Source organism: Dryobates pubescens, chromosome 24, assembly GCF_014839835.1.
Source record: "Dryobates pubescens isolate bDryPub1 chromosome 24, bDryPub1.pri, whole genome shotgun sequence".
Taxonomy (NCBI): domain Eukaryota; kingdom Metazoa; phylum Chordata; class Aves; order Piciformes; family Picidae; genus Dryobates; species Dryobates pubescens.
In genome coordinates, this window is record NC_071635.1 from 15577155 (window position 1) to 15628807 (window position 51653).

The window sequence follows — 51653 nt, forward strand, 5'->3', positions numbered from 1 at the left end:
TGTGATGGGATCCAGCTTCAGAGTGCAGTCTACCACTTCACCAAACTTGGAGAAGTAGTCCTTCAGGTCTTTCTTGGTGGTGTCCCAGCTAAGGCCACCAATAAACATTTTCCTGTTGAGACAAGAAGGTTCAGCTGTTAACGAACTGTCTTGCCCAAAGCACTCTGCTCTGAAGCTTTACCCAGCAGAGTCTGGTCAGGGGCACTGTGCACACAGCCTTCCACTTCCCACTTTTCCAACCCCCACCCCCACCCCCCTTTTAAGATCTTTTCCTCCCCTTTTTGGAACTTGCTTAACTGATCCTGGCCAGAGCAGATGAAGATTTACATGTGCACAAAAAGCTGTGCACCACCTTCTGCCACAGCTGCTTACTCTGCTACCCCACGAAGCTACAACGACTGGCAAGGAGATGCTTTACTGCCTCCTTGTGCCTCCACCACTCCTGACCCTCCACAGGCTTCGTGCCATGTGGTCACCTGTGGGGCCTGCCTGTGAAACAAACACAGGCACAACAGATTCATGAGGCAGTGCAGGTAAACAGAAGCATACTCTGGACCCCACGTGTCAGTAAACTAACACAAAGAAAGGAAGTTCAGTCAAGCCCCCTGCCCCGGAAAGCAGCCAAAGAGCAAAGTACTGGATGGTCAAAATGTACCTTTCCTCCCCAAAACATGGCATTATAAACACCTGGCATCACCCAAGACAACAGTGGGAATGCCATCCCAGCATACTACATACAGGACCAGTGCTGCTGAGCAAAGGTACACAGCAGGCAGTGCTGATCATGACTTCCACTGGAAGCTTGGAGTCAAATCAGGAGCATCCCATCGCACTGCAAGCCTCACACACACAAATATTAATCATCAGCCTGTGTCCCAACAGGAGACACATCAGGACTTGACAAGTGAGGGGATTCTGCCCCTCTGCTCTGCTGAGACTCTGCCTGCAGCACTGCCTCCAGGTCCGGTCCTCCAGCACAAGGACATGGAACTGTTGGGAGAGGCTCCAGAGGAGGCCATGGAGATGATCAGAGGGCTGGAGAAGCTCCCCTGTGGGGACAGGCTGGGAGAGTTGGGGCTGTTCAGCCTGGAGAGGAGAAGGCTCCAGGGAGACCTCAGAGCAACCTTCCAGTACCTGAAGGGGCTCCAGGAGAGCTGGGGAGGGACTCTGGACAAGGGCTGGGAGTGCCAGGATGAGGAACAATGGCTCTGAGCTGGGAGAGGGGAGACTGAGAGTGGAGATGAGGAAGGAATTCTTTTGGGCTGGAGGATGAAGAGGTGAAGAACAACCCTGCAGACAAGAAGTTGGGAGTGCTGGTGGGTGAAAAGCTGGACATGAGCTGGCAGGGTGTGCTCACAGGCCAGAGCCAGCTCTGCCCTGGGCTGATGCTCACCAGCACGGGTAGCAGGGGCAGGGAAGGGATTCTGCCCCTCTGCTAAGACCCCACCTGCAGTGCTGGAGTCCTCAGCACAGGAGAGGCAGGGACCTGTTGGAGTAAGGCCAGAGGAGGGACCCAAAAATGATCTGAAGAATGAAACACCTCTCCTGTGAAGAAAGGCTGAGGAAGTTGAGGTTGTTCAGCCTCCAGAAGGTTCCACAGAGACCTTCTGGTGGCCTTTCAGCTCTTACAGGGGTCAGTAAGAAACCTGGGGACAGACCTCTTAGCAGGGCCTGCTGTGGTATGGCAGGGGTGATGGGGTTAAACCAAAAGATGGAGGTTGAGAGTAGCTAGAAGGAAGGCAATTTTTACAATGAGGGTGGTGAAACAAGAGGATTTCTCAAGACACAAGCTGCCCAGAGAGATGGTAGAAGCCCCATTCCTGGAACCATTCCAGGAAAGGTTAGACAGGGCTCTGAGCAACCTGATCTAGTTAAACAATGTCCCTCCACAGCACAGGGGTTTGGACTTGAGGAGCTTTAAATGTCCCTTCCAACCCAAACCATTCTATGAAACAGTCCTCTGAAGGGTTTTTCTACCCACTGCAGGTGTGAGCCCAGGCACAAAGTGCCACATGTGGACAAACTACAGCTCCACTGCAAAATTGAGGCCAGAACCAGCCCACAACACTAAAGGTGAGCATGATAGTTAAGCTGCAATGTCACCCTGCTGTCACCAGCTTGTAAAGTGGGGCCAGGGAGGGGATTCTCCCCCTCTACTCCACTCTGCAGAGACCACACCTGGAGCACTGGGTCCAGTTCTCTGTGCCAGGAAGGCTCTGGAGGTGCTGGAAGGTGTCCAGAGAAGGGCCAGGAGGAGGAGCAGAGGGCTGGAGCTGCTCTGAGCACAGCCTGAGAGAGTTGGGGTTGTGCAGGCTGCAGAGGAGAAGGCTCCCAGGAGACCTTCTGGTGGCCTCCCAGGAGCTGCAGGGGGCTGCAAGAGAGCTGGGGAGGGACTTTGGAGGGTGCCAAGGAGGGATAGGACTGGGGGAAAACTAGAAGTGGATTGATTCAGATTGGCTGCGAGGAAGAAGTTGCTGCCCAGGAGGGTGGTGAGAGCCTGGCCCAGCCTGCCCAGGGAGGTGGTGGAAGCCTCCTGGCTGGAGGTGTTTGCAGCCAGGCTGGAGGTGGCTGTGAGCAACCTGTTGTAGTGTGAGGTGGCCATGGCCATGGCAGGGGGGTTGGAACTGGCTGAGCCTTGAGGTCCCTTCCAACCCTGACAATTCCATGATTCTATGTACAACTTCCCAAGCCACAGGCTGGCTGGTCTAAGCCACACCAGCACAAACAGCTCTCTGGGAAAGCTTCTACACTTCAGAGTGAACAGAGCACAGACATCACCATGCCTAGTGGCTGTGGCCCTCCTCCAGCAGGCAAGCCAGGAAGCTGCTTGGCAGTTGCCAACAAGTAGATTTCTCTAGTCCACACATTCTCACTGGGGTGATCTGAGGGTATGAGAACCTGCAGAGTTCTTCCCACTGTCTCCAACTCCTAATCCAAAGGAAACACCAACATCCACACACACAAAGCAGCTACCAAAGATGTGCTGGTTTCCCCCTACTACCAAGAGGGCTGTCAGAACACTGTTTCTTGCACAGCCACAAGAATTGACAGGTCAAAACCCAACTGGGCTAAACTACAAGTCAGTGTATACCACATATAATCACTGCCCAACATCATGTCGCTCTCTAGGCTGTGGTGCCTTAAATGCTTCCTCATGACGACCCTTTAAGAGGTTTGTATTCACAAGCAAAACATAAAACAAGTATGCAAACAGCAGCAACAAAACCATTCTGTTTCCCCTAACCCTAGCAAAAGGCTCCAAAAGAGGTTCCTGTTCTCTCTCCCTGCTCTCAGCACCATCCCTGGTGATCACAGGGAGGCTTGGATGGCAAGCCTCTACAAGACAAATAGCTTGGTGTTGCTTCAGTCTGTTTCCTGCCTCGAGCAAAACCAGACCTGCATCTTCAGTTTCTCACTGGCCAGACAGGGGACAGCACACAGCAGCAGCCTGCCCTGGAACCGAATTCGTGATGCATGGATTTCACCTGCTGCATGACAGCAACGCTGCTTCATGCCAAGCATCAGGGCAGAGACCTTTCAGAAGATGAAAAGCTGTCTTCACGCTGGAGCTGCCGCCTAAAGCAAGCAGTGTCCCCATGCAACGCGTTCCAGGAGAAAGGAGGAACAGCCTGCGGTGGGAAGGAGCCCAGGCGCCTCTCAGCAGCACCCAGCTGACACATCGGTTGTGTTTGCAACACGAGGCGCCGGCAACCCCAAGGCTCAGCCGCATCGAGCTGCAGCCTGTAACGCTCGCAGGAAGCACAACCTCAGCGGCGGCTAGGCTCACACCACACCAGGAGACCTCCCGAGGAGACAGATGCACCCCTCAGCACCAGCCACCTCCGACTGCACCGCGGGACGGGGGCCGAGGAGGGGCAGGAAACTTTCCGCGCTCCTCGGCAGCATCTCCAACTCCGCGGCAGGGCTGCTCTCGCTCCTCTCCAAAGCGCCCCGGGGCGCGGCGTCCTCGCCGAGCCCCTGCACCGCCGAGGAGGCAGCCCGCTGCCGCCCCAGCCGCGCGTTGCCAGCGCAGGCCAGCGGGACCCCGGGGCTGCAGCCGGCCGCTCGGCTCTCCCGCCAGCGCTGCCGCGCCGCCGGAGCCTCTGCCCCGCTCCTCCCTCCCGCCCCACAGCCGCGGGCACACAGAGGGCGGAGGTGCCCGCGCAGCGCCGCCCGCCCGAGCTCCGCCGGCGGCCCGCCCCCGCCGGCCCGGCCCGGTACGTGACGTCGCCGCGGCGCCAAGTAAACAAACAGGGCTGCAAGCGGGGCCGGGCCGAGGGGCGACGACCCCTCCGCCCACCCGAGCAGGACGGCGCCAGGGAGACCAAAGTCGCGGGGCGTCCCGCGCTGCCCCCCGCCGCTCACCCCTCGTCTTCCTCGTTCTTGCTGGCGTCGATCTTGGCTCCCTCCGACTCGGCGCCACCGCCGCCGCCGCCGCTGCTGCCGCCGCCTCCCCCGCCGGCGCCCCCCGCCCCAACCCCCGTCAGCCCCTCGGGCTGCTCCGCCGACTCCGCCGAGCTGCCTCCGGCGCCGGCCGCCGAGTCCATGGCGAACTGCTGCTCCGACATGGCGCCGCTGCGGCTGCCCCGCGCCGGCCGGCCGGCGAACCGCCCGCGCAGCCGCCGCCGCCGCCGCCCCCGGCCCCGCTGCCGCTTCCCCGCCGAGGCCCCGGCCCCGCTCGCGGCACCAGCGCCCCGAGCCCTCCTCCTTTCGCTCGCTTTTTTTTAATGGCGCCGCCACCGACACAACCTAAAATGGCGGACGGAAGGAGCGCGGCGAGCGGGGCTCACGTGACCTCGCCTCCCGGGGAGGCGGCGGGGGCGGCGTGCGCCGGGCCCGGGCCGAGCCCTGCGGCCGCCAGCGCCGCGCCCGGACCCGCGCCGAGCCCTGCGGCCGCCCGCTTCCCCATCGCTGCCGCCAGCGCCGGAGCCGAGCCGAGCCGAACCTCGAAGCCGTCGCTTGCCGATCGCTGCCGCCAGCGCCGGAGCCGAGCCGAACACCGATCCGTCGCTTGCCGTTCGCTGCCGCCAGAGCCGTGCCCGCCGCTGGCGATCGCTTCCGCCAGCAGCACCGTGTTTGGGTTTGCCGAGGGGCTGCCGGGCACAGGGAGCTCGGCAGCCCGCCGTCAGGCCCGGCGGGCCTGTTTCCAACCGGCAGCTACCGCGAACCTTGAGTGCGGGGCCGGGCTGCTGCCCGCGCCGGAATGGAATTTTCACGGGAGAAAACAAAAGAACAAACGGAAAAAGGGTTTTCCATTTCAAACCTGAGTTGCTACCAGGTTGGAGTGAAACTTGACTCTCGGCCGGGTCTGAGGGTTTGCATATTGACGGACGCCTAACAGCAACGCCCAGGCAAAGCCCAAGCCTGCTGCTGGCGGCCGGCCGGGGGCTCTGCCGGCAGGCACAGCTGCTGCGGTCAGCTGCGCTGGGGGAGGTGGGAGCGGGCGCACAGTCCTGTGCTTTCTCCCAGCGGCCGTGTGCCCTTTTCTCCTCACAGAATAACAAACGTCGGAAAGTCCATCTTTCTCCCCGACACACCCAAGACCGCTGGGCCGTGTCCCAAAGCACCACATCGACTCTTGAAACGCCTCCAGGGATGGTGACTCGGCCACCTCCCTGAGCAGACTGTACCACTGCCTGAGTGCTCTTGCAGGAAAAGAAATGATTCCTGATGTCTTAAACCTCCCCTGGTGCAGCTTGAGGCCATCTCCTCTTGACCCGAGTTCCTGAGGAGATTGCATCAACACTAGCCTCCCTGAAAGTTCCTTTCAGGTCTCCTCTCAGCCTCTTGTTCATGCTGAGCAACCCCAGCTCCCTCCTCATGAGACATACTATCCAAACCCCTCACCAGCTACTTTCCTGTCTGGCAGTGGTGTCAGTAAACCTTCCCTCCTCCAAGCTAATTGCTGACAGGACCCCCAGAGAGCTAGGAACTGCTTAACCCATAGCACATACTGTATGCAGTTACCCTGGATGATAGGAAATAAGCCACCACCGAGCTAGCAAAAGTAATAGAAACACTGAATTTGTGGAGAAACCTCTGAAAGGGAGAGAAGCCTCCACCTAGGTGAGACTTCCTTTCAAAGTTTGCAAGGCCAGTCACTCCTGTGAATGAGCTAATAACTTCATTTTTTAACAAGCAAGGTTGGTGGTTTGGGTGTTTGGGGTTTTTTTGATGGCTTGTGCAGACTGCTGCTGCAACCCTTTGGCCTCAAGCAGAATGACCTTCACCTTGCCCAGCTTAGTCCTGCATTCAGGAAACAACCTCCTGGGTAGTTTCCCCTTCCCTGGCAGGCTTGTGTTTGCTAAGTGCAAGATGGAAAAACAAGTTTCCTGGTTGAGAAGAGTCCAGCACATGATCCAGCTTGAAGGAACAGATGCCAACTTGCAGAGAAATAAGCACCTCAACTTTAGAGTCAGCAAACAGTAACCTCCTGTTGGAATAGGAAGCAGTCTCAAGCTTAAGTCCCGAGTTACAGCCTTGAGTGTTCAAGAACTTGGAAAGTGTTGAGAGGTCACACAGATCTCACCCTCCAACCTCTCAACCAGTCCCATCCCCATACAAACAGCGGTGCTGTAGTTCTAGATCCACCCCCCCCCCCAAAGATGTATGAAGTCAGCACTGTTCAGCATCACAGAACATTAGAGGTTGGAGGGGACCTGCGAAGGTCATCCAGTCCAACGCCCCTGCCAAAGCAGGGTCACGCAGGGTAGTCCTCACAGCAATGCATCCAGGTGGGTTTTGAAGGTCTCGAGAGGAAATTCCACCACCTCTCTGGGCAGCCTGCTCCAGGGCTCTGTGACCCTCACAGTGAAGATGTTTCTGCTCATGTTGAAGTGAAATCTATCTTCAAGCTTCAACCACTCCTCTTTTCTCAAGCTGGCAGGTGACAACTGAAGGAGAGTAGCTGAAGGGAGGTTGCAGACAGGTGGATGTTGGTCTCTTCTCCCAGACAGCCAGTACCAGAACAAGAGGACAGAGTCTCAGGCTGCACCAGGGGAGGTTTAGGAAGAAGTTCTATACAGAGAGTGATTGCCCATTAGAATGGGCTGCTGGGGGAAGGTGGTGGAGTCACCATCATTGGAGGTGTTCAGGAGGAGACTTGATGGGGTCCTTGGTGCCATGGTTTAGTTGTTTAGAGGGTGTTGGGTGATGGGTTGCACGTGATGATCTTGAAGGTCTCTTCCAAGCTGGTTTATTCTATTATTTTAAGTGCTGTCTTCCACAGTAAGGCCTACTCAAAGCACCACAGGAAAAGGGGAGTGGGTTGCACTGCCCCTGTACACACAGCCTTCTCTTGAGCCACTGATGACCTTCACAAAGGTACCTGTCACAGGATCACCTTCTACACAAGTGCAGTTCTACCTGTGCAAGCTGACAGCCACCAGCAAGACTACGCTGTCACTGAAGTAAGCATTTATTAGGGAATCCTTTAACATGAAATTGTACAAATGGAAGTTTGTATAAACAAAACAACAACCACCAACAAAATAAAACGAAAAAAAAAGAGTCCACATTGTGTCATAAACATGGGATGGCAAAAAAAAACAACCCCAACCAACACAAAACCGAAAGAGAAAGCAAAATCCAGAACAGAAAACTAGTGAGCTGCTATGTACAGTTGGGACACAGCTGTGTCAAACACTAAAAAGTCTTTTACAAAAGAGTCAGTTCCTTTCATGGAGGCCACCCTTCCACTCAAACTCACTCAGGAGGTGCTGCAAAGATGGCTCTGTTGCAGTTCTTTCTCACCTAAAAATGAAGACAGAAACGCACGTCAGGCCTGGGGTGGAAGTTACTACAGATCATCGTTAAAAGGTCCATTTTCATGAACTGCTTTAAGTCTTCTACATATTCCTTGCATCACTGGTAAAAGATCATATGCACAAGAGGTTTTGGTGGTTTGGTTTTGGTTTTTTTTTTGTTTTGTTACCCATCAGGAATTGAAATCTTCCCAAATTCAGCCCATTCAGGAAGCTGTTCCAGAACAACAACAACAACAACACCCACCCCCCCAAATTTAAGCCTATCAATCAGGCTCTGGATTCTGGGTGATTTTCAACCCCCCCCCCCACGAAACATGGTCCAAAGCCATCCGAAACCAACCCTCCTGCCACCGAAAGGCCGCCAGAAGGGTTTCCAATCTCTTTGCTTCCGTGGCTAGCCCGCAAGGCAGGGCGCTCCCCCTCCCCGGCAAAAATCATTTCGATCCACGTGCATATGATCTTTGGTTCGTTATTCTGCAAGATTTAAAAGTTCTCTCTCTTATTTATTATTATTATTATTATTATTTTGGTTTTGCAGATTTCACTACTGGCTACAAAAAAGAAAAAAGGCAAGCATTAACATCTTTTAAAAGGGATGCGACACTTAATTTAAAATGAGGCTCCACAATTGAAATGCAAACACTTTAAAAAACAGAAGACCGTAAAAAAAAATGAGATTAAAGCTGTAAAAGGCATTTTATTTTATTTATCCATTTAAAAAAATTAAAACACAACATACTTTTTTTTTTTAAAGCTCCTGTAAAAAACCATTTTAAGTTAAAAAAAAGACACTTTTAAAGTCTCCCAAGATACTCTGTTTTGGTTTTAAAAAAAAAAAAAAAGAAATAATAATAATTAAAAAATTAAGTTAAAAAAAAAAAAAAAAGCCAAAAGTCTGACGTTTTCCACTTTTAATCTTTACGCTGGTACATGAAGTTGGAAGAGACCATACCACAGGACAGCGTTTTCTGGTGTATGCCTTGCGCTCTGCCTGCAACGTGCGACCCCAGAGATAGACGTGGTCAGGGTGACACACGGCCTGCAATGAAGTTCCCGCTGGCGGGTACAAACAAGGTATAATGTCAGAGTTAGAAGACAACATTCTTGTTTTTCCTTTAAGTTGTACCCATTTCAGTACTTTACCTGTTAACACTTCTAATAAAGAGCTTTAATTAATCCTCTAGACCGCCTGGCACGCAAAACAGCAAAGCAGAAAAACTCTCTCTTTTTTTTTTTTAAACGTTTTTCTGTAGTACTAAAGGAGGATAAAGTCAATGTTTGTTTACCAAAGTTAAAGATCTATAGACACTGTAGGCAAAGCTGTGTTTTTTAAGAAAAAACAAAGCATTACAACAACAAACAACAACAAAAAAAGGGTGGTTTAAAGTTAACAAAAGCTTAATGAAAAAGTCATGCTACGGTAAGTTTGGTTTTTGGTTTGTGGTTTGGTTTGGTTGGTTTGGTTTGTTTTTTTTACTCATTTGTCTATTGATCTTTAAATTAAGATTAGGCACAGTCAGAATGGACCTTGTGCTCACGCACACACCTGTTTTCCTCCAGTGCTAGGTAGTGCTTTAGTAGGGCTGGTAGTTGTTTTGATGGTTGCCACCGCCGCGGGATGCCTTTCCGTACGTGCTTTGCTGGCCTGCAGATAGGAGGGAAAGGAGCAACAACTCAGAAGCATCAAGGTCTGACGAGAACGACACGACTCAGTATGAGTGAGAGAAATCATCCACCTTTATTGTTCCACACTTCATTATTTGTAGTCTTATCTTATGCATAGTTAATTCTAACTTGACACATACTATTAGTTTATCTCTAAAAGGTTACATCATTATTTCACTACGCTGTGGTTTTTTCCTACTCGGTCTAATTGCTCTTCTTTCCCAGATCTCACCTCCTCCCTCACAGTATCACAGTATAACTAAGGTTGGAAGAGACCCCAAGGATCATCAAGTCCAATCCTTATCTTGTCTCTTCTCAGGGGCAGCTTGACCTTAGCATACCAGGCAATCAGCACTTTTCCACAACTCCTACTCCATTGCTGTATTATCAACAGAAAGTCCTTTAAGGCCCAAATTGCACAGATGTTCCTGGGACCCATGTCCTTTTACCCTAAGCCAGTCCTCAACAAAGGTCAATGCATCCAACACTTCCACAGAATGGTTTGGGTTGGAAAGGACCTCAAATGTCATCTAGTTCCGACCCCCTGGGCTGGGATGCCTTCCACTAGCTCAGGTTGCTCAAAGCCTCATCCCACCTGGCCTTGGACACCTCCCTAGGCAACCTGTTTCAGTGTCTCCCCACCCTCACTGTAAATCTCTCTCTCAAAGAGACTGTTCCCTGCGCTGTGCACCACCGAGGCCACTCTTCAGAGCCATGTGTTGTAATTAGAGGTGTTAAGAGGAAAGTGACTAGCAGAGGCCCCTGTTTAAAGCTGCATGCTGTTCCCTGGAAGGAGGTGAACCCCACTTACCGCTGTAATCTGTGTATCCCGGCCCGTATCCGTAATTGGGGTAGTTGTACCCAGAGTAGTCATAGCCTCCATAGCCACTGTAGCTTTGATCACTGTAGGTGCTGTTGTAGTTCCCATAGCCTTGATCATAGTAGTTATTATATCCTTGATTCCAGTTCTGTCCCTGACCTGAAACCAAGCAGACCATTTGTAACTTTTAATGCTACCACAACCATCTGGCAGCAGAGTGTGCAGACTGACTCCTTCTGACAGCTCAAATGCAGCCTATCACAACACTATGGAAACAACAACAGGCAGAATTTCAACCTTCTCCTGCACTACTTCATCTAACTATTCCCTGCAAAAATCCTCTTACCTTCCCAAGAAAAACAATTTTCCAACAAGAACTGAGGCAGCTCATTTGGGTATGAGAGATGGATCATACCCACAATGTCAGAGGCAGTCCTGCTCATGGAACACTCCACCAAACCACAGCAGCACACTCCTGAAGCATGCATTACAGCAGGTCGTGATGTTTTCGCTTCCATTTTGGACCATTAATTGTTTGAACACCAAGGTATGCCACAGAACAGCTTTATGGCACTGTGGTGGCTGTGGTTGCTTGGACTTCAAGACTCAGGTGCAATGGGACAGTTGAATGCTGCATTAGGTACTTGTGAGGTGAGGCAAAACGAGTTCCTTCCTCTCTAGCAAACAGCCCACAAGCCAGCTAAGAGTATCTCTTCACATGAAAAGGTGACTGCAGTTAGCTATGCTGTCAACACACCAGAAGCTGCAACCAGCTTCCCACTTCACCACTGCAAGCAGAGCTTCTTCGGCTTCCACGAGCACCAAAAAGGCATTTACTCCACATTTAAACACGAGAGCTGCACACAGCCCCAAACCTACAAACACCCCAGCCTTTAGCTCAGACAGTTAAAACATTTGCACTGATTTCAATATCCAAAACACTCACCCCGGCCACGTCCCCTTCCACCTCCTCGACCACCAGAAGCATTGCTTTTGCCTCCTTTCTGCTGCTGCTGCTGTTGCCTGTATACCTCTTTGGGCTGTGCTACTTTGATCTCACACTGAAGAGACAGAAACAACAAATAATCCCTTAACTCACCAAGCATTTTCAGACCATTTCATGAGAGCTGCTTTCAGGGAAGCCTACAGAGATGGCCTGTTTCACCCGCTAAGAATCACAGCTTCCATACCTTGCCTGAACCAATTTGATGGTATCTACTTTCTAGCAGCTTCTTTACCGGCTCTTCATCTGTGTATGTGATGAAACAAAAGCCTCTCCTTTCATTTGTCTTTGTGTCCATGGGAAGCTCAATGTTCTCAATCTGAAATGGAAAGTACCTATCAATAATGCATGACAGGCATAACCAGCTTTTTATGCTGCCTGAAGCAGGGTCTCTGCTGACTGCTATAAATCACCCCTCATACACAGAGCCACGAGCACACATATAGCCCCCACCCTCCCTAGTTTCATGCAAGCCTGAGCCAGCTCTCTCCTCACAAATTCTCCTTACAACAGAGGCAACACTGTACTTGAGAACTAGAGTTGTTCTTATACTGTACCTCGCCAAAAGCACCAAAGTACTCCTTAATCTGTTCTTCAGATGTATCTGGGCTCAGCCCACCAACAAACACTTTTTTTGGTGGCTCCTTTCCTTTTAGAGCTTTTGCCCTTTTAGGATCTATTAACTTCCCGTCCAGTTTGTGTTCCTTCAGTTCCAATACCTAAGAAGCACACACGGGGGAAAAAAAAAAGCCTCAGATCACGAGTGACACAGGCAGGCTCTGTGCCATCGATCCACAAGCAATGCACTCACCTTCTCCACACTGGCAGCGTCCTTGAAGAGCACGAACCCAAATCCCCTCGACCTCCCAGTCACCGGGTCTGTTTTAATTGTACAATCCACGACCTCGCCAAACCGAGAGAGATACTCCGTCAAGTCTTTCTTGCTGGTGTCCCAGCTGAGGCCTCCGATGAACATTTTCCTGAAAGGCAGCAGGGACGTCAACGCAGCTGGGCACAAAGCCCCCAGGTGCAAACGCAAGCGCCAGCGCGAAAGCAGACCGCTTGCGGCCGCCGCCAGCCGAAGGAGCTCAGGAAACCATCGCCACCCAGCTGGCCTTCACGCAGCCCGCCAGCCGCTGCAGGCCGCAGGGCTCGGCCCGGCGCCGCCATGACGCTGGGCCCGGCGCGGCGCCCTCCCCGCCTGCCCCAAGCTCGCCAGCCGCGCAGGCCGCGCAGGCCCCGCAGGCTGCCGGTGACGTCACCGTGATTGACAGCCGGCCCGCGGAAACTGGGTCAGCTGCCCGGCACACAAAGGCAGGCGCGGCCATTGGCGTGATGAGCAGAGGCCCCGCCCCTCCCCCGCGACAGGGCCGCCCGCTCCTCCCCCCGCGCGGTTAAGGAGGGCGGGAGAGGGAGCCGCTACCCCTCCCCCCCCTTACCCTCCCCCCCGGCCCTACCCGTCGTCCTGCTGGTTCTTGCTCGCGTTAATCTTGGAGCCCTCAGCGAACTCCTCCTGGCCGCCGCTCATCTCGGTTGAGTCCTCCATGGTGGGGCGAGGGCAGCGGGGCGGCGAGGGCAAGCGGCAGAGAGAGCAGAGACCTACGCGGCAGAGAAAATGGCGGCGGAAGAGATCCGGGCACCGCCTGCACCAGCCTTATATACCCGCGCCGGCAGCCAATCAGAGCCGCTCTCCCTCCCGGCGCCGCAGCGCCCCTGTCGGCTCCCGGTGGAGCTGCGGCCCCCGCCTGCCACCGGGGTCCGGCACCCCCTGAGCGACCCCTAAGCCCCAGGCCTCAGCCCAACTGCTGCGGGTGAGGCGCCGGTACAGCCGCGCTCTGCTGCGGGGCCCGGAGTGCACCGTGAAGCTGCCATCCCCGCTTGCTTCGTCCTTCCGCGTGCACCGTGCTCCCCGCACCCCTCCCGCCGCGGGCCCTGTGGCGAGGTGGGGGTCGGTGCCCTGGACGGGGACCGAGAGACCGGGAGAGGCGAACTTCGGTGTTGGGGGAGGGGAGGGGGCGTAACGGTGCAAGCCAGTTCAGGAGGCGGCGGGGCGGGCGCTCCGGGGGCGGGCACAGCCGGGGCGGCACTCTCCGCTGCCGGCGTTTCGCGGTCGCCACAGTCACCTTCCGCGTTCCGCGGCCGCACTGCCCGGCCCGGCCCGGCCCCCCGCGCACCGCAGGGCGGAGCGCCCGCCGCCGCCGCCTCTGTCCCCGGTGCGCCTGGCTCCCCACGTGCCGCCGCGGCCATGGGCTTGCTGCCGGTGCCGGCGGAGGTGCGGGCCATCCTGCTGGACATCGAGGGCACCACCACACCCATCGCCTTCGTCCAGGTGAGGCGCAGGCGGCAGCCCCGGCGGCATCGCTGGGGGGGCTCCGCTAGCATCGTCGCCGTGATCCCCCGTCAGCCCGGAGCGCGGGGGTGAGCGGTGTGCGTACAGATCGGTGTCTGTATGACCCTTCCGCGGCGGCTGTGCCGGGGCTGCGGGCGGCAAGGCCCCGCTCCCTCCGGGAGCCTCCTCCCGCCTCTGCTGTGCTTTGCTTAACAATGGTCCCAAGGAAATCCGGTCGGTGCTCACCCGTGGGCAGCAGAACCGGGAGCTGTTAGATCCAGGGCAGTTCAGCAAATGGTGTTTCCCGCGGGGTATCGGCAGCTGGGGCTGGAGCATCGCTGCTGCCGCTGGAGTGAAGGCTGCGGCTGCAGCACCTCCACCCGAGTCGGCAGGGGCCTGAGGGACCACCTCGGGTGAGCTGCTCTCCTTTCCCTTCAGGAACACGCTGCGGTGTCGCCAGAGGTTGATGTCCTTCCTCCGGCACGCACAGGAGCAGTACGCGGCAGGGTTGCGCAGAGGGCACATCAGGTGTAGGTGGGGAGGGCTGTACGAGCAGGGGGGGATGTGTGAGGGGCTTCCCTTGCCTAGGAAAAGGCTTGAGACTATGAAAATGTTTAGGGTGCCGGAGCCAGGGGACTGGGAAGCCTGGGAGGCCAGCAGGAGCCATTGGAAGAAATGCTGTAAAGTGCTAAAATGTGTGGTTCTCCCAGCACTGTGGGTGCCTTTCACACAGAGAGGCTTTGGTCCCTAACCAAGCCTCAGCCCTTCACACAAGAGAGCAGTTTGCTTGTATTTAGGACAGGGAGCAGAATTACCCCTGCAGAATAGGTCAGGGAGCAGAATTATCCCTGCAGAATAGGTCAGGGAGCAGAATTATCCCTGCTTCTGCCCTTAACTTGTGTTTGGTCTGAGACACTGGAGCTTTAGTTTGATCTTTTTCTTTGCTGGCAGGTGATGCATGGAAGGGTAAAAGCTCTTTCCAGAAATTCTAGGTGCTGTCACAGATGAACAACGTGACCTACATCTTTCCTGTCAGTGTGCTCACAGTGCTCTTGAAGAAACTTCAGGTCTAGGTGGTAGTGCAGCTGCATCTTTCAAGTGAAAACAGCTCAGATTTCTTACTGAACATCTAAGGGAGCAACAGAGTTGGTTGCATCCCCTTTGAATCCTTTTTGCTGTCATGCAAGTAACATCCAACGTTCCTGAGATGGTTGCCTTCCTGGAGTCACTCTGTTGCAGGGATTTGGGGTTCCCAATAAAGCTCAGTTTGCTGGGAATCCTGAAAATGCTTGAAACAAGTTCTTTCACTTGGACTTTCAGTTAACCTCCACCAGCATCTGTTTGCCTCTGGAAAGATCTTCTGCTGGTTCTGTGCAGGCATTTTATTCTTCACAGTTCATAGAATGGTTTGGGTTGGAAGGGATCTTCAAGATCATCTAGTATCAACCCCTCTGCCATGGGTAAGGGCACCTCCCACCAGCCCCAGGTTGCTCAAGGCCTCATCCAGCCTTGGCCTTCAACACCTGCAGGGAGGGGACAGCCACAACCTCCCTGGGCAACCTGTGCCAGAGTCTCCCCAGCCTCACTCTCAACCATTTCTCCCTCATCTCCACTCTCAGTCTCTCCTCTCCCAGCTCAAAGCCATTGTTCCTCAGCCTGGCACTCCCAGCCCTTGTCCAGAGTCCCTCCCCAGCTCTCCTGGAGCCCCTTCAGGTACTGGAAGGCTGCTCTGAGGTCTGCCTGGAGCCTTCTCTTCTGCAGGCTGAACAGCTCCAGCTCTCCCAGCCTGTCCCTATAGGGGAGGTGTTTCCCCTGTGGCTTTTTATACCCTAGCCCTGGCTGTCCCTGCCTCTGATGTGACATCTGGCATGATTTGGGTGGGGGGTTGAGTAACACAGTTGTATCTGGGTAGTATGGCCTTTGGTTTATTATCTTACAGAGGGCTGCCAACTTCCATGTTCAAATTGCAGTTAATTAGTCAAAGGTCCTCACTCAGGCACTGTAGCCTTCAAGATGTGTGTCACAGCTGCTTGCTCCTCTTGTGTCAGCCTTGCTTCATTAGTTTTAGCCAAAACAGGACCAGCTTCTCTTCACCTCCTTCAGCCACTGGCAGGCCAGCTCAGCTGATCTGCACCCTCAGAGGCAGCAGAATCACCTCTTGGTGGCAAGCATCTCAACCTCTCTCCTGAAGGGCACTAAATTCGGTGGCATTGCAGTCACACAGCATGCTGGGCAGTCTGCCCACACTGAGGAAACAGCTCCCTGCCTTTCCCTGTGTCCTGAGGCTCTTCCTGCTCCCACAGATCCTGCCATGGCAGCTGCTTGGGACTTCCCAGTTCTGAAACAGCACTCATGAGGGCAACTCACAATCATTTCTGGTTGCCCTTGGGGTTTCTAGGAAGGTTTGTCACTCTCCTGGGGCATTTTCCCCTAACCCTCTTTCATTTCATTTGCAAGACTGTCCTATGGAGCTCAGTGTCATGGAACTAGACCTTTCTGCTTAGAAAGGTCCTCTGGCTCTGGTGAGGAGTGGAGATGTGATGCTGGTTGTGGCTGGGGTGGAGTTAATTTCCTCCATACTAGCTGTTCTGGGCTGTGTTTTGGATTTTCCACACTGCTGGGCACTGCTGACACAGAGCCAAGTCCTCTCCTGCTTCTCACCCCACCAGAGAGCAGGCTGAGGGGGTGCACAAGAAGCTGGGAGGGGACACAACTGACCCCAGCTGACCAAAGGGACATCCCAGACCATAGGGCATCGTGCTCAGCAGGCAGAACTGGGGGAGGAGGGGAGGATATTTGGAGTTGTGCCATTTGCCTTCATAAGTAACCACTGGAGGTGATGGAGCCCTGCTCCTGGAGATGGCTGAACCCTTCCTGTCCATGGGAAGTGGGGAAGGAGATCCTTGTTCAGTTGTGTTTGAGCACAGCTTTGGCTTTCCCTGTTAAACTGTCTTGATCTCAGCCCACTTTGACTGTTCTGATTCTCTCCCCCACCCCACTGGGGAGGGAGGGAATGGCTGTGTGGTGCTTGGGTGCCAGCTGCAGTTAAGCCACTGCAGATGTGCTTGCAGAACAATCTTCCTTAGTGCCCCATTAAAGACAGAGTCACTTCAGAACTGATGCACACTCAGCTTTCTACTCCTCAGCTGGTGGGAACTTGGGAGCATGTCTGTCATTTGAGGCAGTTCTTGGGAAGCCCAGGAAAAGTTGTTCATCCACCATTCCATCCTGGGACTTCAAAGTTGCAGCTGCAGAAAGATTCGTGCAAAACCATCCACCCTCTTGGCTGATCTGTCTGGCCTGTGCCCAGCCCTGCCCTTGGCAGGAGGTTTCACAGGCTGCAGTAGTGTGGGGGAAGCTCTAGCAGGGAAGCAGAGAATGGCAGGGGTTGGAAGGGACCTCCAGAGATCATTAAGTCCAACCCTCCTGCCAAAGCAGGATCACCCAGGGCAGGTCACACAGGAACATGTCCAGAGGGGTCTGGAAAGTCTCCAGAGCAGGAGACTCCACAACCTCTCTGGGCAGCCTGCTCCAGGACTCCAGCAGCCTCACACCAAAGAGCTTTCTTCTCATGTTGAGGTGGAACTTCCTGGGTTCCAGTCTGTGTCCTTTGCCTCTTGTCCTATCACAAGAAAAGAGCCTGGCCCCTGCTTCTGGCTCCCAACCCTTGAGGTGCTATAAACATTCATAAGATCCTCTCTCAGCCTTCTTCTCTGCAGACTAACCAGCCCCAGGGCTCTCAGCCTGTCCTCATCAGGCCCTTCATCATCCTCATAGCCTCCACTGCCCTCTCTCCAGCAGATCCCTGGCCCTCTTGAACTGGGGAGCCCAGAACTGGACACAATACTCCAGATGTGGCCTCCCTAGGGCAAAGTAGAGGAGGAGAACCTCCCTTGACCTCCCTTCATGTACCCCCAGGAGGCCATTTAGGGCACATTGCCATTCATGGATAACTTACTGTCCACCAACACTTTGAGGCCCTTCTCCATGAGCTGCTCTGGGAACAGTCTTGCTGTTTGCTCATGGAAATGACCCCCCAGGCCAGCCTGTGCCAGCACTCCTCTAGCAGCCTGCCAGCCTCACCCCTGCCAGCCTCAAGGAGCTGTCTGCTTTTCACAGAATCAACCAGGTTGGAAAAGACCTCAGAGATCATCAAGTCCAACCCATTACCCAATACCTAACACCCCCTGACAACTAAACCATGGCTCCAAGTGCCACATCCAATCCTTTTTTGAACACCTCCCGGGCAGCTCATTCCAGTGGCAAATGATTCCCTCTGTGAAGAACTGTCTCCTCATCTCGAGCCTAAACCCCCCCTGGCACAGCTTGAGACTGTGACCTCTTGTCCTTTTCTTGTGTGCTGCCAGGAGACCTTGTTCCCTTACATCAGAGACAACCTGAAGGAGTACCTGCGTGCCCACTGGGAGGAGGAGGAGTGCCAGCGGGACATCAGGCTCCTGAGGAAACAGGTGAGGTACCAGCTGCACCCTGCAGGCTCCCTGGGGCTTGAGGTCACTCAGGCTCCCTCAGTCATCCCACATTAAATCATGCCACTCTCTGGCCCCCACAGAGGCTGCTTGCCTCACTTGGCTTTGACTCCCCCCTGCACCCAAAGCCTGAGGTTTTGCTCAGGGCAGAGCTGGTGCTTGGTAGGCAGCAGCACCTCAGCTGCTTCCCTCAGCTTGCCTTGGTCGTGGTGGCCCCAGGCAAGTGTCAAACCATGACTTTTCAGCTTCATGCCTGCACTGTGTCCTTCTGTGGTGGGTTGAAAATTCCACCCCCACCCCACTGCAGCCTCCTTTCAGGGAGCTGTAGAGAGCAATGAGGTCTCTCTCCCCTCAGCCTCCTCTTCTCCAGGCTAAACGCTCCCAGTTCCCTCAGCTGCTCCTCACCACACCTAGTCTGAAGCCCTGCCAATGAGCCCAGCCAGCTGCCATGATCAAACCCTAGTCCCCTTTTGGGTGAGGGCTACCCCATCAGCTGCCAGCAGGCCTGGCATCATGGAAATGGACCCATCTGACATTGTCCTTGTCCAGTTGTGCCCTGTGGTGGGTTGAAAATTCCTCCTCCCCCCAACATTAAATTGCCAGCCCAGCCCAGTTGGAAGCAAATGAAAGCAAAGTCCCAAGCAAAACTCCAATCTACAATGGAATGCAGTGAGTGTGTACAACATATACAGCATTTACAGGGATTTGCAATTAATAAACAGCACAAGAAACCACCCCACACACACCTTGGCCAAAAATCCAGGGGAGCTAATAGCTGCTTTCCCCTTCCCTGCTCCCCTCCTTACCCCCCTGGACACAAAGGGACAAGAAAAAAGAGCAGAGAATTGTTTTTTAGCACTTGGCCAAAACAGAGGACAGAGCCAAGGTCAGCCAGAAGCAAGAGAGTGTCTCCCAGAGCCAGGAAGCTGAAAAGGGAGAGAGAAAGTTCACAGCCCTAAGTTTTATGTCTGTTATCTGTCCAGTGGGGGATTGTTGAGCACTGGGCATTATCTTCCCTTTTCCAGCCAGTGGTGATTTCTTGACATCCCACACACAGGGCAGTGGCATTTGAAACCTGTGGCTGGCTGAAGCTCACTGATGCATTTGCTACTCTGCCTTCATGTCAGTGATTCAATCCTTCAGTGCCATGCTCATCAGGGTACTGACAGTGCAGCTGCAGCAGTGCTGGTTGTGGGGTTTGGAAGGAGCAATCCAAGTGCTTCTAGGCACCTGGTGAAGCCATGGAGAAAAAAAGAGAGTGTCTCCCAGAGCCAGGAAGCTGAAAAGGGAGAGAGGAAGTTCACAGCCCTAAGTTTTATGTCTGTTATCTCTCCAGTGGGGGATTGTTGAGCACTGGGCATTATCTTCCCTTTTCCACCCACTGGTGATTTCTTGACATCCTACCACTCAAGAGCTGTGGGAGATTTTAAAGGTACAGCCTGCAACTACCACACCTCCTCTTGCTGGAGCCACTGCCTGCAGCAGAGGTCTTGTCCCACACACAGGGCAGTGGCATTTGAAACCTGTGGCTGGCTGAAGCTCACTGATGCATTTGCTACTCTGCCTTCATGTCAGTGATTCAATCCTTCAGTGCCATGCTCATCAGGGTACTGACAGTGCAGCTGCAGCAGTGCTGGTTGTGGGGTTTGGAAGGAGCACTCCAAGTGCTGAAGCCCTGGAGAAAAGCATTCACAGGATGCTTTAAACCTTTCCCATGGAGGGCAGCTCAGGCTGGCTCGAAGTGCCTCGATGGTGCAGCTATTAGACCTCTTTCCTCAGCTGAGACGTTGAGGCCACTCACCTCTTGTTGTGCTGGCTGGTTTCCAGGCCCAGGAGGACTCCAGCTTGGATGGGGTGGTGCCAATCCCTTCGGATGGTGGCAGTGGGGAGGAGGAGCTGGAGCGGCTGATCCAGGCGGTGGTGGACAACGTGCACTGGCAGATGGCTCTGGACAGGAAAACCACAGCCCTGAAGCAGCTCCAAGGGCACATGTGGAGGGCAGCCTATGCCACAGGGCACATCAAAGGAGAGTGAGTAATGGTGTGAGTAACTGTGTGCCCCTTTTACCCTGGGGCAGCTTCGGGGTGCACCGAACGGGATTGCTGCCTATGCATTTGTGTTCAGTTGTGGCCACTGCTGTCATGGAACCTACTGCAGACACTTCAGGTCCAGCACAGGGAAGCACAAATCCATGGACCTGTTGGAGAGCAGCACAGGGGAAAGGGACCTGGGGGTCCTGGTGGGCAGAAGGATGACTGTGAGCCAAGAATGTGCCCTTGTGGCCAAGAAGGCCAGTGGCATCCTGGGGTGGATTAGAAGGGCTGTGGTGAGTAGGTCAAGAGAAGTTCTGCTGACCCTCTGCTCTGCCCTGCTGAGGCCACACCTGGAATACTGTGTCCAGGTCTGGGCCCCTCAGTTCAAGAAGGACCTCAGAGAACTGCTTGAAAGAGTCCAGCTCAGAGCCACAGAGCTGCTGAAGGCAGTGAACATCTCCCTGTGAGGCCAGGCTGGGGGAAGCTGGGGCTTGGAGCAGAGGAGCCTGAGGGCTGCCCTCATTGTTGTTGATAAAGATGTGCAGGGATGGAGCCAGGCTCTGCTCAGGGATGCCCAATGATAGGACAAGGGGCACTGGGGCAAGCTGGAGCAGAGGAGGTGCCACAGGAACCCAAGGGAAAACTTTTTCACTGTGAGGATGACAGATCCCTGGAGCAGGCTGCCCAGAGAGGTTGTGGAGCCTCCTGCTCTGGAGACCTTCAAAAGCCACCTGGATGCATTCCTGTGAGGACTACCCTGGGTGACCCTGCTCTGGCAGGGCAGTTGAACTTCATCTCCAGAGGTCTCTTCCCTACCATTCTGTGATCCTGTGAGCTGAACTGTTGGAGCTAGGAACCCAAAAGCTTAGAGATGACGAGTGGGTGAGAGTGTTTCTCTTTAAAGGACACAGGGCCTGAGGAAGAGAACAAGGTACTGGAGGCATGATGTGGGAGGACTCTGCTTACAGCCATGTTGCTTGCCAACAGGGAACCCTTCCCAGCTTGCAGGGCAGGTGCAAAAGCCTGCCTACTCTGTCCTCCCCCTTATTTCTCCCTTGCAGAGAAAAGCAGTGGGATATTTCCCCCAACCTTTCCTCCCCTTGCCAAATGGAAGGGGCTGGAGCAACTCCTGCCAAATGTCTGCTGCCTCCAGAGCAGTGGGTGAGCTGCTCAGCTGGCTGGAGCTAAGGAGTCTCCTCTGGAGACTTGCCCAACCCACCTGGACACATTTCTGTGCAACCTGCTCTAGGTGATCCTGCTCTGGACTCGATCTCCAGCGGTCCCTTCCAACCCCTACCACGCTGTGATTGCCTGAGGCTCTGTCACCTGCTGCTGCAATAAGACTCCCCTGGTTGCAAATCCCCTGGGCAGGTGGAGAAGGCAGTTCCCTTGGAAACCAATGGGACTAAGTTGTCAGAGTGCCTGAGCTGAAGGTGTGCCACCAGCTGCCCCTGGGTCTGCCCTTACCTGCTGCCCTGTTTGGCTCCAGGCTCTTCGAGGACGTGGTTCCAGCCATCCGGAAGTGGCGGGAAGCAGGGATGAAGGTCTACATCTACTCCTCGGGCAGCATCGAGGCCCAGAAGCTTCTCTTTGGATACTCTACAGAAGGTGATATCCTAGAGGTAGATAACCATCTCACCTTCCTTACAGCTTTTCCCTCTGCAGAGCCCTTCCCTCCCAACAGCTGCCCTTGGCTGCTGGAAGTCTTTCTGAACAGAGCCTGGAGGTTTGATCGCTGGGCACTGAGCGTGGCTGTGGCAGAAAGAAGAGGGAGGGGACACTTGGCCCTCCTCTTCAGGGGCACCTCAGCAACTGCCTTGGCTTTTCCTCTCTCTTTCAGCTCTTTGATGGCCACTTTGATACCAAAATAGGCCCCAAGGTAGAAAGTGAGAGCTACAGAAGGATTGCCACCAGCATTGGGTGTGCCACCAACAATATCCTCTTCCTGACCGACGTCCCTCGAGGTAGGTGGCCTGCCAGCCCTGCTGCCTCCTGTCTGTGCAGGGCATGGAGATGATCTCTGAACATGTGCTGTTTCACTGTCACAACACCCCAGGAATCACAGAAACATTCAGGTTGGAACAGACCCTCAGGATCACCAAGTCCAACCATTAACCCTGCTCTACAAGGTTCACCATATCCCCAACCACCACATCCAAACACCTCCGGGGTTGGGGACTCCACCACCTCCCTGGGCAGCACATTCCAGTGCCTGACCACTCTTGCTGGGAAAAACCTTTCCTAATGTCCAGTCTAAACCTACCCAGTTGGAGCTTGAGGCCATTCCTTCTTGTTCTGTCACTAATTACCTGTGAGAAAAGACCAGCACCAACTTCTCCACAGCCTCCTTTCAGGTAGCTGCAGACAGCCAGGAGGTCTCCCCTCAGCCTTCTCTGTTTCACACTAGCCATCCCCAGCTCCTTCAGTTGCTCCTCATCAGATTTATTCTCCAGGCCCTTCCTCAGCTTCCTTGCCTTCCTCTGCCCTGGCTCCAGCACCTCCACATCTCTCTTGTATTGAGGTGCCCAAAAGTGGGCACAATACCCCAGGTGTGGCCTCCTCAGAGCTGAATACAAGGGGGCAGTGACCACCTTGCTTCGGTGTCACCCCCACTGGCTGCTGCCATGCTCCTTCCTTATGCTTCCAGGCTGTCACCCAGCAGCAGGACAGTGATGAGTAGCACTGCAGGGAGGGAAAACAGGTCAAGCAGAAAACCTGTCCTTGCTCCAGGGAGCAAGGAGAGGCTGTGCAAGTGGAGTGGAGCATTTGCTGAAGCAGTTGGCATGCCCCACTGGGGAGCAGACACTGTCTGCTGGTGCAGCTCTGTGGCATCGTGGTGGTCGGTTCTTTGTGCTGCTCACCACCAGGTTGTGTTCACTTCTGTCACCAAGACCTGACCCCCTGAAAGCCAGGCTCAGCAGGCTAATTTAATTTCCTACCTTTCCTAGAAACATCTTTCTGGCAGAAACAGCACTGGGTTGGGATCTAAGTCTAGGCCAACTTCGTCCCCAGGAGCCCCTGCCTCCCTCTCAGCCCTGGCAGCAGAGCTGGTGGGAGCTTGCAGTTGCCTCATTCCCCCTGTATCATCTTCCTGTGGCCTCTTGCTGTGCTTAGGGAGTGAAGGAAACTTGTGAGAAGTGAATCCTAACAGGGGGTGTTGGACTTTGGTAGCAAGCCCAACCACAGCCCAGCTGCTTTGTGACAGAAATGGAGCTGCCAGTGTGTGCTGCCTGCAGGGTGCCTTGGCCACCTCTGGGGCCCCAGCACAAGGATATGGACCTGCTGGAGCAGGTCCAGAGGAGGCCACAAAGATGGCTGAAGCACCTGCCCTATGGGGACAGGCTGAGGGAGCTGGGGCTGTTCAGCCTGGAGAAGAGAAGGCTCCAGGGAGACCTCAGAGCAGTCTTCCAGTACCTGAAGGGGCTCCAGGAGAGCTGGGGAGGGACTTTGGACAAGGGCTGGGAGTGCCAGGCTGAGGGACAATGGTTTGAAACTAGAGTGGGGTAGGTTTAGGTTGGATGTGAAGGGAGTGAAATGCTGGAACAAGGTGTCCAGAGATCTGGTTGAGATCCTGTCTGTGGAGACATTCAAGATGAGACTTGAGGTGGCCCTGGGCAGCCTGATCTAGTTGGAGGTGTCCCCTGCTGCTTGCAGAGGGATTGAACAAAAGGACTTTGGAGGCTCCCTTGCAACCTGATGCATTCTGTGAATGTGTGACAACCATCAGCAGGGTGCTGCCTGCAGGGTGCCCTGGACAGCTATCAGCAGGGTGCTGCCTGCAGGGTGCCATCAGCTGGGTGCTGCCTGCAGGGTGCCCTGGACAGCTATCAGCAGGGTGCTGCCTGCAGGGTGCCATCAGCTGGGTGCTGCCTGCAGCGTGCCCTGGACAGCTATCAGCAGGGTGCTGCCTGCAGGGTGCCATCAGCAGGGTGCTGCCTGCAGGGTGCCATCAGCAGGGTGCTGCCTGCAGGGTGCTTTGTGTCCAAGCCAGCACCTGGGAGAGGGAAGCTGAGGCAGCCAGCTCCAGCCTGCCCACAATGTGTGGCCACCCCAGTCCCCCCCTGCAGCTCTGCTGGGGGCTGGGCCCTCTCTGGAGCCCTGCAAGGCCACAAGCATGTCTTTAAAAAGCATGTCAGTGCTTTCAGAATCACAGAATGAACCAGGCTGGAAAAGACCTCAGAGATCATCAAGTCCAACCCATGGTCTAATACCTAACACCTCCTGACAACTAAACCACAGCTCCAAGTGCCACATCCAAGCCCCTCTTGGACACCTCCAGGATGGTGACTCCACCACCTCCCTGGGCAGCTCATCCCAGTGGCCAATTCCTCTTTCTGGGAAGAACTTTCTCCTCACCTCCAGCCTCAACCTCCCCTGGCACAGCTTGAGACTGTGTCCTCTCGTTCTGGTGCTGGGCGCCTGGGAGAAGAGCCCAACCCCCAGCTGGCTTTCAGGAAGCTGTAGAGAGCCATGAGGTCTCCCCTGAGCCTCCTCCAGGCTAAACAACCCCAGCTCCCTCAGCCTCTGCTCACAGGGCTTGTTTTGGGGCACCTCCAAGCCTTGCAGCCCCTGCTGTGGCGGTGCCAGCAGGCAGCCCTCACCTCCCCTCTCCCCACCCCGGCTGTGTTTCAGAAGCCAGCGCGGCGGAGGAGGCGGAGGCGCACGTGGCGGTGGTGACCAGGCCAGGCAACGCAGGACTGACTGATGATGAGAAATCCTATTACAGCCTCATCTCCTCCTTCTCTGAACTCTTCCTGCCTGCCTCCACCTAGGGGGGAGCAGGGCCTGCCCGGCAGCCTGCGCCTCGCCTGCGTCGTCCCTGTGTAACCTTAGGTAATTTCTGTCCGTACCCAGACCTCAAAAGCCGAACCCGCGTCGTGTCTTGGAGCCAGCAGCAGTGCAGGCAGGGATGGGAGGGGGAGAAAGGCAGAGGCCTGCAGCAGCCAGCTGGAGCTGGGAGCAGGGGGAGAAGCAGCACCCATGGGTCATAGACTCACAGAACTGTCAGGGTTGGAAGGGAGCTCAAGGCTCAGCCAGCGCCAACCCCCCGCTGCCATCGGCAGGGACACCTCTCACGACAGCAGGTTGCTCACAGCCACATCCAGCCTGGCTGCTAAACCCCCCCCCCAGGGATGAGGCTTCCACCACCTCCTGCTCTTCCTCCCCTCTCCCAGCTAGCAATTAGCTCAGGGGATGCTTCCTTCAGGCTCTGGTGCTGAGTTGCCCCCCATGAACTCTGGCTGTTGGAGAAACAGTCTGCAAACAAGGGGGGAAGGGGGGTGTCCCCTTCTCCCAGAGGGATCTGTGGGAGGCCCAGGATGGAACATGAGTTTCTCTCTGCAGCCAGGGCTGCTGACTAAAAGCTTTCAAAGTGAGGGGGGGGAGTGGGCTGGAAAATGCCACAGGTGTGCCACACAGTAGATTGGAAGTGTCCCAGCAAAAGCCAGCCCTTGCTGCAGGCAGGCTCTTCAGGCCAGGAACAGCTTCAGTCCTGGCTACACCCACAGCAGGGCTAGGTAGGAAACAGCACAGCTTGCCTATTAAAGCTGCTCTGAGCTACCCAGTGAAGAGTATCTGTATAAACACAGCTTTAAAATGCACCTTTGAGCCTCTCTTCACTGCTGGGTCACAATGGCTGGGCTCTGGGATCCAGCTGGCTGAACACCAAAGCCACCTTGATCTTTCTGAAGCATCTCCCTCAGTACTAACCACCCCTTGGAGCACCTCCTCAGCAGCCACCACCACCCTGACACCTGTTCCTAGCACTGGACAGCTGTGAGCAAACCCCCACAAGCAACTGCTCCCAGTATTCAATGACAGAAAGCCTTCACCTTTCACCTCCCCCTACCTAAATTGTGTCCACTTAGCTCAGATCACCCCTGGAGCTTTCCCTACTGTAGTGAATAAAAACACCACTTTGCTTTGGCTGTGTTCAGTCCCTCCCTCTATTTGGCCTTCCTGTCTACCACCAGTGGTCCCCAGCACTCCAAGGGCAGCTCTTTCAAACCTCTCAATGCTTTGTTTTGCCTTGCCTGCTCCTTTCCTTAAGGCAGGCAGCCCTGTCCTGCCCAGGAAGCTGCTATCACCTGCCTGACCATCTTCAGGTTCCAGCAGGGGCACAGCCAGGTCATACCCAGTCAGAGTAGGGGGGCAGAGGCACTCTGGAGCTGCAGTCCCTGCTGCTGGCACTTTGTGCATGGGTGGCACTTGTGCCATGCACGTTTCTGCATGAGCTGTGCTTGAGCTCGCCCTCAGGGCTGGCCAAGCTGGCATCCCAGGCTGGGCATGGCCTTCCTGAGCTCTGCTCTGCACCTGCAGCTGTGTGAGAACAAAGCAGGGCCCAGGCACTGGGAGAAGCAAACACATCCTGCCAGCAGCCCTGCCCTTCCAAAACCTTTGCTGGTAGCAGGTAAGGCCTGGAGGCAGCCCCTCTGGCTGACCACCTGGGTTTGTGTCAAGAGTTGTGACCTTCCTCCTGGGGGAGAGGCTGCTAATTAGCACTGGTGAGAGTATCTGCATGGCTGAAGAGTCCCTTGCTTCCTTCATGTTGCTGATGATGACACTTGAAATACCTTTTTTGCTTTGCATTTGCCCTCAGAAAGCTATGCATGGGGGGGGGGGGGGAAGAGAGGGGTGATGGGGGACACACACCCCCCCCCTCAAAAATAAAAACCAAATGAAAAGAAGCCTGAGTTTCTCCATAAAAGCACTTTAATTAGTGGTCATGTTTCAGGGCAGAGCAGCAGCCATTGAGCTGAAATGTGCAGTTAGAAAGAGTCTTAAGAAAATGGACATCATTTACCAGCCAAAAAAAACCCACCAAACCCCCACCCACCCCTGAAGTTCTGTTTGGATTGCATATAGGAAAGGAGGAGAGAAAGAAACTTAACAATAGGAATGATAATAAATCATCACAAGCATCATTTTGTTTTCCCCTTGATAAAATCCAAAGTAGGAAGGGGGAGGAAAAATGGTCAAACAGAAAAGTCATTGATTCTGGTACATCCCACCCCCCCCCCAAAAAAAAGCTCACCCAAGGTCACAGTGGCCTATTTACAGTCCCAACACCATCCAGACAAGCAGCTCTTTTGTGCTCCATGTGCACTAAGTAAGTGTCTGTGCCCCTGGGAAAGGATCCTCCACCTGCAGCTTCTCCAGGCTGCCCCCCACCCCCACCCCTCCTGCCCCTGGCTCCCTGGATGGGCTGCTGGGGGAGCTGCTGCAGTCAGTGGTGGAGAGATTTGGTCAGAGATGAATCCCCTTGGGTTCTAGCAGCCTGGGGGGTGGCTGGATTGATCTCTCAGCAGCTGTGCCAGCGGTTGCTGTGCCCAGCAGCCTGGCAGGAGCAGCCTGGCTGTGCTCAGCAGAGCAGGCTGGGCACCACCGGTTGGGTTTATTGGCATGCAGCATGCCACTGCTCTGAGCTCTACAGCATGGCTTCCATCTCCAGGGGAAGTGGCAGATGTGGTCACAAATCTTACCCAAAGGTGACCCCTTCTAGGGGAGGAGCACAAGGCCATCAATCTGTCCCTGCCCCTTTGGTGGTTGAGCTCTGGTCCCTCAGGTAGAAACTCGAGGTAGTACTCACACCTTGTTGTGCAGCGTGGAGGTGGCCAAGCCATGGTTCCCTCCTCAGGTGCAGGAGCACTTGGCTAACCTTGTCAGCAGTTTTGGGGGGGGGGGGGGTAAGTGGAAGGAGGAGGCTTGTGTGGCCTCCACATTCCTCCCTGGTGCTGTGGGAGCACAGACCAGCAGCCCTCCACCCAGCCTCTGGGTCTGCTCTGCTCCCCATGTGCTTATCAGCAGTATTGGTTTGTGCTTTTTCGTGCTGCCAGCAGGAGCCCACAGCTGCTTTTTGCTGCTGTGCCTTTGGGCCACCCTCAGAGCAGCCTTCCAGCAAAGCTGCTCACTAATGGCACAGCTAAGAGGAGGCCTCCAGCAGCCCAGCAGCAAAAGCCTGGAGGGTGCTCTGGCTTTACAACATGACTGCCTGAGAACAATTCTTGGCCCACAGGAGGCAAAGGGCAGGCTGAAGCTCTTCTTCCTAAACTGCTTTGGACAGAAGATTGTCCTCAACTGTTTCTCCCTCCAGGAGAGGCCTCTGACCTTTGCAGAAGGCCAAACAGTCCCTGTGCCTTTTCCCTCTCTGCCAGCAATGCCACACTGCAGCACAGGCTGCCCTTCAAATGCCTTTTCGTTTCCCATGCTGCTTCCCTGCAGCTCAGACAAGCTGCAAGCCTAAGCTGAGCCTGACTGGAGGGAAACAGAATCCATGCTCATGAGAAGCAGCCCCCAGCACTCCCCTGCCAGCCCTTCCCAAACTCAGGTGTTCAAACAGAGCCTCTGAGCTCCTGCTTTAAAAAACCCAACCAACTAACCAACCACACAACTCAAGAGCTTCTGTTTGCAAGCCTCCCTTCAAGGGGGGGAGAAGCCCTTCTAGTGTTGCCTGCTCCCCTTCTGCCCCTCCAGCCCTCAGAACTGCCTCCCTGCCACCTTGGCAACCCACTTAAACCTGACTCCACTCAGGACTGCTGACCATACTGGGGGCCCAGGGTCTGCTGTCAGCATGTCTCAAGTTTTGACATCTAATTGCACCAGGAGAAATCCAGACCCTGTGCCCAGAACCACCTGCAAGGGTTCTGTTCTCCTTGAAGGTGAGCTCAGTGTTGCTAACACCAAGCTTCCCCCTTCCACGAACAGAAAGGAAACCCCCAAACAGCTCCTGGAACACTACACACACGTGGTGGAAGCACTGCACACAGGGAGCAGCCTCTCCTGGGTGATCTGAGCACACAGACCCTCACACCTCCATCCAGTGCTTCCCTTCCCTCAGTGCCCACTGGTGAGCCAAGCACAGGACCCCACTGTCCCAGCTCCTCTGGCCTGGCAGCCACAAGGCAGCATCCACCACATGCCCTCATCACAGCAGTTTCTCCCAGACCTGCCTTGGCCACCTTGCTGCTTTCTAGGCTGGAGGAGATGCCTGCCTGCCTGCCCAACACAGAGACCATCCAGTTGGGGTCTTCCACTGCCTGCTTCCAAGTGCAGGAGGAACAGCCACTCGCTGTCTCTCTCCCTACCATCTTCCACCAGCTGGCAGCCAAGCAACACAAGAAACACGTGAAAGATGCAGTCTGGTGCCCTAGGAACCAGCCACTCCTGAAGGCTCTTGGTGCCTGGAGAAGCCCTTTTCCTTCACCTCCTCCTCTGCAGGGCAGCCTGTCCCAGCAGAGCCCCTCCAGGGCTGGCTGCTGAGCCGTGTGATGGAGCCTGGGCAGCTCTGGCTGAGGAGGGAGCCGCTGCTCTCCCAGCCCACAGCTGCTCCCCCGGGGCCCTCCGAGCCCTTTGGCAATGCCCCCATGATTGCACATGAAAACAAACTCATCCCAAAGTGTAAATGAGGTCATGTTTACCCCCTGAGCCCACACCTGCCCCCCTCCCCCCCTTGCCAGAGGACAGCCTACACCTGGTCTGTCTGGTACTCGGAGGCCTCCGACAAGCTCTCGGAGAAGCTCAGAAAGTTCTCCTGGTACTCAGAGCAAACTATCTCAAACCTGTAGTGCCTGAACTCCACTGCAAAGGTGCCAAAGTAGCACAGGAAGCACATCACCAGGCCCCACTGGATCCTGGAGGCGTGCATGTGAATGCCCTGTGCCATCAGGATGAAATCTGGAGGAGGGAAGTCAAGGAGCTCTAATGGAAGCAGAGGCACAGCCCAGGAGGAAAGCAAGCCAAGGGGCAAGACAGTAAGCATCAGCATCACCAAAGTCACCCTGGTGACAGCCAACCCAGGCAGCCACCAGCAGCAGTGCCAGAGATGGAGGGGATGTCAGGTGCCTGACAGTGCCCAGGGCACACAGGAGCAGGGCTGCCTGACCCCAGATCAGGCTGATGAAAGAGTTCCAGAGGAAGAGACCTGGGCAAAGAGAGGTCAATGGCTTGCTTGGACACCCAGCTAGCCAGGGACAGAGCCAGGAAGCTGGAGATCTGGCTGTGGGCCCTCATCCCCCACCTGCCAGGAGCCTCCCAGAGTGAAGCAGGTCAGGTCTCTGCACTGCAGGCAATGGGGGCAGCTTTCAAACCACACCATGCAGTATTTAATCCTCCTTAAATCACCTGGCAAAACCACCCTGTGAAACCCAGCAGCACCAGTGAGCCAGAACAGCAGGGACTGCAAGGACAACAGAGATGGTGAAGGGTCTGGAGAACCCTGGTGAGGAGCAGCTGAGGGAGCTGGGGTTGATTAGTGTGGAGAAGAGGAGGCTCAGGGGGGACCTCATTGCTCTCTACAGCTCCCTGAAAGGAGGCTGCAGTGAAGTAGGGGTTGGGCTCTTCTCCTTAGGTGATAGAAGGAGAGGAAATGTCCTGAAATTGTGCCAGGGGAGGGTTAGGTTGAAGAGGAGGAAAAATGTCATTGCTGCCAGAGTGGTCAGGGGTTGGCAGAGGCTGCCCAGGGACGTGGTGGAGTCCCCATGGCTGGAGGAGTTGCAGCAAGCTGTGGCCATGGCACCTGAGGCCATGATTTGGTGGCCATGGTGGGGTTAGCTCAGTGGTTGCAATCAATGATCTCAGAGGACTTTTCCAACCCAAACAGTTCTCTAAGAGCCTCCATTCCCTGCTGCAGAGAGTGCAGGACACATGACACCTGGCTGCCCAGCCCAGTACCATGGAACATTAGAGGTTGGAAGGGACCTCCAGAGATCATCATAGAGTCAATGAGGTTGGAAGGGACCTCCAGAGATCATCATAGAGTCAATGAGGTTGGAAGAGCCCTCAAAGATCAAGTCCAACCTGTCACCCAAGACCTCATGACTACTAAACCATGGCACCAAGAGCCAGGCCAAGGGGGAATGGTTTGAAGCTGAGGCAGAGCAGGGTCAGACTGGAGCTGAGGAAGAAGTTCCCCAGCAGGAGGGTGGTGAGACTGCAGAACAGGCTGCCCAGGGAGGCTCTGGATGCCCCCCACCTGGGGGTGAGTCCAACCCCCCCTGCCAGAGCAGGGTCACCCAGGGTGGTCTGCACAGCAATGCCTCCAGGTGGGGTTGGAAAGTCTCCAGAGAAGGACACTCCACAACCTCTCTGAGCAGCCTGCTCCAGGGCTCTGTCACCCTCACTGCAAAGTTTCTCCTCACGTTAAGGTGAAACCATCTCTGCTCAAGCCTTGTACCTGGTGTTCCTTGGCTTATCGCTGAGCACCACCCAACAGAGCTTGGCCTCCTCCCCTTGCCCCCCACCCCTCAGCTATTGAGAGACAGTGATCAGATCCCTCTCAGCCTTCTCTTCCCCAGACTCAGCAGCCCCAGGGCTCCCAGGCTTCCCAGGGAGCAGGGCCAAAGGATACAGAGCACCACGCAGAGGGTGATGCTGGCCGAGAGGGCCACCCGTGGGATCCCCACCTTCCGCCCCTCGTTCTTCAGGTTGATCTTGAGGGTGAGGGCAGACTGGATCCAGCATGCCAGGGTCCCAAAGCCAAAGGTCAGCGAGGTGCCCACGTTGTGGATCTCCTCATCGTTGGAGAGCTGGGGACCAGCAAAGTGCTGACTGTCTGGTGGCCACCGGAGCTACCCGCTGGCCACCTGGGGCTGATGCTGCAGGGGCACGGGGGGGAGGGATGTATGGCACAGAGAGGGGGGAGGGATGTGTGGCACAGAGAGGGGAAGGGATGTGTGGCACAGAGAGGGGGGAGGGAGGGATGTGTGGCACAGGATGGGGGAGGGAGGGATGTGTGGCACAGAGAGGGGGGAGGGAGGGATGTGTGGCACAGGATGGGGGAGGGAGGGATGTGTGGCACAGAGAGGGGGGAGGGATGTGTGGCACAGAGAGGGGGGAGGGATGTGTGGCACAGAGAGGGGGGAGGGATGTGTGGCACAGAGAGGGGGGGGAGGGATGTGGGGCACAGAGAGGGGGGAGGGATGTGTGGCACAGAGAGGGGGGGAGGGATGTGTGGCACAGAGAGGGGGGGAGGGAGGGATGTGTGGCACAGGATGGGGGAGGGAGGGATGCGTGGCACAGAGAGGGGGGAGGGATGCGTGGCACAGAGAGGGGGGAGGGATGTGTGGCACAGAGAGGGGGGAGGGATGTGTGGCACAGAGAGGGGGGAGGGATGTGTGGCACAGAGAGGGGGGAGGGATGTGTGGCACAGAGAGGGGGAGAGGGATGTGTGGCACAGAGTTGGGAGGAGGGATGTGTGGCACAGAGTTGGGAGGAGGGATGTGTGGCACAGAGAGGGGGGAGGGATGTGTGGCACAGAGAGGGGGGAGGGATGTGTGGCACAGAGAGGGGGGAGGGATGTGTGGCACAGAGAGGGGGGGAGGGATGTGTGGCACAGAGAGGGGGGGAGGGATGTGTGGCACAGAGAGGGGGGAGGGATGTGTGGCACAGAGAGGGGGGGAGGGATGTGTGGAACAGAGTTGGGGGGAGGGATGTGTGGCACAGAGAGGGGGGAGGGATGTGTGGCACAGAGAGGGGGGAGGGATGTGTGGCACAGAGAGGGGGGAGGGATGTGTGGCACAGAGAGGGGGGAGGGATGTGTGGCACAGAGTTGGGGGGAGGGATGTGTGGCACAGAGCTGGGGGGAGGGATGTGTGGCACAGAGCTGGGGGGAGGGATGTGTGGCACAGAGCTGGGGGGAGGGATGTGTGGCACAGAGAGGGGGGAGGGATGTGTGGCACAGAGAGGGGGGAGGGATGTGTGGCACAGAGTTGGGGGGAGGGATGTGTGGCACAGAGGGGGGGGGAGGGATGTGTGGCACAGAGGGGGGGGGAGGGATGTGTGGCACAGAGTTGGGGGGAGGGATGTGTGGCACAGAGCTGGGAGGAGGGATGTGTGGCACAGAGAGGGGGGAGGGATGTGTGGCACAGAGAGGGGGGAGGGATGTGTGGCACAGAGAGGGGGGAGGGATGTGTGGCACAGAGAGGGGGGAGGGATGTGTGGCACAGAGAGGGGGGGAGGGATGTGTGGCACAGAGTTGGGGGGAGGGATGTGTGGCACAGAGGGGGGGGGAGGGATGTGTGGCACAGAGGGGGGGGGAGGGATGTGTGGCACAGAGCTGGGGGGAGGGAGGGATGTGTGGCACAGAGGCTGGGGCAGGATGGACTATGGGCCTGGCTCCTGGGAGAAGTTGCTAGAAGCTTCCCTGGCTCCAAGCTGGACCTGCCTATGGCCAAGGCCAGCCAGTCAGCAGTGGTGGTAGCACCTCTGTGCTGATGTATTCAAGAAGGGAGAACTGGCAGGGCTGGAAGGGAGCTCCAGGCTCAGCCAGCCCCAGCCCCCTGCCCTGGGCAGGGACACCTCACACCACAGCAGGTTGCTCACAGCCACCTCCAGCCTGGCTGCAAACACCTCCAGCCAGGAGGCTTCCACCACCTCCCTGGGCAGCCTGGGCCAGGCTCTCACCACCCTCCTGGCCAACAACTTCTTCCTCACATCCAGTCTCAATCTCCCCACTTCCAGTTTTGTTCCATCCCCCTTATAAAAGCTGCAGGGAAGTGGGAAGGGAGAGAAACAACTCTGCAAACACCAAGGTGAGTGAGGAAGGAAGCAAGGGAGAGGTGCACCAAATTCCCCTGCAGCCCTTGGGGGGAGGCAGCAGGCTGAGCCTCTGCAGCCCACAGAGATTAATGGTGGAGCAGATGCCCACCTGCAGCCTGGGGAGCACCCTACAGCAGAGCAGGTGGCTGTGACTCCTAAGAGAAGCCTGCAGTGGAGCAGTCTGTTCCCCTGGGGAAGGGACCCACGCTGGAGCTGCTGGTGAAAAACTGCAGCCCCTGGGAAGGACTCATGCTGGAGAATTTCATGGAGGGACTCTCTCCCAAGGGACCCCACAATGGAGGAGGGAAGGAGAGGAAACAGCCTGAAATTGTGCCAGGGGAGGGTTAGGTTGGAGAGGAGGAAAAATGTCTTTGGTGCCCAGAGTGGTCAGGGACTGGCAGAGGCTGCCCAGGCAGGTGATGGAGTTCCCATGGCTGGAGGTGTTCCAGCAAGCTGTGGCCATGGCACCTGGGGCCAGGGTTTGGTGGCCATGGTGGGGTTAGCTCAATGGTTGCAATCAATGATCTCAGAGGACTTTTCCAACCCAAACAGTTCTCTAAGAGCCTCCATTCCCTGCTGCAGAGAGTGCAGGACACATGACACCTGGCTGCCCAGCCCAGTACCACAGAACATGAGAGGCTGGAAGGGACCTCCAGAGATCATCATAGAATCACAGAGTCAATGAGGTTGGAAGAGCCCTCAATGATCAAGTCCAACCTGTCACCCAAGACCTCATGACCACTAAACCATGGCACCAAGAGCCAGGCCAAGGGGGAATGGTTTGAAGCTGAGGCAGAGCAGGGTCAGACTGAAGTGTTAGAATGTTAGAGGTTGGAAGGGACCTCCAGACATCATCAAATCCAACCCCCCCCTGCCAAAAGCAAGAATGGTCAGGGCTTGGCAGAGGCTGCCCAGGGAGGTGGTGGAGTCCCCATGGCTGGAGGTGTTGCAGCAAGCTGTGGCCATGGCACCTGGGGGCCATGGTTTGGTGGCCATGGTGGGGGTGGGCTGATGGTTGGGCTTGGTGACCTCGGAGGTCTTCTCCAGCTGAAACCATTCTGTGATTCAATGACCTGTGCCAACCCCTGTGGCTTCAGCAGGTGCCCTGCCCTGGCTCTCAGCAGCTCAAGGGTGACCATGCAGGTGCAAACCCTGCTGGCAACAGGTGGGAGATGAGGGTGGCCCTTCCTCTCAGGCACCACCTGGGGGGCAGACAGAGGGGGCAGAGCAGGTACAGGGAGGGCTGGGGCACGGCCAGGCTCCTGCTGGAGGTCACAGCCCTCAGCAGCTCTGCTGGCAAGGCAGGGGGCTCCCAGCAGAGCCCCAGAGGAGCAGTACCTGGAAGTTTCCCAGCAAGGTCATGCCAAAAGAGGCCAAGCACAAGGCCACCAGGCCGCTGACGTTCAGCCACGGGCTCAGCACCTTGGGCTTCAGCTGGATGAAGCGCAGCACAGCCATCACCAGTGCTGGGAAGGAAACACAGGGCAAGGCACAGCATCAGACACCACCTGGCTGGGGCCTCGTGGAGCCCTCAGCCTCTTCCCAGGAGAGGAAGAGAGGAGAGAGCTTGCTGCAGGCTGGGCTGCCCTGCTGCTTCTGCACCACCCAACCCCACTCAGGCCCTGGCCAGGCTCAGCACAGCAAGAAGACAATTTAGCCTGCTGGTGAACCTCTCTTTAACCTGATGCTTGCCTCCTCCCTGGAGGGCTTCAAGGCCAGGCTGGATGAGACCTTGAGCACCTTGGGCTGGTAGGAGGCGTCCCTGCCCATCATGGCAGGTGATCTTTAAGGTCCCTTCTAACCCAAAGCATTCTCTGAGCTCCCACACCTCCTCCTCCTCTTGAGATGCTTTGTCTAGGAGCTGGGGAATGCAAATCTCCTGGGGGAAAGCAGAGCCCCCTCACGTTTGGCTGTGAAGCAGCCAGCACATGGACCTCACCATGCACTCACACTGCAGCAGCTGGGCTTGCACCAACTGCCACTGCACCCAGGGGCACTGAGCTCTCTGGCAGGGGGCAGAGCAAACCCCACCTGTGCTAGAAAAGGTGGGAACAGCACAGAGGTATTGCTGCACCACCACCACCATGCCCACTGCTGCTTCTCCTCTGGAACAGGCTGCTGGGGCCATGAACATCAGACCAGGTGCCTGCTGCTATTCCTCCCCAGATGCAGGACCCTGCACTTGTCCTTCTTGGCCTTCATGAGGTTTGCCTGCAGCCAGCTCTCAGCCTGACCAGCTCTCCTTGGATGGCAGCACAGCCTGAGGGGTGCCAGCCACCCTCCCACCCCCCCTGTTTGCTCCCATCAGGACCTTGCTGAGGGAGCACTCAGAGCCCTCAGCCAGGTGGTTAACGAAGAGATGGAACAAAACTGGGCCCAGTCCTGATCCCTGGGGGAACACCACTGGCCACAGGCCTCCAAGGTGACTCTGTGCCACTGCTGCCAACCCTCTGAGCTCTGCTGTGAATCCAGTTTGCCATCCACCTCAAGGACCAAGAGTCAGCAGGGCCAGCCCCAACTGCTTCGCATCCCGAGAGGTGAAGGTAGCAGACTTAGGAAACGAGCAGAGAGTTGGGTTTGGGGATACTCCCCAAGGCAATTTCTTCTCCTTGTGGCGTTTCCTTCTTCCTCCCACTGCTGGGAAAGCCCCATGAGAACCATTCCTGTGGTGGCTCCTACCTAGAAAGGCTGCCATGTTCATGACCTGGCTGAAGACGCAGCTCGCCGGAGGGGCATCACCTGCAATGCTTAGAGAGCACAGAGGCCATCAGAGGGGAGGGAGCAAGGACACAGCCACCCACCACCAAGCACAGCAGCCAGGGGCAGCAAATCCTTCACTTACCTTATATAAGGTGGTCTTTTGGAGCCAGGTTTCCTAAGAGACGTAAAGAAGACTCAGGAGTTTGTTTCACACAGTCCCAGGGTGGCTGGGGGGGGGGCTGGAAGAGATCTCTGGGGGTTACCCACTCCAAACCCCCTGGGGGTTGGAAGGGACCTCTGGGGGGTGGAAGGGACCTCTGGGGATCATCTACTCCAACATCTCTGGGGACTGGAAGGGACCTCTGGGGATTACCCACTCTAAAAATCCCTGTGGGTTGGAAGAGACCTCTGGGGATTACCCACTCCAACATCCCTGGGGGCTGGAAGGGACCTCTGGGGATTACCCACTCCAACATCCCTGGGGGTTGGAAGGGACCTCTGGGGATCAGCTACTCCAAACCCCCTGGGGGCTGGAAGGGACCTCTGGGGGGTGGAAGGGACCTCTGGGGATCATCTACTCCAACATCTCTGGGGACTGGAAGGGACCTCTGGGGATCATCCACTCCAACATCCCTGTGGGTTGGAAGGGACCTCTGGGGATTACCCACTCCAAACCCCCTGGGAGTTGGAAAGGACCTCTGGGGGTTGGAAAGGACCTCTGGGGATCATCTACTCCAAACCCCCTGGGGACTGGAAGGGACTTCTGGGGATCATCCACTCCAAACCCCCTGGGGGCTGGAAGGGACTTCTGGGGATCATCCACTCCAACATCCCTAGGGATTGGAAGGGACCTCTGGGGATTACCCACTCTAGAAACCCCTGTGGGTTGGAAGGGACCTCTGGGGATTACCCACTCCAACCCCCCTGCTAAAGCAGGGCCACCCTCAGCAGCTTGCCAAGGACTGCAATATCCAGGTGGGTTTTGAAATCCCTTCAGAGGAGGAGACTCCACAGCCCCTCTAGCAGCCTGCTCCAAGGCTCTGACACCCTCAAAGTGAGGAAGTTTTTCCCTCATGTTGAAGTGAAACCTCCTGGGTTCCAGTTTGCACCCACTGGCCCTTGCCCTGTCACTGGACACCACTGGAAAGTGCCCAGCCCCAGCCCCTGGACCCTCACCCTTTAGAGATTGATAAGATCCCTCTTCAGCCTGCTCTTTTTCCAGGCTCAACAGCCTCCCATTTAGCCTCCATTGCTTCAGAGAAACAAGTGACTGGATTCCCTATTCCAGGAAGGCTCTGGAGGGGCTGGAAGGTGTCCAGAGCAGGGCCAGGAGGAGGAGCAGAGGGCTGGAGCTGCTCTGAGCACAGCCTGAGAGAGTTGGGGTTGTGCAGGCTGCAGAGGAGAAGGCTCCCAGGAGACCTTCTGGTGGCCTCCCAGGAGCTGCAGGGGGCTGCAAGCAAGCTGGGGAGGGACTTTGGAGGGGGTGAGGGAGGGATAGGACTGGGGGGATGGAGGAGAACTGGAAGTGGGGAGCTGGAGATTGGCTGTGAGGAAGAAGTTGTTGGCCAGGAGGGTGGTGAGAGCCTGGCCCAGGCTGCCCAGGGAGGTGGTGGCAGCCTCCTGGCTGGAGGTGTTTGCAGCCAGGCTGGAGGTGGCTGTGAGCAGCCTGCTGTGGTGTGAGGTGTCCCTGCCCATGGCAGGGGGGGGGGTTGGAGCTAGCTGAGCCTTGAGGTCCCTTCCAGCCCTGCCAATGCTGTGACTGACTGGCAAGCCCCCAGGCAGCTCTTACCTATCTGGTACACTTAGTGGGACAATCTTATTATCTTCCACTGCTATGAAGTACCTGCAAAACAAATAAGTCACTAAATACATACAGTCCAGATATCACTCAGATGCAAGTGTCTCAAGGCTCTCCTGGAGGCAGCCCCTCTTCCTCCCTGCTCAAGCAGGCAGGTTTGCTCACTCCCCAGCTTCAGCTCCGTGCCTTCCTTCGTGCTGCAGCTGTCTTGCATGGCCAGGTAGGCAAAGAGGGTCACTGAGCTGAGCTGCCCTTCAAAGTGACCACCCAAGGGGTTCACTTACAACATGTGGTCCATCTGGTTTGCCGTGGTGTGTCCCCTCCCCCTTCCACAAGAGCTGCTTTGATACAAGCAGAGGGGATGGGACCAGGAGAACAGCAAGCCACAGGGGTCAGGAAAACAGCTTAAGCTGCCCCTGCTGCTGAAAAACACAGCCCCAGAGCAGAGCCAGAACCATAGCCTGCAAACTAACTGCTTCCTAGCTGCTCTCTGCGTGTTTACTGCTCCCAGACTGATGCTGCAGTGGTTTGGCTGCCTGCTTGGAGAGAGCCCAGCTCAGGGGAAGTGTATGCCTTGTGCTGCAAGTGGCAGTGAGGAAGGGAGAGGTCAGCACTCAGCTGCTGCCAGCCTGAGGGGTTGGAGTTTGCATCCCAAAGAAGGAGCATCTCCAAGAGCTCTCCTAAGCCATTCAGAGGAAAGGTGGTGGAAGGGAACTTTTTGCCCTTGTTTTTGGCTGTCTCTCCTGGTGCCAGGAAGAAGGCAGGCTCAGAAACTTGACCTGGGGAGCACAGAAGCTCAGCAATAAAAACGGGACCCTCCAGGCCATGAACTGCCACAGCCTGGCCCAGCCACACAAGGACAGAGCATTCCCAAACACTCCCTGTGCTGAGATGCAGCTCACACCACAGTGGTTCATTCCAGCTGCCCCAACCTCACTTGCATCTCCCACACCAGCAGCAGGAGACCAAACTTACACTATCCATAATCCAGCTGAGGTAAACAGGGTGAACACAAGAGGTAAGAACATCCACACGCTGCACTTCTTCCCATCCATGCCTGCTAGAAACAAAGGAGAAGGTAAAGACCAAAGAGAGAAGGCAGAGCTACCACCCTGCCTCAGCTTCCCCCCCTCTGGAAGCAGGAAGAGCACCCACACAGCAGGGGCTTCAGCATCCCAGCAGCCAGGTGCTGATGGCAAGGCAGCAGCAAACCTTTCCCACTGCCACGGTCAGCCTAGGAGGTTAAGCTGCTGCACAAAGGCAGCACCACCCACACTGGGCATGAAGAACACCAAGGCACAGAGCCTGGGGTGTGAAGGCTTTTGGGACACAGCTACAGGATCTGAGTGGCTTCCACTGAATGGTTTCAAAGCCATTGTCCCCTGTCCTTGTCTCTTTTGCTTGATACTCAGTGGTAGGATGAGAGGCAATGGTAGAATCACAGAATGGTCAGGGTTGGAAGGGAGCTCCAGGCTCAGCCAGCCCCAGCCCCCTGCCATGGGCAGGGACACCTCACACCACAGCAGGTTGCTCACAGCCACCTCCAGCCTGGCTGCAAACACCTCCAGCCAGGAGGCTTCCACCACCTCCCTGGGCAGCCTGGGCCAGGCTCTCACCACCCTCCTGGCCAACAACTTCTTCCTCACAGCCAATCTCCAGCTCCCCACTTCTACTTCTGCTCCAGCCCCCCCAGTCCTGTCCCTCCCTCCCCCCCTCAAAAGTCCCTCCCCAGCTCTCTTGCAGCCCCCTGCAGCTCCTGGGAGGCCACCAGAAGGTCTCCTGGGAGCCTTCTCCTCTCCAGCCTGCACAACCCCAACTCTCTCAGGCTGTGCTCAGAGCAGCTCCAGCCCTCTGCTCCTCCTCCTGGCCCTGCTCTGGACACCTTCCAGCCCCTCCACAGCCTTCCTGGCACAGAGGCTGCAGAGCTGGCCCCAGAGCTGCAGCTGTGGGCTCAGCAGAGTGGAGCAGAGGGGCAGAATCCCCTCCCTGGCCCTGCTGGCCACACTTCTCTTGCTGCAGCCCAGGCTCTGCTTGGCTCTCTGGGCTGCAAGTGCTCCCTGCTGGCTCCTGGGGAGCTTCTCCTCCCCCAGCACCCCTAAATCAATGGACACAAACTCAATCACATGAGACTCCATCTCAACATGGGGAGAAACTTCTTTACTCTGAGGGTGCTGGAGGCCTGGAGCAGGCTGCCCAGGGAGGTTGTGGAGTCTCCTTCTCTGGAGACCTTCAAACCCCACCTGGATGTGTCCCTGTGTGACCTGCCCTGGGTGATCCTTTGGCAGGAGGGTTGGACTCAATGATCTCTGGAGGTCCTTTCCACCCCCTAGCATTCTGTGACACTGATCCTCCACCTTCACCTCCCCAACCTAATGGCTGCTGCCTGAGCAGCAGCAAGCAGAAGGTGTGTTTGCCCTCCCAGAAGGCTGATGGCTTTATTGATAGAGGCCTGAGGAGGAGGTTTATTTGCTCCTTGAAATGCTTCCACTGTGCAGGAGCAAGCACAGCCAAGACACACACTGAAGGGGAAGGGGGCAGGAAGCCTGCCCAGGAGGATTGTCCTGTTGTCAGGAAAACACTGTCAGTGGCAAGGAACAGCCAAGGTAGAGGTGGAACCTGGCGAAGAAAGAGCCAGACCTGTCATGGCAGCTTGCAGGCAGCTTTTGAGCCAAGGGAAGAGCCTCAGCCCAGACTCTGCACAGCAGTTTTTCTTGGTTGTGTTGCCTCCTCCTTCTGCAGTTTAGGGCCCTGCAAGGCCAGAACAATTCCAGGGTTCCCTTCCCTTGCTACCCTGTCACTGTTTTTCCCCCCAGCAAACACAACAGGGACACTCAAGGTACTTCCCACACAGTGTCCTGAGACAAGTACAAGGTGAGGAAGGATCCCACAGAGCCATTTCTGTGCTGACCAGCTCTGCCTCCCTCCCCAGCATGAGGGTTTGTAGGAGTCAGTTACCTGGCAAGCAGACTCCCAGGCTGCTGCAGTCATGAACTGCTCTTACAGGAGGACCATGCCACACATTACACTTTGTGTCAGCCCACTGCAAACACAGTGGACAGGGAAGACCAGGGAGCAGCCTCCACCTCTTCCACAGAGGCCAAGCCTTCAAGCCTGCTGCCAGCAGCCTCTCCATCACCTCCAGAGGGCTTCAAACATCTGCTGGCCCAGAAACATCCCCAGGCAGGCTTTCCTGTAGGCAAGAGGCTACATTACATCACCTCCTGCACCAGACCTAGAGGGTAGAGGGGCTTTGCAGAGGGACCTGGCCAAGCTGGACAGATGGGCAGGGTCCAAGGGCAGGAGACTGAACACATCCAAGTGCCAGGTTCTGCACATTGGCCACAGCAACCCCAGGCAGTGCTACAGGCTGGGGGCAGAGTGGCTGAGAGCAGCCAGGCAGAGAGGGACCTGGGGGTGCTGGTTGATGGTAGGCTGAACATGAGCCTGCAGTGTGGCCAGGTGGCCAAGAGGGCCAATGGCATCCTGGCCTGCATCAGGAACAGTGTGGCCAGCAGGAGCAGGGAGGTCATTCTGACCCTGTGCTCAGCACTGGTTAGGCCACAGCTTGAGTCCTGTGTCCAGCTCTGGGCTCCTCAGGTTAGGAAAGAGGTTGAGCTGCTGGAAGGTGTCCAGAGAAGGGCAATAAAGCTGGGGAGGGGTCTGGGGCACAAGGCTGTGAGGAGAGGCTGAGGGAACTGGGGTTGCTTAGCCTGCAGAAGAGGAGGCTCAGGGGAGACCTTCTTGCTCTCTACCTGAAGGGAGGCTGTAGCCAGGTGGGGGTTGATCTCTTCTCCCAGGCAAGCAGCACCAGAACAAGAGGACACAGTCTCAAGCTGCACCAGGAGAGGTTTAGGCTGGATGTTAGGAAGAAATTCTTCATAGAGGGAGTGATTGCCCATTGGGATGAGCTGCCCAGGGAGGTGGTGGAGTCACCATCACTGGGGGTGTTTAGGAAGAGCCTGGATGGGGTGCTTGGTGCCATGGTTGATCAGATGGTGTTGGGTGATAGGGTGGACTTGATGATCTCGAAGGTCTTTTCCAACCTGGTTAATTCTATTCTATTCTACTCTTGCCCAGGCAAAGTCCACTCCTGCAGTGCCAAATCTGATGGGCCACTGGTTCAGCCAGCCAGGGCTGCAGTGGTTCCTCACAGGGAGCAGGAAATAAGACAGGGAGGGAACAAGTTCTCTCCCCAACTGTCTGGGTCTGGCCCAGCTCAGGAAATGAAGAGGAGGAAGCCAAACACTCCCCCACCATAGCTGCAGACTGGCCTAAGTCCCCAGGCTTTCCCTTCCTGCTGCTCCTCATGGGACAGGCAGCTCAGCTCTCTCCTAAGGGCACCAGGGAGCACCTCCTGTCTCACCAGACATACCAAGGATGCTGCACAGGGCAGCTCAGCAGCTCCTGGGTGCTGAGGAGCAGGCAGCAGGAGGGTGGAGAGTGTCCTGCCTTGAACACAGGACCAGCCCTCCCCAGGAAGCCAGGCCTGCAGCCTGCCAAAGCAAACACTTCTTGATGGAGCAAACAGCACTCCTCCAGAGACTGCTGCTCTGGCAGGCACCTCTCCCTTGCAGACACAACCATCCAGAGCATGCCTCAGCATTCACATCACAGAGCCACGGGATTGTTTGGGTTGGAAAAGCCCTCCAAGATCATCCAACCACCAACCCAACACCACCATGGCCACTAAACCATGGCCCCTGAGTTTCTTGAGCACCCCCAAGGATGGGGACTCCACCACCCCCCTGGGCAGCCTCTTCCAAGCCCTCCTGACCACTCGTGCAGCACAGAAATTCTTCCTCCTCTCCAACCTAACCTTCCCCTGGCACAATTTCAGGCCATTTCCTCTCCTGTCACCTGGATCCTCTATCCCTACAACCTCCTCTCAGGGAGCTGTAGAGAGCAATGAGGTCTCCCCTCAGCCTCCTCTTCTCCATACTCAACACCCCCAGCTCCCCCAGCCACTCCTTCTAAGACTTGTTCTCTAGAACAAAACATGCACTGACCCCATGCCAGGTAATCTTCAGCTGCTGTGAGAGTTTCTTCCATGGATTTTGAAGCCTCAGCAGCCTTCTTCTCCTCTCCTTCCTCCCATTCACTCCACTCTTCTCTCTCCACCTGTTCCCAGTGCTTTCCCTTCACTGCTCAAATGTCAGCCTTCACACATTCCCAGACTGCATCAGGTCAGAAGGGACCCTCCAAGGTCATCTTGTCCAACCCCCCCTGCAGCCAGCAGGGACACCTCCAACCAGATCAGGCTGCCCAGGGCCACATCAAGTCTGATCTTGAATGTCTGCAGGGATGGGGCCTCAACCACATCTCTGGGCAGCCTGTTCCAGTACTTCACCACTACCTTGATGAAGAACTTTCTCCTTATAGCCAACTTAAACCTACCCTGCTCCAGTTACAAACCACTGCCCCTGGTCCTATCCCCACAGGCCCTTCTAAACAGTCCCTCCCCAGCCTTCCCATAGGTCCCCTTCAGATATTGAAATGTAGCTCTAAGGTCTCCCTGGAGCCCTCTCTTCTCCAGGCTGAACAGCCCCAACTCTCCCAGCCCGTCCCCATAGCAGAGGCTCTCCAGTCCTCTGATCATCTTTGTGGCCTCCTCTGGACCTGCTCCATCAGGTCCAGGTCTCCCTTGTGTTGGGAGCCACATAGCTACACACAGCCCTGCAGGTAAGGCCTCCCCAGAGCAGAGGGGCAGGATCCTCTCTCTCCATCTCTGGCCACACTGCTTTGGAGGCAGCCCAGGCTGCCCTTGGCCTCCTGTGCTGCCAGTGCCCATTGCTGGCTCCCATCCACCTTCTCCCCCACCAGCACACCCCCCAAGTCCTTCTCTGCAGGGCTGCTCTCAACCTCATCATCTCCAGCATGGCTTATTCCTCCTAATACATTGCTTAGGATCATCTGCCCCATATCCCATAGACCTTCCCCCTGTTTCTTCACTCCCACTTATGCTGCAACCATTGTTTCAGGCTGGAAATCAGGGCTGGGAGCTGAAAGTGCCTGTGCTGGGCCAAACCACAGTCTTGCACTCTCAGGCTGCAAGGAAAAGGTTGGGGGGAGGACAGGAAATTGTGAACCCAAGGCAAAACAATTGAGAATGTCAGCACACAGCCCTGGCTCTTGAATCTCAACAGCAGACACTTGCAGCACCAAGAACCCTTAAAGGGGAAACGAAACAACTGTGCTGGCTTCTGCCATCCAGGCCCAGAGGATGCTGACAGCTGGGCACAGAGAGCAGCACAGGAAAATCGTTTGACTTTCAGCAGCACAGCAGTGGAAAGAGGAGGCAGGTGTTTGTCAGGGAAATGTGAGTCCCTGCTCTTCACCCTGCTCCCCATAGGCAGAAAAATCAGCAAGAGTCAAGTCCCCTTCTCTGAGGCAGCTGTGTCCACCTGAGCAGGACTCAAGGGGCCAGGCAGTGTTGGGATACAGCTACCACACATCCCCTGCTCCGCGCTGTTGGCAGCTGACTATGCCCCCGGACCTTGCTACGGTGCGAGGGCTCCGGGAATGCTGCTCGGGCAGCCCCTAAGGTCACGCTGCCAAGAAGCTTTGTTTAAAAGGCAAAAGATAAAGAAGGAGCAGCAGAAGGGAAGCTCGCTCAGAATTTCTCCAATCTTTACAGCCTGAGGGCTCTGAATCCCGGCTCTGGCACAAGCCTGCTGCGGGAAGGGAAGCTGAGGCTGAGATCCCGGGCGGCCCCGGCATCGCCCTGGGACATCGGCGCCCAGCCTTGCCTTGTCGCTTGCTGTCATCGGGAGGCAGGATCTCGCCTTCCCTCCCTTGAGGGACCACAGCACAGCCCAACCGCTTTCCCCCAAACCAACGGGACCCAGCCCGCACGTCAGGAATCCCGACTGGATCGGAGGAAGGCAGGACCTGTCCCACGCCACAGCCTCAGCCCAGGCGGGTTTGTGCACGGAGAGCTGCCGGCAGCCGACGGCCGTGCCCGGCTCCATCAGCACGACACCCCTCAGACCCGGAGGGAGGGATGCCGCAGGGGGCTGCGAAGGGGACGCCGAGATCACCACCTAGACCTCACCGTAGCCGGCTCCTCCGGGCGCTCGGTCAGGCGGCTCTGGGCGTCTCATCGGCGCGGTTGCACCGGCCGCGTCCCGGCAGGCTCAGGCCGCGCAGCGCCGGGGCTCCGGCTCCTTGCCGAGCGCTGCAGCAGCTCCGCGTCCCCCCCGCCGGGGCCAGCCCCTGGGCGGGCAGCGCTCCCACCGCCACCTCCCGCCGCAGCTCCCCGCCGCTGCGGCAGCCGGGCCGATGGGGCAGGGCAGTGCGGGGCAGGGCAGTGCCGGTCCGCGGGGTGGTGCCGCAGGGCGAAGGGGCACAGGGGAGCGGGCGGCACCCCGCGGTCCCCAGGCCGGCTGCCGGCCGTGGCGGGGGCGGCTCCTACCTGCTGGCGGCTCCGGGGGAGGGAGGGCGGGCAGCGGCGGGGCGCTGGGCCGAGGAGGCCGGGCCGGGGCCGGGGAAGCGGCCGGGGAAGCGGCCGGCGTCGCCCCCGCCCCGCCCCCGACGGGCGGGACTGCGGCCGCGGCTGGGCGGATGGCGGCGGCCGGGGGCGGCCCCGCGGAGCCGCTTGGCAAGCGCCGGGGCGTGACCAAATCGGGGAACCGGAGAATGGGTTGGGTGGGAAGAGCTCTCTAAGGTCATCCAGCCCAGCCCAGCCCAGCCCCGCCGCCGCCGCCGTCAAACCACGTCCCCAGGTGCCACGGCCACACCTTTCTTAACACCTCCAAGCATGGGGACTCCGCCACCCCCCTGGGCAGCCTCTGCCAATCCCTGACCACTCTTGCAATGAAGAGGCTTTTCCTCCTCTCCAGCCTAACCCTCCCCTGGCACAATTTCAGGCCATTTGCTCTCCTTCTATCACCTGAGACTAGGGAGAAGGGACCAACCCCCACCTGGCTCCAGCCTCTTCTCAGGGAGCTGCAGAGAGCAATGAGGTCTCCCCTCAGCCTCCTCTTCTCCACACTAATCGATCCCAGCTCCCTCAGCTGCTCCTCCCCAGCTCTGTTCTCCAGACCCTTCCCCAGCTTCATTGCCCTTCTCTGGACCTGCTCCAGCAAGCACCTCAATGTCTTTTTTAGGGTGAGGAGCCCCTCCTGGCACCCCAGAGCACCCCTCTGGCATGGCTTGGGTTTGGCAGTCTCCACCAAAAACACTCTGTGCCCCAGGCCAGCACTGTGTGGGATGCCATGGAGCTGTGGCTGGCACAGCCATCAGATGGGCTCAGACTGGGTGGAAACTGGCTCCTGCTTTGCCCTTTTCCTCCTCTCCCCAGCAGCATCCTCCCAGCCTGCAGCTCTGGACGCCTCCTGCTCCTCAGGTTCCTCAGGCACCGAGGAGGGCTCAGCACCCGAACCCTGTGGGCACACCTTTGCAGTCCTCCTGGGAAGTGATGCCCATTTGCTAAGCATTTTGGAAAACCTGGAAGAAGCAGCCACCCAGCAGCAGTAGAGCCCAGAAACAGCCTGGGCTGGGCTGCTCTCTTTGAGCTCCTTTCCCTGGCTGGTGGAATTGCCCCGGGAAGCATCCCTGTGGCTGGAATTTTGGGAGAACTTTTCCAGCCAAACATCTCAGTGCTCACCCTTTGGGAATGTTTCCTGAGGCAAAGGGATCTGTTTGCTGTCTGGTCCTTGTGGGATTAAGTCGACATCAGCAGCACCAATTTTTGCTCCCCTCTGTCCACTCCTCTCTCTGCCAGGATGCTCTGTGACTGGTGTCAGTTACTGACCACCTTGTCTGTTCTCCTGAACCCAAAATAAGGTGGCAGTCACTCGAAGTTTTCATAGACTCACAGAATGGTTTGGGTTGGAAGGGACCTTAAAGATCATCCAGTTCAAATTTCCCTGCCTTGGGCAGGGACAGCTCCCCCCAGCCCCAGGCTGCTCAAGCTCTCACCCACCCTTGCCTTGAACACCTCCAGGGAGGGGACAGCCACAGCCTCCCTGGGCAACCTGTGCCAGTGTCTCCCCACCCTCACTCTCAAGAATTTCTTCCCAATCTCCAGTCTCAATCTTTCCTCCTCCAGCTGAAAGCCATTGTCCCTCAGCCTGGCACTACGAGCCCCTGGCAAAGCTCCCTCCCCAGGGAGGAAGCCCCTCCGGCTTCCTTGTAGCCCCCTTCAGCTACTGCAAGGCTGCTCTGAGGTCTCCCTAAAAGCCTCCTCTTCAAGTTTTGCCCTGGTGCCACCTGCCTGAATGCACACCAGACCCCAGCAGGGAGCTGAGGTCAGTTGGTCAGTGGTTTATAGACTGTCTTTACAGAGGCTGAGCAAGGGAGGTGGTGGAGTCCCCATCCCTGGAGGTGCTCAAGAGGGGATTGGATGTGGCACTTGGAGCCACGGTTTAGTAATCATGAGGTCTTGGGTGATAGGTTGGACTGGATGATCTTTGAGGTCTTTTCCAGCCTTATCAATTCTATAAGACTGGAGGTGGCTGTGAGCAACCTGCTGTGGTGTGAGGTGTCCCTGCCCATGGCAGGGGCTTGGGGCTGGCTGAGCCTTGAGCTCCCTTCCAGCCCTGACAATTCTATGACTCTAAGACTCCTTCATCCTGCTGCTGTGGCCCTCAGGACACCCCTTGACAAGCTTCCCTCTCTTTGACTCCCCCTCCAAGGGTTACAGCCCCCTCAAAGCAGAGGTCCCCAGAGCCAGCAAGGCCCCAGCAAGGTCCCCTGAGCCCCAAAGTGGCTGTTTCTCTGCGGTGGTGGCACTGCAGGAAGGCAGCCACCCTGCTCGCTTCTCGGTGTTTTAAAGGCCAAGGCATCTATTTTTAGGGCTGGAATAACATTCTTCCTGCTCTGGTATTTCAAATCCTCTCTTATCCCAAGCTAATGAAATGTCTCCTCGCAGCATTTGCTTTTTGCAGCCCCATGGAATCACAGAATCACAGAATGTTAGGGGCTGGAAGGGACCTTGAGAGATCACCCACAGTCCAACCCCCCCCCTGCCAGAGCAGGGTCACCCAGAGCAGATCACACAGGAGCACATCCAGGTGGCTTTGAATATCTCCAGAGAGGGAGAGTCCACAACCCCCCTGGGCAGCCTGTTCCAGTGTTCTGTCACCCTTCTGTTCTTCCTTCTCTTCCCATGGAACTTCCTATGCCTCAAACTCCCACCACTGCCCCTTGGGCTGGCACTGGGCATCGTGGAGAAGAGCCTGCCAGAGAGCTCAGCCAAATTTCCCTCTGTGTGCACCCAATGCTGCCCCATGGCAGGGATGCACTAAGGAGCTGAAGGTCACTACTGGGCATGGCTTTTTCCTTGGGCAAGGAGGTGCTGTGGCCCCCACCTCACCTAGACAGACCCCCACATCAGAATCACAGAATGTTAGGGGCTGGAAGGGACCCTGAGAGATCATCCACAGCCCAACCCCCCCTGCCAGAGCAGGGTCACCCAGAGCAGATCACACAGGAGCACATCCAGGTGGGTGTGAATATCTCCAGAGAGGGAGACTCCACTACCCCCCTGGGCAGCCTGCTCCACTGTTCTGTCACCCTTGGGTTCCCAGAGTCACAGAATTTTAGGGGCCTGAAGGGACCTTGAAAGATGGAATGGGATGGGATAGGATAGGATAGGATAGGAATGGAATGGAATGGAATGGAATGGAATGGAATGGAATGGGATAGGATAGGATAGGATAGGATAGGATAGGATAGGATAGGAATGGAATGGGATAGGATAGGATAGGATAGGATAGGATAGGATAGGATAGGATAGGATAGGATAGGAATGGAATGGAATGGAATGGGATAGGATAGGAATGGAATGGGATAGGATAGGATAGGATGGGATAGGATAGGATAGGATAGGATAGGAATGGAATGGAATGGGATAGGATAGGATAGGATAGGATAGGATAGGATAGGATAGGATAGGAATGGAATGGAATGGGATAGGATAGGAATGGAATGGAATGGAATGGGATAGGATAGGATAGGATAGGATAGGATAGGATAGGAATGGAATGGAATGGGATAGGATAGGATAGGATAGGATAGGATAGGATAGGATAGGAATGGAATGGAATGGGATAGGATGGGATAGGATAGGATAGGATAGGATAGGATAGGATAGGATAGGATAGGATAGGATAGGATTAACCAGGTGTCCAGAGAAGGGCAACAAAGCTGGAGAGGGGTCTGGGGCACAGCCCTGTGAGGAGAGGCTGAGGGAGCTGGGGTTGCTTAGCCTGGAGAAGAGGAGGCTCAGGGGAGACCTTCTTGCTCTCTCCAACTCCCTGCAGGGAGGTTGTAGCCAGGTGGGGGTTGGTCTCTTCTCCCAGGCAACCAGCACCAGAACAAGAGGACACAGTCTCAAGCTGTGCCAGGGGAGGTTTAGGCTGGATGTTAGGAGGAAGTTCATCCCAGAAGGAGAGATTGGCCATTGGAATGTGCTGCCCAGGCAGGTGGTGGAGTCCCCATCACTGATCATCCAGTCCAACCCAGATGCCTGGGAAAAAGCAGGCTCCAAGTGGCAGCTCTAAGCACCTCCCTGGCCCCGAGGCTTGCTGCCACAGGAGCAGCAGAAGCCAGGTAAGCTCACTTCAAATGTCACAGAGGGGAGGCCCCTGAGCTCAGCAACCTCTGGCCTTCAGCAGCCGAGGAGGAAGCAAAGCTCCTGCTAAGGAGGGGAGAATTGGCAGGCTCTCAGCCCCGGCGATTCTGGGCCGGAACAAACGAACACAACCGCAGCAAAGCTCCTCAGAACAACCCCTCTTAGTCACTTCACCCCTGCCACCAGGAGAGGCTGGAAGGCAGACAGAGCAGCAGATGGGGACTGGGAAGCAACTTCATTTTGGGTAAACTCCTCAGCGTCTTGAGACATTTTGTTCACAGCTCCTTTGCCAGCAGATGGTGTCCCTCCGGGTGCCGGGAAGCACAGCACGCCTGCTGGCGACAGCCCCACCGGCAGAGCTCGCCCAAATCACACCCACAGACACACGAGGGGGGCGGGGGGGGGAGAGAAATAACGGAGAGGGCAGGGCCTGGGGACAGCAACAGCGTGCTGCAGCCCCTCCAGGGCAGGGTGTTACCAGAGGTGCTGGGAGAATGGCATGGGATGGGATGGGATGGGATGGGATGGGATGGGATGGGATGGGATGGGATGGGATGGGATGGGATGGCATGGGATGGGATGGGATGGGATGGGATGGGATGGGATGGGATGGGATGGGATGGGATGGGATGGGATGGCATGGGATGGGATGGGATGGGATGGGATGGGATGGAATAGAATAGAGTAGAATAGATTGGAATGGAATGGAATGGAATGGAATGGAATGGAATGGAATGGAGTAGAATAGATTGGAATGGAATGGAATGGAATAGAGTAGAATAGATTGGAATGGAATGGAATGGAATGGAATGGAATGGAATGGAATGGAATAGAATAGAATAGAATAGAATAGAATAGAATAGAATAGAATAGAATAGAATAGAATAGAATAGAATAGAATAATCCAGGTTGGAAAAGACCTTTGAAATCATCCAATCCAACCTATCACCCAACACCATCTCATCAACTAAACCATGGCACCAGGCTCTTCTTAAACACCTCCAGGGATGGGGACTCCACCACCTCCCTGGGCAGCTCATCCCAATGGCCAATCTCTCTGGGAAGAATTTCTTCTTCACTTCCAGCCTAAACCTCCCCTGGCACAGCTTGAGACTGTGTCCTCTTGTTCTGGTGCTGCTTGCCTGGGAGAAGAGACCAACCCCCACCTGGCTACAGCCTCCCTTCAGGGAGCTGGAGAGAGCAAGAAGGTCTCCCCTGAGCCTCCTCTTCTGCAGGCTAAGCAACCCCAGCTCCCTCAGCCTCTCCTCACAGGGCTGTGCCCCAGACCCCTCCCCAGCCTTGTGCCCCAGACCCCTCCCCAGCCTTGTTGCCCTTCTCTGGACACCTTCCAGCATCTCAACATCTTTCCTAAACTGAGAGGCCCAGAGCTGGACACAGGACTCAAGCTGTGGCCTCAGCAGTGCTGAGCACAGGGCACAAGGACTTCCCTGCTCCTGCTGGCCACACTCTTCCTGATGCAGGCCAGGATGCCCTTGGCCCTCTTGGACCCCTGGGCACACTGCAGGCTCATGTTCAGCCTACCATCAACCAGTACCCCCAGGTCCCTCTCTGCCTGGCTGCTCTCAGCCCCTCTGCCCCCAGCCTGTGGCACTGCCTGGGGTTGCTGTGGCCAAAGTGCAGCCCCTGGCACTTGGCTGTGTTCAGTCTCCTGCCCTTGGCCTCTGCCCATCTGCCCAGCCTGGCCAGGTCCCTCTGCAGACCTCTCCTACCCTCCAACAGCTCAGCTCCTGCCCCCAGCTTGCTGTCAGCTGCACATTCACTGCTGATGGACTCCATCCCCTGGTCCTGATCATCAATAAAGATATTAAAGAGGCTGGGGCCTAGCACTGCTCCCTGGGGCACAGCACTGGTGCCTGGCTGCCAGCTGGCTGTGGCACCATTCACCACCACTCTCTGGGCTCAGCCTCCAGCCAGTTCCTCCAG

General features: G+C 56.4%; 4 protein-coding genes across 10 annotated transcripts in view; 1 reads left to right on the plus strand and 3 right to left on the minus strand.

Annotated features, from left to right (window-relative positions):
• HNRNPD (heterogeneous nuclear ribonucleoprotein D) overlaps positions 1-4662 on the minus strand; it is a 16044-nt gene extending 11382 nt beyond the window's left edge. For all 4 annotated transcript variants that reach the window (XM_054172706.1, XM_054172707.1, XM_054172705.1 and 1 more), the window contains exons 1-2: positions 4366-4662; positions 1-112 (exon numbers count right to left, since the gene is read on the minus strand). The exon at positions 1-112 is cut by the window's left edge and continues 57 nt beyond it. In XM_054172706.1, coding sequence (XP_054028681.1) covers positions 1-112; positions 4366-4568 — 315 coding nt within the window. In that variant the 5' untranslated portion in view covers positions 4569-4662. The remainder of the gene's footprint in view (positions 113-4365) is intronic.
• A 2915-nt stretch (positions 4663-7577) lies between these two features.
• On the minus strand, positions 7578-12901 carry HNRNPDL (heterogeneous nuclear ribonucleoprotein D like). 2 transcript variants are annotated; one of them, XR_008462844.1, is made up of 9 exons: positions 12712-12901; positions 12066-12234; positions 11812-11973; positions 11442-11573; positions 11198-11312; positions 10243-10410; positions 9313-9411; positions 8719-8822; positions 7578-7752 (listed from the first exon to the last, which is right to left on the minus strand). XR_008462844.1 is itself a non-coding variant. In XM_054172532.1 (8 exons), exons 1-7 carry the CDS (start codon positions 12798-12800, stop codon positions 9341-9343), a joined length of 906 nt encoding a protein of 301 aa, XP_054028507.1. In that variant the 5' UTR covers positions 12801-12901; the 3' UTR covers positions 8642-8822; positions 9313-9340. The 2 variants fall into 2 exon arrangements, 1 of the variants encoding a protein (XP_054028507.1); XM_054172532.1 differs by lacking the exon at positions 7578-7752 and having other exon boundaries at positions 8642-8822.
• Positions 12902-13044: 143 nt separating this feature from the next.
• Positions 13045-25213, plus strand: ENOPH1 (enolase-phosphatase 1). The gene is made up of 6 exons (XM_054172534.1): positions 13045-13583; positions 17951-18052; positions 19898-20100; positions 21593-21725; positions 21944-22067; positions 24736-25213. The coding sequence occupies exons 1-6, from the start codon at positions 13500-13502 to the stop codon at positions 24873-24875; spliced, it is 786 nt and encodes a 261-aa protein (XP_054028509.1). The 5' UTR covers positions 13045-13499; the 3' UTR covers positions 24876-25213.
• A 3743-nt stretch (positions 25214-28956) lies between these two features.
• TMEM150C (transmembrane protein 150C) lies at positions 28957-45629 on the minus strand. Of its 3 annotated transcripts, none has more exons than XM_054172722.1 (8): positions 45546-45629; positions 39110-39191; positions 38126-38179; positions 36479-36511; positions 36316-36383; positions 34975-35102; positions 31448-31625; positions 28957-29775 (listed from the first exon to the last, which is right to left on the minus strand). In XM_054172722.1, the coding sequence occupies exons 2-8, from the start codon at positions 39187-39189 to the stop codon at positions 29567-29569; spliced, it is 750 nt and encodes a 249-aa protein (XP_054028697.1). In that variant the 5' UTR covers positions 39190-39191; positions 45546-45629; the 3' UTR covers positions 28957-29566. The 3 variants fall into 3 exon arrangements, with proteins under 3 accessions (XP_054028697.1, XP_054028696.1, XP_054028695.1); XM_054172721.1 differs by lacking the exon at positions 45546-45629 and adding an exon at positions 45186-45386; XM_054172720.1 differs by lacking the exon at positions 45546-45629 and adding an exon at positions 45186-45386 and having other exon boundaries at positions 39110-39194.
• Between the last annotated feature and the right edge of the window lie 6024 nt (positions 45630-51653).

Bases quoted from the DNA above. Each gene is read 5' to 3' on its own strand.
- HNRNPDL (XM_054172532.1), bottom strand. From the start codon at position 12,800: ATGGAGGACTCAACCGAGATGAGCGGCGGCCAGGAGGAGTTCGCTGAG. The intron at 11,974-12,065 runs GTGAGTGCATTG...TGTGCTTCTTAG, and splicing joins ACGCTGCCAGTGTGGAGAAG to GTATTGGAACTGAAGGAACA. The intron at 10,411-11,197 runs GTGAGTGTTTTG...GCTTGGTTTCAG, and splicing joins TGGAAGGGGACGTGGCCGGG to GTCAGGGACAGAACTGGAAT.
- ENOPH1 (XM_054172534.1), top strand. From the start codon at position 13,500: ATGGGCTTGCTGCCGGTGCCGGCGGAGGTGCGGGCCATCCTGCTGGAC. The intron at 20,101-21,592 runs GTGAGTAATGGT...GTTTGGCTCCAG, and splicing joins ACAGGGCACATCAAAGGAGA to GCTCTTCGAGGACGTGGTTC. The intron at 21,726-21,943 runs GTAGATAACCAT...TCTCTCTTTCAG, and splicing joins CAGAAGGTGATATCCTAGAG to CTCTTTGATGGCCACTTTGA.
- TMEM150C (XM_054172720.1), bottom strand. From the start codon at position 45,234: ATGAGACGCCCAGAGCCGCCTGACCGAGCGCCCGGAGGAGCCGGCTAC. The intron at 36,384-36,478 runs GTAAGTGAAGGA...GTGCTCTCTAAG, and splicing joins AAAAGACCACCTTATATAAG to CATTGCAGGTGATGCCCCTC. The intron at 31,626-34,974 runs GTACTGCTCCTC...GCTGGTCCCCAG, and splicing joins CCTTGCTGGGAAACTTCCAG to CTCTCCAACGATGAGGAGAT.